This window comes from Notamacropus eugenii, chromosome 4, assembly GCF_028372415.1.
Source record: "Notamacropus eugenii isolate mMacEug1 chromosome 4, mMacEug1.pri_v2, whole genome shotgun sequence".
NCBI classification, from domain to species: Eukaryota; Metazoa; Chordata; class Mammalia; order Diprotodontia; family Macropodidae; genus Notamacropus; species Notamacropus eugenii.
Window position 1 is genome coordinate 174,874,121 of NC_092875.1, and position 72,089 is coordinate 174,946,209.

The 72,089-nt window shown below is 38.4% G+C and overlaps 1 protein-coding gene across 2 annotated transcripts; it reads right to left on the bottom strand.

Annotated features, from left to right (window-relative positions):
* Window positions 1-878: 878 nt before the first annotated feature.
* On the bottom strand, window positions 879-27,686 carry RPP40 (ribonuclease P/MRP subunit p40). Of its 2 annotated transcripts, XM_072603719.1 has the most exons (8): window positions 27,337-27,683; window positions 20,628-20,772; window positions 10,849-10,917; window positions 10,630-10,725; window positions 9,479-9,604; window positions 5,254-5,452; window positions 4,969-5,103; window positions 879-3,771 (listed from the first exon to the last, which is right to left on the bottom strand). In XM_072603719.1, exons 1-8 carry the CDS (start codon window positions 27,457-27,459, stop codon window positions 3,573-3,575), a joined length of 1,092 nt encoding a protein of 363 aa, XP_072459820.1. In that variant the 5' UTR covers window positions 27,460-27,683; the 3' UTR covers window positions 879-3,572. The 2 variants fall into 2 exon arrangements, with proteins under 2 accessions (XP_072459820.1, XP_072459821.1); XM_072603720.1 differs by lacking the exon at window positions 4,969-5,103 and having other exon boundaries at window positions 27,337-27,686.
* Window positions 27,687-72,089: the final 44,403 nt, after the last annotated feature.

Here is a 72,089-nt window from a genome sequence, read left to right on the forward strand (position 1 = left end):
CTTGGACTGGTATCTCTGCTCTGACACGTTACCTTTCTTACCCTCATTTCTCTTTGCTTTAAAACCAGAGGGTGGGTAAAACGACTTCTAAGGAGACATCCAACTTTAAATATGTAATCCTATAATACTAACTGAACTCTGGTCCCAACTTCCTTTACATTAGAGTCCTTTTGGATGGCATATGTACTTGCTTTATTAGAAACTGGAAAGAAGGTTTAAACATGAGATCAGGGGTTTATAACCTTTGTGTGCCATGGACCCTTTTGGCAGTTCAGGGAAGCCTATGGGCCCTTTCTCAGAACATTGTTTTTAAAAACATAAAATGGGGAAGGGATGAGAGAAGCGAGGGCAGACCCAGGGACGTAGTAGAGAGAAGCAAAACACTGTTGAGGAGAGAAAGGGGGAAATGACAGAGATGATTAATAGGAGGAAGAATAAGATGGAGGGAAGTAATTATAACACAGGAAGTAATTATAACTGTGAGTGTGAATGGGATAAATGCTCCCATAAAATGGAAGTGGGTAACAGAGTGGATCAAAAACCAGAATCCTACAATATATTGTTTACAAGAAACACAGCTGAAGCAGACAGACACACACAGAGTAAAGGTAAGGGGGCTGGAGCAGAATTTATTATTCTTTAGTAGAAATAAAAAAAAGCAGGGGTAGCAATTCTGATTTTGGGGAAAGCAAAAGCAAAACAGAGATTAGAGATAAAAATTAATTAAATTAATTTAAAAGAGATAAGGAAGGAAATTATATCTTCCTAAAGGTACCATAGACAATGGACTAAACATATATCCACCAAGTTGTACAGAATTCGAATCCTTAAAGAAGTTAACTGAGTTACAGATTTATGACCAAACAAGAGACAGAGAATATTACAAAATGTAAAATAAATGATTTTAATTATATTAAATTTAAAAGCTTTTGGATGAACAAAACCAATGCAACCAAAATGAGAAGGAAAGCAGAAAACAGAAACACTCTTTACAACAAGTATCTCTAATAAAGGCCTCATTTTTTCAAATATATAGAGAATGGAGTCAAATTTATAATACAAGTCATTCTCCAATTGATATACGGTCAAAGGATATAAGCAGGCAGTTTTCAGATGAAGAAATCAAAGCTTTTAATAAGCATATGAAGTGTTCTAAATCACTATTGATTAGAGAAATGCAAATGAAAACAACTCTGAATTACCATCACACAACTATCACACTAATATGACAAAAAAGGAAAATGATAAATGTTAGAGAGAACGTGGAAAAATTGGGACACTAATGCACTGTTGGGGGAAGTTGTGAACTGATCCAAGCAATCTGGGGAGTGATTTGGAAAAAAGTCCAAAGGACAACCAAACTATGCATATCCTTTGATTCAGCAGTACCACTACTAAGTCTGTATCCCAAAGAGATCATAAAAAAGGGAAAAGGACCTACATGTGCAAAATATTTATAGCAGCCCTTTTTGTGGTGGCAAAATACTGAAAATTGAGGGGATGCCCATTAATTGGGAAATGGCTGAACAAGCTGCAGTATATGAACGTAATGGAATACCATTATACATTAAGAATGAACAGGTAGATTTCAGAAAAATCTGGAAAGACCTGTAAGAATTGATGCAAAGTGAAATGAGGAGAACCAGGAAAACATTATACACAGTATCAGCAACACTATGCAATAATCAACTATGAATGACTCAGCTCTTCTTAGCAACACAATGTACAAAGGACTCGGGAAGGAAAATGCTATCCACATTCAGATAAAGAACTAATGGATGCTGAATACAAATTGAGGCATACTTTTTTCACTTATTTTATTCTTTTTCATGGTTCTTTTTCCTTTTGATCTGTTTCTTCTTTCAAAACTGTAACTAATATGAAAATATATTTTACATGACAGTACATGTATAACCTATATCAAATTGCCTACCATTTTAGGAAGAGGGAAGGGGAAGAAGGGAGAAAAAACTGGAACTCAAAATCTTGTGAAAATGAATGTTAAAAACTGTCTTGACGTAACTGGAAAAAAATAAAATACTATTAAAATGTATAAGTTTATATGCCCAAAGGGCTACAAAAATGTGTACTTTTGACCCAGCAGTATCATTTCTAGGGCTGTATCCCAAAGAGATCATAAAAATGGGAAAAGGTCCCACATGTACAAAAACATTTATAGCAGCTCTTTTTGTGGTGGCCAAGAACTGGAAATCAAGGGAATGACCATCAATTGGGGAATGGCTGAATAAGTTGTGGTATATGAATGTAATGGAATACTATTGGGCTATAAGAAATGATGAACAGTCAGACTTCAGAAAAACCTGGAAAGACTTATATGAACTGATGCTGAATGAAAGGAGGAGAACAAGGAGAATTATACACAGTAACAGCCACAGTGTGTGAGGACTGTTTCTGATAGACTAAGCCCTTCAAAGCAATGCAAGGACCTAAAACATCCCCAAAGGGATGAGGCAAAATGTTCTCCATATCCCAAGAAAGAACTATGGAACTGGAATGTAGAAGGAAGCAGACTCTTTTTCTTGTGTTATGTTTTGTTTTCTTTTTTTCTTGTGGTTTCTCCCATTCATTTTAATTTTTCGATGTAACTTGACTAATGTGAAAATGTGTTTAATAAGAACCCATATAAGATTGTATGCCTTCTCAGGTAAGGAGAAGACAGGGAGGGGGAGAAAATTTAAGACTTATAGAAGTGAGTTTTGAAAACTGAAAACAAATTAATTAAATTTTTTTAAATGTATAAGTTTATAAAGAAAACCAGTTATACCAAAATACTGTTATCAAAATATTTTTAAAAAATAAATTCATGGACCCTGAGTTAAGAAGTACTGTGCTGGATGAATCTAGTCTTTCTGTTGTAATCAGTACTGACTACTTTGGAAAGCTGCAGAAAAAAACCTCATTTTTAGCTTTAGCGACTATCTGCCAATCCATATCCAATGGACCATTTTGAACCGATTCAAAAGAGAATTCACTTTGATCAATCACAACTGTGTGTCTAAAGTAGATCTTCTTATTGGTGTTTCTTATCTGCTCCCTCCAGTTAAAATACAAATCCTTGGATGCTGTTCCTGGTCCACTCCCTCAGAATCTGCATGTTTTTGCTTTCTCTTAATTGCCTGAGACTTGAGGGCTCAGTATTAGGTCAGTCCTTTCAGCTTCTCGGTTCACACAAACCACAGAGCTGGTCCTCTCCAAACTGCAGGACTTTGATGGTTCATTGTTCTATGCAGCCCTTGGTCTACCAGCTCCCACTTTTAGCCTGGCCTTCCTTGCAGCTGCAGAGAAGTAGAACTGGCATTTGTTTTTTAAAAAATGCAAAGTGACTGTTAATCACCCCATTAGGTTATCCCCAAACTCTTTGAAATGAGCAGAAAACGGTTGTGAAAAAAAATTCTGGTCACCACAGCAAACAACACCCCAAAACAGAACATTAGTCTTGGTATTAAGTATATATATATATATATCATATAAACATCTTAAATATGCAACTTCTTTGTAATGACACTTTCCAAAGTCTACCAGAAAAATATCACAGGTAGCTTCATTCATTCTCATGGTGGACAGTCATCATTGGCTCCCACAGCCATCTGAAGCCAGTAGTCCTGATTGCTGAAGATAACAAAGTTGTACAAGTGTTCTCCCCCTTTCCGAAATCCATGTTCGTTTTCTCTCCAAGACACAGGGCTGTCCGCAAAGCCCTGGACAGACAAGGTGACCCAAGGAGTTAACTTTGGGTCATCAAAATAATGACTAAAAGAGAGAGGAGAAAAAAAGCTTTAGTTAAATTGGGATAGAGGAGGAATAAGAACATCTGAAAAATCCTGTTTGCCCAGTGAGTTTGGAGATGTTTTAATGGAAGAAGTCAAAATGTTAACTTTAGATTATAGCACTAAAAAGATGCTCATTAAACTCCTGCTGCCTTCTGTAAATATAACAAATGTAAATGGATATAATACACATAAAACACACTCCAATTGTTACCCGACTCGGCCAGAAACTCATTTACCAGCGAGCCATCTGTAAAGTGCATGGTAATCATTTCCCTCCCTGGGCATTCAGATTCCACTGTTGCTATGTTTACATAGACTTCTTTAATTGGAACAACGAGAAGGCATCGCTCCTCTAAGTGTTTCCACAATTCTATTATGGGGAATTAAAGTATTCTGCTAGCATGAGTGAGAGAACAAAAATTATACTGGAGTGAAAAAGCAAAGACAAATACCACAAATGTTTAAAGTAAAAAAAAAAAAAAAGATTATGGGAATCTGTCTTGATAAATAAAAACTAAGCTGAAGTAGGCTCACTAGAGTTATTAGCAAGTCTCTTCTTTGTTGTGAACTGCAGATAGCAGAGACTGTGCTTTATGTAGCCTAGTAACCCCAGTGCCTAGCACAACATATAGCAGAGAAAGTGGTGAATAAGTGTTGATTGAATGGATAACATTAATAACAAGTGATCTGAGTCTACTAATACTGTCTGAAAGGACGAGTACGTTTCACAGGGTACCTATGGGTACCCTAACCCTAACAGGCATGCAATGAATTTTCATCTTTATTAATGTCAAATGAATAATTATTTTAACAAAGAACTAAAGAACTCTACACTATGGCAGAGTAAATATATTGAAATATAGAGTTACCAGATTAAGGTAAATAGACAGCAGCAAATGGATGAGTCATGAAAAGAAATCTAATTTAAAAAAACTAATCCTTTACTTTCAACATTTTTATGCTTTCTTTTCCAAAAAGAAATAAACTATTTCATCACAATGATTCCTAATAATCATTCTAGAATACCACTTAAGATGACAATATTACTATCCCAAGAGACCAAGAAAGAAAGGCATTTGCGAGGGAACTCCCCAATTCTAAGCAATAAGGTTTAAGGTCCAGAAGACATCATTAAAACAACACGTGCGCACAGATAGATAATCAAGATTTTTCTCACCACAGCTGTTCCAGTAACAGGCCTATCTTCTCAGAGACTATGAAGCCAGTGATTGTGCACAAATAAGCTTTTTCCACCAATGTACTTGGCTGAGGACAGCAATAGGTTGATACAAAACTGAATGACTGATTATTTCTGTCACAAAACCAAAAAAAAAAAAAGAGAGAGAAACTATACACTGGCATCTGATACACAATCATTTGGTGGAATAAGAGTAGTTTTGTTTCATTTTTGTTTTTTTAAGAGCTGGTCCCATATAAGATCATAGCCATCCTTAATACCTACAATTTTACATTACTGAAGACAGCACCAAGCCAGTCAAAGAGTTCTGGTGCACTGCACGATTCTTCCGGCTTTCCTTCAAGTTCTCCACTCTGTAATAATGGACACTGAAGATCTTGTACTGTGCTCAAAGCTATTTTTGGCTGATGCTCCTGAATTTGGTATTTGGAAAAGTATGACATCATTGCTGACTCTTCTGCACCTTAAACACAGCACATACCATTGTTTAGAAAAATGTGAATTTAAAAATCACTTGGTACAAAAACAACCCTTTGAAAGAGTCCTCTTGGTGCCTTTGAATGCTGCAGAGAAGGTTTGAAGGGGAAGGCTGAAAGACATTATGAGGACTGTATTCAAAACCATTATGATCCTGCTCAGCAGCTCTATGCTAGGCTCCAGAAAACTGTTCTTCCTTCCCATTTTACCTGGAAATGAAGCACAGTTTTAAATCTGGTTTATGTTATATACCAAGCTGAATAAGCCAATTATGTGTTTAATGTAGCAATTTCTACTGAGTTAAATAAAATTCATAATTCACATACAGAACACTTCATAGAAAGAGATAGGTTTCAAGGTTATCTGCAAAGAAAACAGAGAGAAGTAACACAAATGATGAGGCTTTTTTCCCCATGTAAGCTGGACTTAAAATCAGTAACACCGGATAGTCATTGAGCTATACATAATTTAGTTATGGAAATAACAGCTTACCTCTCCACCCCCAAGCACCTAAAAATAAGAGCCCGAATGGATGGGTAAAGTGAAAGGGCTGTTCTGCAGAATAAGATGAACGGTCCTGAACCGCAGATCAATCAGTATCACTTTCACACTGGACTAGCCCTTTTGATGAGTTGGGAGAATGCATGCCAAGCTAGGGATGGGAGTTGTTCCTATCGTCTTGTCTTTACCCCATAGTTCCAAAGTCATGTTTGGAAACATGCAAAAAACATGCCATTCCCTGTAGGTCCCCAACCAAACTAGGAATCTGAGGGGACTGGATAAGTATATTTAGCACATGAGAGCCTTCTGTTTGGGAACATACTCTCTAAGAGCTTGATTAGAAGAGAGGTCACATTCAAGTGTTTCATTCCATAAGTCTTACATTTTAAAATAGGAAACCAGGTTTGGGCACTGGTTCTAATAAAAACTGAAGTCCTTACTCAAACAAATGGCCTTGAAAATCAAAGACCAAGAAGATCATAATTCAACAAATATTTATTAAGTACTATATGCAAGGTCTCCAAGAGGCAGCATGGTAGAATGTATGAGAATTTTAAGTTTTAAAAATTTTTATATTTTTATTCTGAGCTTACACACAAAGAAGAGCATTCCTATCACAGAATATAAAAGGGTTATATATGAAACTAGAAAACATCATTTTATATCACCTGCTTTTTACAAGAAAAAAAAAAAGTCTACTTCTCCTCTGTTCTCTCCTGTGCTTTTAAAAATGCCTCCTCTACCCCAGATTTTTTAGCTAATTCTCTCCTCCCTTTCAACTAAAAAGTGAGAAAAAAAAATCCTTTTAACAACTAAGCACAATCAAGCAAAATGAATCCACATGGTGGCCCTAAGCAAATATGTATAAACGTCTTTTTCTATACCTTCAGCCCATAACCTATCAGGACCTCTGGGAACATGGCTAACTGGTTATTACACTGGTCTGTTTCAGTTTTCAGGGAGTCCATTACTAGGGTAAGGTTTGCTAAGTTTCCATTCTAAGCAGCTTTTCCTCTTTCAGTTCTTTCCTTCAGAGCTTTTATTTCATTTTTTTGGCTTGTTTTGTTTATTTTAGGCATTCATGTATTCCTTGGGGAACATAGATTTTTTTCCTTGAGTCTTTGCTTGCTATTGTTACAAACTTATCTGCTCCTATTTTTGTGTTCATCCTTCATTGCTGAAGAAGGCCATGCCATCAGAGAAATGATGGCATCACTTGCACTTGACTTTGTTTTGAGTGAGGGAGGGCTGTGCAGGTCACCAGCCTCACTTCTCCTCCAGAGCCATCTGAGTCCAGTGACCAGCTATTCATCAGGATGACTGGAGATGACCCAGGATGCAATGGGAGACCTTGGGTCCTTTCAGTCAAAGTCTTTGCAGGTACTCACTTAGGGTGAGGCAATGCCCATTCACTGAATAGGCCTGTTTAAGAAGCAGCCAGAGAATGGCCCTTATTTTAGGAGATCACTAAACATGAAATAATTTTTGATACTGGTCAGTGCTTTACTTAATTTACTCATCTATCTAGCTGTATTTCTTGAATTAAGGCTTTGTGCCAGGGCCAGGCTCCAGCCTTCCTCTTCTATCCCCCTTTCCCCTCCGTGGACCCTGCTTGGTCTCTCCTGGGTTCCTAAGCTGACCACTTCCACCTTCTGGTGGAATCAGCATCTCCTCCCCATTCCCCAGTCTCTGAGGTTTAGATCACTGGAACTTTAGGGTCTATTTGATATCTCAAGATAGAGAATTACAGACCACAGAACCCCTGGGCCTGGATTGTCCATATTTGGGCCCTGTAGCTACACTGATTAGTGCCCCACTGTTCTGTGCCCTAGGACTTCCATGGTCCTTACCTGAGGATTTTCTGACCACCTGCACTTTCCATTAGCACCCTCTTTTCAACATTTCAAACGACATCCCATCAAATCAATGTATGGATACTAATATGTAAGAGTGTTTTCTCAGATGAGAAGCTACGAAGTGCAGAACAATACGAGAAGGAGTCTTTGGAGAAGACCTGGCCTCAAGACCTCAGTGTTCACACGATGAAACTGAGGCCCGAGGTAGAAAGCACAGGAATCAAGATTCAAACCCAAGTCCTGTGTTTCTACATCCAGAGGTCTTTATCGTCTCTGGACCAAATGACTTCAACAGTCAACTACGCCTCAAGGACAACCCTTCTTGGCCTAGAAAGAGACTCCAGTTAGCACTATGTGGAAATTATAAACACGATTCTGGTTCAGAACAAGAAGACAAAAGTCCTAAGATGAACAAGACAGTCATGGAATGACACATCTTGGAGGGCGGTGAGCTAGTTCTTCATCAGCAACACCTTTGCAGAGTAATTGGATAACTATTTATCAGGGATGTCATCGAAGAAGTCCCTGCCAAGGTTCCCCCCACTGTTCCAGATTTGTGGACCTTAGGTATTCCTGGCTGGGGAGGTAGGAAGGTCCCCTATCTCACCTGCCAGTGTAACAGTCTCAGGAATCTTTTGGAGGAGCTACAGGGAGAGGGCTCAGGATGAAGAGAGTTCCTTTCAGGTCCTCCCTCATTTTTAGGTGACAGATTTACATTTAGGGAGGTAATCTGTTCAGCGAAACTTATGGAAAGTTCACAGTTACAAAAATATCTCCCCACATAACTATCTGAAATTCCTCTCATTAGAAATTCCTTAGAATGGTACTGGGAAGACAGTGGGAAAGGTTGGGGCTATTATTGATAATGTAGTAGAGATACATTTAATTAGAAAACTTTCCTAGCTGAGACACACCAACGCGATTCATTTCTGGAGGGGAAAAAGCACTTTGTATAGCATGTGGCATATAATGAATAGGAAGGTAAGCAGTAAGGAGGGTTGTTAAGTACAGGTGGTTTGAACAGTCCAATGACAACATAACAAAAAGAATGTTAGGAAATGCAAAGCAGGAACCTATCAGAAAAGCTTGGTCCACCCGTCAGGTTGATGCCACCCCTTCTCTTTTTCTAGAGGTCAGGCAATGCCATTTTGTAACCAGGATGAGGAAAGGGAAATTTCTTGTAATGATCTTACTCCATGATTCAAAGAACAGGAACCTAAAGAGTATTCCAAGAGCAAAGACTGGTTGTGGATTGGAATATCTTACATCATATAGACATGCAAGGCAGAAACAGAGTGAGAACCACTGCTTTCTACCTAAGGACTAAAAGAATTACTTGAGTCTTCGACAATATGACTCTGACCACAGTTCAAGAAACATATCAGTCACGAGTTTTCAAATGACTAGCCCACACAAAGTCATACTGAATTACTTAACATATAAGAAGCAATAGTACCTGCGCCATGGGAGCATTTCTGCTCCTGACCATGGATGCAGAGCTCTGGTAAATCCAATGTGTCCTGACTAATTTTGTGATCCCCTTCCTCCCCCCACCTCCACAGAACTGAATCACTATTCAATGTTCAGCTGACTCCCTTCAATTTATCAGCTGAATTTCAACTTCACAATATCACCACACAATGAATTCCCAATACCTTCATGATGCCAAGCCAGAAGGAAATTGAATTTCAGTGGTTTCTTTTCATTCAAGGCCCAAGATGCTCTTTTGTACTTCTTGGACTCAGGACTGAAGGATGAATCCATCAAATCAAGGGTAACAACTTGAAAAGTTAAAAAAGAAAAAATAGAACACAGTATATTATTTATCTCACGCAAAAAATTTTATGATAAAAAAGTTACAAAAAAAGCTTTATCATTTTACCTACTCGTCAGTAGAGCGTCCTGAAACTTAGCAAAACTATTTTTGTGTTCCTTTTATCTATAAAAGCTAAATTTCTTGAGGAACTACATTTTTAACACTGAAAACAGAAACACATTGTTTCCTTCATTCTCTGCCTAGGCAGCAATTTAAGACAACAGTTCCCAACAGATTAATCATGTTTTACTGGTGTACCTCAAAGCCTTTTTTCCAACTCATCTCCAAGGCTCTTACTATCTCTATGCCCAACTCTCACACAACTCAGAAAGATTCTTAGTGCGGTGAGCAGCCTGGTCAGCAACCCTCTCATCCAACTGCCCTGTCTGCAACTTCACTCCCTCTGGGGAATTCTAAAACAGCATCTCAGTAAACAAAAGTTAAGAAACCCTCATAATGATGATAACAACAACAAAATAATAGCCAACATTTATACAGTTTTAAGATTTTCAAAGTGCTTTACAAATATCTTAACTGATAAGATTTAGGATGTCACCATTCATTACTTTTGTTGTTGAATTTAAAACCTACAGGCCAACTATGTCCACTTGAAGTTGGGAATTTTGGAGGCAAAAACACTCCAAATAAATCCTCATCCTCTTGAAACAAAAGAAGACTGACACAAGGATTTTTATTTAAGCCTATCTAAGATCACTTCTGACTTGTTAAAAAATAATGGAATCTTTACTTATTGGTTGATGTATTTTCTTTTTACATTCTATCCATTTCCAAATATATCCCTCCCCTCTCTCCCTACTCATCAAGTCATCCCTTCTATCAAAGATATAAAAAAAGGATAGGAAAAAAGGCACTTCGGCAAAACTAATACATCAACCATATCTAAAAATATATTCAATATCCCATATGAATTCCTCTCCCAACCTCTGCATATGGGGAAAAAAACCCAATGAATTTTGTATAAATACTTACTGTATCTCATGACTTTTCTGCCAGAGTACTGAGATGGGTGACCTTGAAGTCCAATTTCTTCATAAGTGTCCTTGTCCAGGGACAAAATTAGTTTTCCTATACATCAAATCATGATTTCCATGAGAAACATAATATAAACATAAGTAGGTTTTCTTTAAACTAAAAGAAAGTGAGCCATATTCAATTGTCTGGTGTTATTAGGAATAAAAAGAATATTACCGTTGGGTAACAGGGCAACAGTATTGTCTTGATCAATATTTGTATTGTATGTTAGGGCATAACAGGAACCTGTAACAGAAAAATAAGTCCAAAGAAGGGATTAAATGGAAAGTGAAAACAAACATCATACTGGTAATAATTAGTTTGTACAGATCAAATACAGATGAAATCTGCAGTCATGGGGGATGGTAGGGAATCCTAGTCAACTGACCATTATCCAAATTACCCACCTGCCCATGCACAGTAGTGACTGTGCCAACAGAAAGTAAGAATATGAGAAAAGTCTCACTCTATTCCAACAAGTTCAAGCTTGATCCTGAGGAATTAAGTAAGGACTTAAGGACAAAGGAGAGTTATCTTCTTTTGCCAAAACTGATCTAGGTGGTATGTTGTTGTTTTAATCTAATTTTTTTTTCCAATTAAAAAGGATTTATTGTCTCTCCCTCCCATTTCCTAAACCCTTGTGGGAGGGGTTGGAAAGAATGAAAAGCAAACTGCTTGTAACAAATGTCCACAGTTAAGCAAAACAAAGTTCCATGTTGGCCATGTCAAATAATATACATCTCATTCTGCACACTGCAACCATCACCTCTCCATCTCCGATCAACCACAATTCCAGAAGATTGATGAGATGGAGTGATAAGCATGCTATCTATGTCGGCAACATTTTCAGCAATGGCTTTGATGGTTGATACTTCCATAGCGGAGCAGCATTACTGGGATGAAGATGGACAATGATCCTTTTATTCAAAGGAAAGTTTCCCAGGAAGCAGAAAAAGATCTCCATAGACTAAAATCTGGCACACTTCTAAGAGTCTAGGTAGACATTTTTGACTTACATAAATGAAAAAAAAACCATTCAGGGATCTAAAGCGTTATTTGCCTGCTAAATGTGGCTGGCAATTGGTTCTAATTTAGAACTTATTTGTTGAGAGAAGAAAGATTTTCCTTTGAAATCAAAATTATAGTGTTCCAATCCCTAGCTCTCTAAGGAAGGATGATCCTGGCAGTACTTAGAATGATCCATTCAACTGAAAAGAGACACTAAGGGAGATCAATTAAAAAACCAACAAGCACTCCTTTTTTCTTCATATGACCAGCCCTCATCTATGGCACTTGGAATCCAACAATTTTGCTAATCGAAAGGTTTTTTAGAAAGCCAGTGTAATTTGATTACTCATTGTGTTATGTATTCACTCAACTTGTAAAATATATACACTGACCAGTCAGTTGATCAGTGCTGGGCACTGCTACAGCATAACCTGGACATAAGGATATGAGTAAAGTCCCTATAGCAATGTGCAGTTTCTTTCTACCCAGTCATTTCTTTCACTAGCTTTTCACTTAAATAATCTGAATTAAATCACATCCTCCAGACACAGTAGGTGGTGTTTCTCTCCTAAACACCTAAAATACCAGGCTTATTCTTGTTAGGAAACGTTAGCACTAAAATGGTTGTACTGTATTTATACTCAGACTTGAATTTTTTTAAAAAAGTTTTTAAAAATGGGCCTAATGTAATTCAAAGAGTTTACCAAACTCTTTTCCATTTTTCTTTTCAGTCCTGTTGTATGTAGGAGCTAATACAATCCAATGGACTAATTTGGAATTATAGCTAAAAATAAAACTAAAATATCCCATACCCCTTCACCCATCCAGAGACGGGAATATATTCTAAGGTCAAAGCCAGAAATATATTTCCTGAAATATTCATAGCAGCAAAGAATTGGAAACAAAACAGATGGGTCATCAATCAGAAAATGGCTAAACAAGTTGTGATACATCAATGTAGTGCGCTATTGCTGAACCAAAAGAAACCATGAATCTGGAGATTTTAGAGAAGCAAGGGAAGACTGACATGAACTGAAGCAGAGTGAATGAAACAAACAAAATGGCTAAAACAATACACACAGGGAAAATAGCAATGTGTTAAATGAAAAGAACAAAAAAAAAAAATCAAGACTGGATGCTGCGTAATTTACACAATTAAAATGACCAAGAAAATATACTTCCTTCCCTTCCAGGCAGAGATGAGGAAAAGTGGGTGTGTGGAGCATGGCATATCCCACCAGACTGCTGATTGGTTTTTCCAAAGTGCTTCTCCTTCTGGCACCCACCCACCCTGCCAATACTTGTCAAGCTTATTGCATCCTAGTATTATATTTCATTAATCCAGCTTTTCAATCGGTTTCATCTATATCAGGTACAAATTGTATGAATGCTAAATAGCAAGAATCAGTCAAATTCATTTTAGAACAAGGCCAATGTGATTTACTTAATTATTCTTACTCTCTACAAGGGATTTCTTTCTACATCTCTCTTTCTGGGGTTTGAACATAAAGATGAGACCAAAGTCCCTATGGCATTGTGCTATTTTTTCCCCCTCCAAACCACTGCTTCTACTAGCTTGCTACTGAAATAAATTAAATCATGTCCTCTATGAAAATAAAATTGCAAACAAGTTATATAACCGGAGGGTATTGGGCTACAATTAAAACAGACTCATTAACCCACAGCTATACAAATCTAAAGGCTTGAGTCACTTTGGGCACCCAGAATTTCTAGTGCAAACAGCCCAATCAATAAGAGTTTTTCTTGCTTGTGCTCATTCATTCACCTCTTACTAATGCAGTAAGGTAAAAAGAAGTTCACAGAACAACATTCAGTCTGAACAGAAAGGAGGGATTCGCTTGGGGAATCTTCAGGCTTCTAAGGTAGGACTGCATCTTCAACAGTTGAATCTTGAGCATCATTCTGAGCACATTTAAATGGAAAAAGAGACTGAGTGAAGAAAAGATCAATTTTTTCCCAAGGTGGAGTGCTGACCCTCCCTTCCATCCCCAATATATAGTTCAAGCTTTTAAAAGAATTCTTCCTGAGGAAAGACTTCAAGACTTCTACTGACTCTAATTTGGACTTGGACCTGAGGTAAGATCAGATTGTGCATGGCAACGTGCCGCTTCTCTTCCCCAAATGCTACCAGCCTTTTGTTGATCTTTTCCTGGAAGCTGGCTCCTAGAGGTCTAGGCTGGTCCTTGGGTCCAGAAAAATTTGTCAAGTTTTTCTTTGAGCAGAGGCTACACCACAAAGTCTAAGTGTTAGGAGGAGAAGAGCCACAAAGATACCACGTTCTGCAAATAGCTGCAGACATAAGCTAGCTACAGTACAGCCTTCAGAAAAGACAAAGTAGGGACTATTGATTGTGCACTGATCTTGGCAGCTGCAGAGTAGCTGTGTATTTGAAAACAAAGATAGCAATATCATTTATCTTCATTCATCTTTATAAATGAAGATTGTGTATGTTTTCTAGGGAACAGGCTAGTAAAGCATGGAAACACTCAACACTAGAAGGGAGACCACCAAGTAATGAATTTTCTGGAAATGGCAACCCACGAAACAGCTCAGCACACAAAAGTCACTCAGCATGTACTATGTGGACCCCTTATAGTTCTATGGTGACAGTAATGGGATGGCAAAAATAGGGGGCATAGGACACTGAGAAACAACAGTCCTTAGACTGTCTACAAAAATTAATTTAATTGTTGGTACTTTTAATGTATCATTTCTGTCCAGAGATCAATTAGGAGAAAGTCTACAAGATGAACTGAACCAGTTTCATGCTGACATCCTCACTATAAATGAAACCAGAAGTTGTAATCAAGTTGCAGCCAAATGGCTTCTCCTCAAAGGAAAATAAAGGACTTGGAAGAGCTGATTTCACTATATAACCAAAGACAATAAGAAACAGAGGGGAAAGTTTGGCCCTGGAGAAGAGATGAGAAAATGCACTACTCTTTTTTGGTTGAAGGGGTGGGAAGACTATGACTGTAGAATGTTGTTTTGGTGTCAAGCCCGATCAGTATGCTGTTTTGATTTGCTGATTTTTAAGAATCTTTGTTCCTTGGGAAGGCTTGCTCCAGAAGAAAGGTATATTTGTAAGTAAATGAAAAACTCATCAGTAAACCCTTTTTTTAAAAGCAATGGCAAACAGATTACTATAAAAAAATTACAGCTCAGACATCAATATTCATTCCAGACGATGAAGAAGTAAAGACAAGATCTTAAAAACTTAAATCACTTTCCATCTTAAAAACTTAAATCACTAGTGACTTCAACATTACAGTGAGCCCTTAAGAAGATGGTGCAATGTGCTGAAAAGCATGGCTTGTGACTAAGAAAAAGAGAAGCCAAATAGTTGCGAGGCAAGAAGCTTCTGATTAAGCCATATTATGAATATTTTCTCCACGAATACAGTCAAAAAGCGCTAGATGTTGCAAGTATTGAACATCGTAAAACATTAAAACCAAAATCAGAATGAAGGATAAAAATGAGAAAATACTGGTGCAATTGCGGCAGTTCCAACCCAATCTATTAAAACTGTCAACTCCAAAGAAAGGGAAATAGACAAAAGAATGCTGATCTACCCAATCACCATTTCTTTGCAAAATTTAAAGCAGTATCTAAAAAGAATCCCCAAAGGCCAAGAAGCCATCTCAGCCAAACACCTGAGAGCCTGCCAAAGTGATTTTTCTGAAAGTATAGGTCCAACCATGCCACCTCCCTAATTCAAAAAACTCCACTGGTTCCCTATTAAACTTCAGGATCAAATATGTTTCTATTTATAGGTACACACACAACATATATACATATACATACATATATATGTATATATACATAACACATAAAATACTTTGTTTGGCATTGAAAGCTCTTCACAACCTGGTCACTCCCTGTCCTTAAAAACCTTCACAATCCAGCCCCTTCAACCTTTCAAGTGTCCTTATATTTACTTCCCCTCAAGAACTCTCTGACCCAGCCATTCTGGCCTACCTGCTGTCCCTCAAACACAACTTTCACCTCCTATCTCTGTGACTGTGTACTTGTCCCTTATGCCTGGAAAGTTCTGCTCCTCCCTTCTACCTCTTAGGAGGCCCAACCTCTGAGCTCAAACATCCCCTTCTACAGGAGGCCTTTCCTGGTTCCCTCAACTGCCAGAGCCTCCCCTTCTAAGGTTATTTTCCATTTACTCTGTCTATATCTTGCACATATCTAATTATTTACATGTTGTCTCCCCCAAATTAAATGTAAATTCCTAGAGGGCAAAGACTTTCTTCAATGTCTGGCACATAGTAAACACTTAATAAATGCTGTTGACTACATCCTTATGACTTTTCCTTCTGTTCTCCTCTTTGCATTAAAAAAAAGCTTCAATGACTCATCTTTTGTGGCTACTCTATCTCTGCCACAATTCTTACTGCCATATAGAAACTATTCATAAAAGAAAGAAAAAAGCCCCCATAATAAGCATTGTCAAAGTGTATTTCCACACTGGCTGTGTACAAAACCGTATGCTTTTTTCTGCATCTTGAGCCTAATGCTTCCCTGACAGGAGGTAGGAAGCAAGTTTCATCATCAGTTCTCTGAAAGGATGGCTGGTCAATGAATCTGATGAGAGTTCTTAAATCCTTCTTAGTTGTTTTTCTTGACAATGTTGTTGTTGAATAAATTGTTCTGGGCTCTGTTCACTTCGCTCCTCATCAGTTCAAACAAAGTGTTTCCACGTTTCTCTGCAACTCTCTCTTATAGTACAATAATATTCTATTACATTCATAAACCATAATTTATTCAACCATTCTCCAGAGTTGATAGGTACCTCCTGAATTTCTAGTCCTATAACAAAAAGATGATATAAAAATGTTTGTACATAAGGGTCTTGTTCCTTTTTCCTTGGCCTCTTGGCAGCAAAGACCAACAGTGGAGCTGCAAACTGATGTAGGCGTTTGGGAAAGCAATTTGGAAATAACTATGCCCCCAAGTGACTAAATTATACTGCTGCTGGTACAGTGATATCACTCCTAGGCCTGTGCTTCTGGAAGGACAAAGAAAGAGCAAAAGGACCCAGGTGTATATGAGTTATTACATATATGTGTGCACATGTATATATCTTTCTATATGTACATAGAGATATACATATGTACCACACACATCATATACATATACATACATACACATATGAGAACATTGACAGTGGCACTTTTTTTGTTACTACTAACTAGACGTAAAGTGAGACCTCATCAATTTGGAAATGGCTGGACAAATTATGGTACATGTATGTAATGGAATATTATCATGCCATGACAAATGACAAATATGATGAACTCAGAGAAACCTGGGAGCACTTGTATGAACTGATGTAGAGTGAAATGAGCAGCATCAGGAGAACGGTTTATAAAATGACTCATCACAAATTTAGGAAATAGACAACAAAAGATGTTTCTTACCTCTTGGCAATGAGGTCACAGGTGAGTGGGATAGGTTTAGTGAAGACTTCTCAGAATATAATTCTTCTCCCAGGGGTGAGGTAAGACCGAGAGGCTCAAGCTTACAATATTTTTAGAGTGGAATCATTCCATATAAAGATATAAAACTGTGTAGTACATTAGGGTCTCAATGACTGGATGAAACTTACATAATTCTTCGATGTCTTCATTTCAAAAGGGGTTGGCTAGATTTCGCCTCTAGAACGTAAGATCATATTCTCAGCTAATGAGGATAATGGTCAGTGGGGAGGGACGGACTTGCGTTAGAGTCTATATATATCATTGCTTCTCCTTTGTCTTCGGCTTTTCCTACTCCAGGTGAACTGGTACAGGAATTGCCCCGCTTCTCGAGAATCGACTAAATCAACTTTCTGTCATCACTTTGAGAGGCCTTTGAGTAATTAATTAAGTATGGATCCGAGCCATCCCACACACAGGCTAGAGCAATTGTGTCAAACTCATAGAAACAGATCCCTGCAGGTACATAAGGCATACAGTGTCTGAGAAAATCGTATATTAACATTATCTATGTTATACTGTATTTTTATTTATTGCTAAATATTTCCCAATAATATTTTCATTTGGTTCAACTGCGCTACTCTGAGTTTGACACTTCTAGGTTAAAGGTTCAGAATACACATACACAAACATTTTCTTTTTCGGACATGCCTGATATGTCCATTTGTTTTGCTTAACTATATATTTATTGTAAGGGAGGGCTCTTATGTGGTGGGGGAGTGTTGGTGGGTAGTGAAAGCAATATAAAAAAAAAGAAAAGTGCAAATGAAGCATTAAAAAATACAAAGATCAGAAAATTTAAAAGGGAACATAGACAAGCAGAACAACTGTGTTAAATTTAACATACACTTTTAAAATATCAGCATACAAAAGAGGTTCACGGTTTAATATACAATCTTCACTCCTAGTCACCTCGACTGATGGAAACGTTCATGTTTGCTGATGTTTAAAGTGGAAAGCATTCTAGCAGAAACAGGGTTTTGACTAATATCTCATACTGTAATACAATAAATCCCAAAAAAGTACAGAATCTAAACATCAACATCAACTAAACAAATCAGAGAAGCAAATGAGATTAACTTAACTAGAGAAGAGATGGAAAAGATTACAAAAGATAAATGGAAAACTTTTAATTACACATAAAATTGAACAATCTTTTACACAAGCAAACTAAAGAATTAGAAGGAAAAAATTGAAGGGAAAATCTTCACAGAAAGTATTTCTGATTAAAAAAAGGTCAGATATTCAAGATGTCTAAAAAATAGATACAATATATAACAAAACCCATATCCCAAAAGGTAAATTCTTGAAAGATACAAATACACAGTTCTCAAGCGAAGAAACTCAAAACTATTAACAATCATGAAAAATGCTTGATGATCATGGGTTTCCCAAATTGAGTGATACCACCCAGGGGGAGGGGAGGGGGGTAGGGAGGTAGTAACCTTAGGAGTGAGTACGGGAGTAGCCTGGGGAGTAACTTGATGGTGGCACCGAATAAAAAGGGGTAACCTAACCCCAAGGGGGTACTGAGTAATTTTTTTTGAAAAGGGGGGCAATATGCCAAATAAGTCTGGGAACCTCTGCACATAATTAGTAATAAAAGCAATAATTTAGTAATAAAAGTAATAAACAAAATGTTAAAACACAGTAATAATTAGTAATAAAAGTAAATTAAAATGTCTCTAAGGTTATAGCTCACATTCATCAGACTGACAAAAGAGGAAAATAATAATTGTTGGAAGAGCTAGAAAAAGACAAGAACTCCAACAAATTGTTGGTGAAGTTGTGAACTCGCCCAACTATTCTGGAAGACATAAATTATACACGTGCCCTTTGACACTGCATCTATCCCAAGGAGGTCAAGGACAGAAGGAAAGGCCCCATATGTATAAGACTCTGTGCAGGAGTGCCAATAAACTGGGAAACAGCTAAACAAATTATGATTTGTGAAAGAAATCGAACATTACTATGTCATGAGAAATAATGATGCTGTAAGGTATACCTGACTCAGGTTTATCCCCTCACAGTTTAGGTTCGATATGAAAACAAAATGAGATACTGATAATAATGATTCTTTTTTTTTAAAGCTAGCACTTACATAGCAACTTAAGGTTTGCAAGCACTTTACAAATATTATTTCATTTGATCTTCAAAACAATCCTGGAAGGTAGGTGCTATTACGGTTCTCATTTTCTAGGTAAGGAAACTGAAGAAAACAGAGGTTAAGTGACTTGCCCAGACTCACACAGCCAGTGAGTGTCTGAGGCCAGATTTGGTCCAAGTCCAGCAATCCATCCTCTGGACCACTACGGAGGATGCCATTCAACAATTATCAAAAGGAGATTTACTTAGCCATAGCAGGAGGACATTCCATAGCAACAGGCACCATGAAGTTAGTTCAGCTGAGCAAAGCTCCCGTCTGAGCTGCCAGCTGCTTCCCACCAGTCAAGCACCAGACATCTCCCAGACCTCCCCATGGAGGAGGTCATGAAGCAGTAAGGTCAACAGCCTGAGCTTGTAGTCCCCTGAGTCAACTAAGTCTTGAGGATGGATTCAATACCTTTTAAGATAAGATTACCTAGAGTGTGCTGATAAAGACCTCTCTCCCAGAAAAAATTACAATTTTAAGTGTAACTTGCTTGTGGCGATTGAGATTCCTCAAGTATAAATGCTCACACTGAAAATTGAACAATCTTGTCTAGACTCCAATACACCTTGAACTTGCCTAACTTCCATGGGAGGAGAGGTCCGGCTAAATTGCTCCTCTCACTGATAAATAAGACAAATTCAAAGAAACCAAGAGGACTGGAATGAACTGATGTAAGATAAAATGAGCAAAACTTGCCCAATGGTCACAGCAATGAATAAGAAAACAACTTTGAAAAACTTCAGAATTCTGAACAAAGCTATGACCAACTGGGATTTCCAAGCAGTGATGATGAAGTATACCTACCACATCTTAGAAAAGAAGTAATGGGCTGGATGTTCAAAATAAGAAATGCAATTCCCAATTATGTCCAAAAGTGGTTTGGGTTTTTTTTTGACTACACATATTTGTTACAAGAAAGGGCTTTTCTTGCAGAAAGGGGTAGAGAGAATTAGTGGATAGTGATAATAATGCCCCCAAAAGGAAAATCAATATAATATTTTTAAAATGCACAGAAGAAAACAAAAGCACAGATAGGGACACAAACTTTTAAGAAAAGCAAAACTAGGTATCCTAAGTTCATTTTCTTACACAAACCTCTTTCTTGTATATTGAAATGTCTGTGTTGTTGATAACTTAAATCATAACAAAACAAGAGGAAAACTGCGGATGAATGGAACACAAAGTATTATATGAAGAAAAACAGACCTATGTACTGATTATTAACAGTTCCAGAGTGTACTAATCTTCAGCAAAAAAACCAAAACAGAACCAAACAACTGTTTTCTTACCTTTTTTTATAAAGTTATTGATGAACTCATGTGCAATTAATTCATGAAGAGGTAAATTCTTCACCAAATAGTATGGTCCAATTTCCATGACAAGATTTTTCAGTTCTTTTGATAGTATCCCACATTCAGGAATCAGAAATGATACCTATATGAATGTGTAATAGAAATAAATAACTTATTTCTATGGTAAGTAGTAGACAAGTTCATGAGGACAAAACAATTCAGCATTTTGAAAGCATTTGCTACATATAAGGCACTGCGCTCGACCCTAGGGATTCAGAGAACAGAACAGTCTCTGTCCTCAAGGACTTTACTTTCTGCAAGAATTCAACATGTACAAATAAATGTAATAAGAATAGTAAGCTAATGGCAATTTGAGAAAAGAGAGTACAAGCAAGTGGGGAGACCAAAGTAAGTCGGGAGACCACAAGGGCTTCACAAAGAGGGTAGCGAGCAATGTGAGACTTGAAGAAAAATCAGGATTCTGAAGCAGAAAGAAGGAGGAAGTGATGGAATATTGATTCTGGGGAGCAGCTGGCTCAGACAGAAAGTTGTGATGGAAAGTAGTATCAAATAAGACTGGAAGGATAGGTTGCAGTCAGATTGCAGCTGAAGGAAGGGGAGAATGGTCTTAAACAAGCTAACTTCTATTTCAAGGACAGAGATTTTAGAAAAGATTTGTTTTATGATGTGTACTCCAACAAACAAGACAACAATGGTACTAAGCAGAAAAAAACCTTTTTAATTAGAAAGACTTTACATAGCTTTATCGTTTAGTAAATATAGTTTTAAGCTATCTCAGCTTAAATCTGCACTGACTTTTGGGACACCTTGTATATTTTGCTATTTTCTCAATAAAGTATTGTCAGGCTCTCACTCCAGGACTCCACTAGTGCAGGGAGTAACTGTTTTCTCTGGTAGCTCGTAAAACAGTTCATTGATATGTCAAGAAAATAAAACATCATTAAATGCCTCATGTCTCCATCCCCACTCTAAGACCAAAGAAAAGATGCTCAACTAGGAAACTACAAAGAAAACCACTAGTAGGCTCCCCTAATCTCACTTGTGTCAAAAATTCTACAGGGCACAATAGAGTAGTGGGAAAGGAGACATCACTGGCTGGTGTAGGAGGATCATAAATTTTACATCTAAAGTAAAGAAAATTTTGAATATACAAATGAGATGACCAAGTTGCTACTTTACATAATAATAGTAATGGTGATGATAAACACTAGTTAGCATTTACATACCTTTACCATGTGCCAAGCAGTATACTAAGCATTTTACAAAAATTATCTCATTTGATTCTCACAACTTTGACAGGGAGCAGCTATTATTATCCCCATTTTACAGTTGAGGAAAATGAGGCAACCTGAGTTTAAGTTACTTGCCCAAGATTACAGAGCAAGTAAATGTCTGAGACTGGATTTTAACTCTTCCAGATTCCAAGCCCAGAGCTCTATCGCCTAAGCCACCTGTAACAGCAAGCAAAGGGGGATTTTTTTGTTTTCTTTTCAGAGTTCAGTTTCCCAGGCTCAGGCTAAATTGTGAGCATCTGAAGGCTCAACCTCCTTTGAACCCTGATAGCTCACAGCTGTGCTGAGTCACGTAGGCTTCATGCCTACTGACTGAGCCAATCAGGAGCTGAGTCTTTGTTATATATATACTGGGAGGTTGGTGTTTTACTTCAGGGGGTTCCCTTATGAGAAGGATCTTGTGATTCCCTAATCAAGACTCTAAGTTGTTGTATGTTCAGACCCCACCCCACTTTATATCTGATACAAAAAGGCTCTCTCAATCCAGGGGTGTATGTAAAGTATATGGCAATATTCCTTTGATTCAGGCAGTAGAGCCATGTCTGTTGGTTTATTATTTTATCTATTTTCTGAATGTAACTAAAAAGGATTGTTGACCCATTAAACAGCTAACCTTCTTAGTAAAACAGATCCAAGAACCTGTGGTAGCAATCTTTCTGGGTATGCCAGTGTGGTTGCCATTGCACCTCACTGTCTCTCCACATATGATGGCTTTAGACAGTGTTCAAGGTATTTATATACCACGAGACAAATGATACTGAAAATGTTCTCCCATTCTCTTAAGTTCTATTTGTGTTTGAAGGGTCAGGCCTTACCTTCAATCTCCCAGATGTGAGACCAGACACTCTGAAGACCCAACTTAATTAATCCTCAGCAGATACACCAGTTGTATCCCCAGTGACTACAACAGTACCCTGCATATAGCAGGAGCTTAATAAATGTGCTTAACTGAATTGTACTGAGAACTGTCTTTGACAATGTGCTGCATCCCACTTATACCTACCATATGCTTGTTTGCTATTCTTATACTAATTTTAATTACTCAGAGGCTGTGGTGTTTCATGACTTTGCCCCAAAAAGCATCACTTAGGGGAACAGAATGAACATTCATATTGCACTTACTGTGTTCCAGGCACATCAAAGTGCTTTTACAAATATTCTCCTTTGATCCTCACACCAGCCCCTTGAGGAAGGTGCTATTAGTGTGCCCATTTTACAGTAGAGGTAACTGAGGCAAACAAAGGTAAAATGACTTGCCCAGTGTCACAGACCTAGTAGAAAAATACTGTTATGAAAACAATGGACCTTTGTTACAGAGAGAAGACTGGAGATAACATAAGCACAATAGTCCAATGATAAGGTCATTTCCTCCCATTCAATTCTGGGACCAGCTAACTACCAAACTTTGTATGTTCAAGATATGTGTACACGGCAACAACCACAGTGTGCGAGGAATTTTTCTGGTACACTTAGCCCTTCACAGCAATACAAGAACTTAAGACATTCCCAAAGGACTCTTGGGACAAAAATGCCATTCCCCATCCAGAGAAAGAACTATGGAACTGTATCTCAGAATGAAACATATGATTTTTTCTTGTGTTATGTTTTGTTTTATGGCTTCTCCCATTCATTTGAATTCTTCTGGGCAACATGACTAAGCTGAAAATGTATTTAATAAGAATGTATGTGCAGAACCTATATAAGATTGCAAGTCATCTCAGAGAAAGGAGGAAAGGTGGGGGAGGGAGGGGAAAAAAATCAAAGATATAAAGAAGTGAGTGTAAAATACTAAAAACAAATAAATTAATTTATAAAAAAGAAAAATAAAGCAAAAAAAAGTATGTTTCAAAAAAAATTTTTTTTAAAAAGATGTGTACAAATGCACTATATATAGGCCAACTCTATAAATAGTCCATCCAATGGAAGGAAATCTTTAAGGCAAAATTTTGTTCTCTATACGTTTCAATCTGTGCAACTATAAACATGTAGTCTTCTATAGAATATTGTTTGCAAAATCCTGCCTGTTCTCATACCACCTGAGACATACATATATACTCTCAAAGATTTTTATAGAAATGGGAAAGGAGACATGAGTCAGCAATTACATTTTCACAATCACCCTTTTTGGATAAGGCCCATTTCTTCCCCCAAGCATTTAATATCCTTTCCCTTTTCACATGGCTTAAGAAGTGATTCTTCAATAACCATAAAACTGTTGTCTCCAATCTGAAGCTACCAATTCATGTAAATGGTTTAGTCAAATGCCTTTTCCATCTTTGTTTTGATTCCAAAGTCAGCTTTTTAAGTCTAACCATAGATTTGTTAGAGCAAAATTTATAATACCACATTAGAAGAACGAAAATCAAGGCAACTCCAATATGAGCTATTTAAATAGGTTGCATATGTTTTTAAAAGGCAGGGAAGGAATGAATAAAAGAACAGACATTGCAAGAAGTGATCACCATTTCCTAAAGAAGTGTAACCATTTTAAATCAACACAATGAAGAGGCCCAAAATCAATAAATACTTGATGTTCTTGGCAAACAGATAAATACAGTAGTCAAGGGCAATATCCAATTAAAATATTAACTCTTGTGTAAAATCTTACAGAAGATCATTGTGGAAAGGTGTAAGCAGCATCCCTTCATGAAATAGTGAAAAGCTATAAGGAAGGATAAATGTTTACAAAAGGCTTGGCAAGGCTCTCAATTAATCCAGGTCATCCCCAAAGCATTTAAGAATAAAACTGGAAGCATCACAGCATATTTTTTAAAGGGGGTAGGGGAGGGAAGATCAACCTTCTAATAGTTCTATCAAAGTATTTTATTTTCTCCATTGAAGACAGTTGAGTTACTGTATTTGGACTCTTCACATCACAATCCTCCGATATTCTTTAGGAAGAAACAAAAACGCAACGAATAAAACACTTTAAAATGCAAACGGAAGTAAAATACTTAAACTAACATTATCCGAGGCTTTATCTTTCTAGTCCACAACTACTGGATTAAGTTGGTGACAAGCATCAGGTAAAAGTCACAAAGGCTTCCTGCCTCTTGTCAGGGAGCCGGTGGGCACTATATGTAATGTAGAGGGAATTTCAAACTTAACTATTTAAACAAGCTGTGTTTAAATGTATAAATAAATGGAAATTTATTTTTAAAAAAATGTAAAATGGATAAAAGAAGGGTCCTTGGAATATGTAAAGTCTGACATAGCAAATGGGTTGATTTTGGAAAGAAGGATTATGAATTTAAAAAACACTTCTTAACTGAAATAAATACAAATATTGGAGGATATTAAATGTTCACAGATGTCAATATAATCAAAATGATAATACTGAAATAATTTGCAGAGAAGTACCATAGGTCATTTTACAGAAATAAGCAAAACAATAACAAAATGTATCTGGAGAAACACAAGGTCAAGAATCTCAAGAGCAATTAAATCAACAAGGATTTATCAGTGCTAACTATTAACATAGTTATTAAACGCCTGGCACAACTACAATGTACCAGGCTCTGTGCTAGCACTGGTGATGCAAGTTCAAAGAACTAAAATAATCTTGATAGTGTAAAAAATAAGCAGGAAGGAATGAGACCTGTAAGTACTGGATCTCAAACTATATGATAATGCAATCATTATGAAAGCTTCTTGATGCTGATCAAAAATAGAAAAATTCATCAATGAAACAGAGAAAGTAAACAAGACCTAGAAGCAAATAAGCATAGAAACAGAGTGTTTGATAAACCCAAGTTTATCAACTACTGGAGTAAGAACTCCCTACCTGACAAAAATTTCCAGTTAAATGGCAAACTCCCATTAAAGCAGTCTAGAAGAAATTAAGTTTTTAGAGGACAGTGATATGGAAATCACCCAGTTTCAGTTCCAAAATGTACCAGTAACTTAAGAGAACCTTTAGATAAGTCATGTAATAAATTTCACACCTTGATTAACTTCTATACCTGCAAAACAGGGACAGGTCACAATGCCTGATCCCGCCATCACCTCATCAGTACACTCTATCAAAGCACATGCTAAATTTTATTAAGTAAACACATTTTTATCACCATGGTAATTAGGGGAAGAGAGTCAAGTGTATCTTCTTTGTATCTCTCTCCCGTTAGAATTCAAGCTCTTTGAGGGCAAGAGCTATTTTCATTTTTTTCTTGGTGCCCTCTGCACTAAGCACAGAACCTAACAAATACCAAGAGATCAATAAGTATTTGTTGATTAATATACTCCATAAAGGCGAGAGCTTTGGTAATTTCAGAATTCCTTCCATTATTCACAAGTGTAATCTGATCTCCTATTGCTTGCCTTTTCAAGGCGTAAGAACACAGAGAATTTATATCAAAATTTTTTTAAAAATGATTATAACTTTTTTTACATGTAATTGAGACATTTAACGAAATAAAAAAAAAATTCCTTACAAAGCAACCCCCTCCATTCCCCAAGGCGGGGCTGACTTTGATTCGCAACTGCGAACGATTGCAAATGCATTTGTATCCAATTAGTACTGCACAATGTTTTGATACATACAATATACATACAATGTGTACACACACACACTATACAATTGTATCCAACTAGTACGATACAATATTTTGATACATGTAATATACATACAAAGTATATACATACACACTACAATTGTATACAATGAGTACTACCCAATTAGCACTTTTTGGAAATGTAACCCTCAAATAGGGGTTAACCACAGTCTTTTGGCTTAAAAAGGAAAGTCTTCAACAAAAAGGTGGTGGGGAGGGGAGAGCCTAAGAAGAGTAAACCGGTAAGGGACTGGGGGCTGGGGAGCCAGCACCGGGCCCCGGCAACATCTCGTCAATATTCCTCTCACTGCCCCCCACTCCTGGGGTGACACCCATGGGGGCCCCAAACTCTAGGAGACCGAAGAGATAACAGGAGTGCGCCCACCAATTTCCAGGACTTCTTCCAGCATGGCACTGGGCACTAGTACCAGGGGTTAGAAAACTGAATTCAATTTACTCCTCAGTTTCCCCTTCCGTAAACTAACGGATTGGGACTCTTGGATATCTCCGCAGGGATGTTCCAAGGCTAGAACTGAGATTCCCCAAGGCGAGTCCTATGCCGGCGGCATTGTGGGAGTTGTAGTTTTCCCAGGCGCCAGGACCCTCGGCCACAGAAAAGGCGGAACACTACAACTCCCAGGGCGCTCGGTGCAATCCTCCTCCGCCCCCGCCAGCGCCCTCCCACGGGCCTCCGGGATGTGGCTGGAGAGGAGGCGTGGCGTGGGGAGCAGGCGCGAGGTCCGGGTACGCTTGAGGGCAGCGCCGCCCTCCCCTCCCCGCTCGTCCCACGGGGTGGCGCGGACCACGCCGGCGGGAGAGGAAGTTGCCATGGGCGGGACTCACCCTGTAGTTGTGGTAGTGCGTCTCCACGTGCTGCCGGTGCCGCGACTTGCCATGGCCGAAGTTGGACTTCTCGCACACTAGCAAGTGTCGTGGCGTTTCCTGCAACCTGCGCAAGGTAGACATGGTCACCGGGCCCGTTAAACACCCCCGGGCACGAGAATATCGTATTTTTGCGAACTAGTGACCGCGCTGCGCATGCTCAGTGCTTCCCTCTGCTCTCCCACGTGGTTGGTGGGAACACGCGGCCCGCGGTTCTGTGTCGTGATTGGACGAAACCTTCGGGAGGCAGTCCCAGGAAAAGGATAATTAGGAAGGGAGGGGCTAGGACTGTGCGCCTCCTCGAGACAGCCCTTCCCCTTTCCGTCTTTCCTTCCTTCCTTCCTTCCTTCCTTCCTCCGTCCCTTGCCTCCCCTCCTTCCCTTCCTCCTTCCTCTCCCTCCTTCTCCCTCTTCTCCCATCCCCCTCTTCCTCCTTCCTCTTTTCCTCTTCCTTTTATATTCCCGGTCAGTTTAAGAATCCACATGATCAGAGGTTCTTTTCTACAATGTAGATTGCAATGAATCCTGAGAGACCAGACCCCCCCCCCCCCATAAGTTAACCACGGGAGGGGGCGGTCCTAACCACGAGGGAGCTTTTTTTTGTGCTTTTCCTGACATTACCGTGTTACCAGTGAACTAATAATAATGAATAACCTTTCTATGGTTCTTACGACGGGCTAAGCGCTTTACAGTTACTGTCTCCTTCGATGCTCACAGTCACTCCGGGAGGCAGGTGCTGGTATTATCCTCATTTTACAGATGAGGGAACCGAGGCAGATACAGGTGAAGTGACTTGACCCTCCTCGGCTGGTAAGTGTCTGAATCCTAATTTGAACTCAGGACTTGTGTTCAGCAGGCTCTCCAGGGTGCCACCTACCTGCCCCAGTACTTCATAGTTCTTAGGCCATCCACATCTAATCTCTCGTCGTTGTCAGGGCACAGGCCTGAGTTTTCCAATCATTCGCTTCTTTCGGAGCCATTTATTCCCGTTTCAGTCAATAAACATTTATGTAGCCCCTACTGTGTGCTAAGCACAGTGCTAAGTACTCGGGATACAAAGAAAAAAGGCAGTCCTGGCCCTCAAGAAGCTCACAATGTGATGGAGCAGACAAATATGTACAACAACCTATATACAAATATATGTATTTCCTATATACAGGAAATAATTAACAAAGGAAAGAAGTGGAATTAAGGAGTTGAAAAGGGTTCCTAGAGAAAAGAGGATTTTAGCTGAGACTTAAAGGAAGGCAGTAGTTGGAGAAGAGGCAGGAGAGCATTTCAGACATGGGGGGAGACAGATAAAATGCCCAATGCCAGTGTTTCTTATTCGTTATCTGCCCTATCCAGCTCATATCCTCCATAGCTGCTCCCCTGCATAACGCTCATTTTTAAATCCATGGATACTGTAGAATCTTGTGTCCTTCAACCAGACAATAGTTTTTTAAAATACAGACTTGTTTCCAAGACAGGTTACTTTTCATATCTATGGATAGGGAAAGAGTTCATGACTAACTAAATGACAGAAAGGATCAGGTAAGATAAAATGGACAATGTTGATTATATAAAATTTTAAAGGTTTTGTACAGACAAATCTAATGTAAAAAATAGAAGGGAAACAGGTGATAGAAGGAGGAGGGGGGCATCTTTGCAGTTAGTTTCTCTAGGAACTGATGCAAATTTATAAGACGAATAGCTATCCCCTTGTTGTTTGTCCTTTGTTCTCAGAGGACCGTGACATCATGGAGGTGATGCCATGACATGCAAGTGAATTGGATTTGAGTGAGGGAGGGCTGTTGAAAGTCACCAGCCTCAGTTTCTTCTCCAGAGTCATCTGGGTCCAGTGGCCAGATACACATCAAGATGACTGGAGATGGCCCTCAGATTCATGGAAGACCTTGGACTTTTAAAGCTAAGGTCTTCAGCAGGTCTCAGTTTGACTGAGGCAATGCTCATTCAGTGATTGACTAGGTAAACATAAATGAGGCAAAGAATGACCTCTTCAGCCTAGTTCAGAAAAGAAGAAATCACACTGGGAGGGGAAGACTCACAGGGTTTCTCATCAAAACAGAAACAATTCCTGTTTACATTCTCTGAGTCAATAAGAGCCCAAACTAAGATGAAGTAGGCTTTGGCCTGGGCCCTATTATTGGCCAATTATTGAGAGCTGTTGCCCAGTAGATAAATGGCCAAAGGTTATGACCATGCAGTTTTCAAAGAAAGAATCCAGACTATCAAGAATCACATAAAAAGTATCTGAATCACTAATAATTAGAAATATATAAGAGCAATTCAGAGGTTCTTCCTCACACCTATCATATTGACACATATCACTGGTAGGCCACTTTCCCAAAGAAATCAGAGAAAGTGGAAAGAAGATCTATATGTATAAAAATAATTTTAGCAGCTCTTTTTGAGGAATTACTAAACAAATATTGGTATATGAATGTAATGGCATGCTCGGCCTAATTGCCGTGGGCTACCCGAGTCTGCTTACCTTTCACAGGTCTTCGGTGATCAGGTGGATAAACATATTGAGAAGAGACTTTCCAGAGTCAAACAAGGTGGTAGGCTTTATTCAGGGTCTTAGTTACGTATCCATATGCAGGGCGAGTTCTTCCCCAGGAGAAAGGAACCCCTCTCCTCCCAAGGAGCAAGGATCATACAGCAAGAGGACAGGAGCGGAAGAGAGGAGGGACCCTCTTCCCTCCAAGGACCCCGACGCAAGGGGCCCCCTCAGGCTTTCCTGTCCCTACTTAAGCTCTCCCAGCCGCATAGTTTGCACGTGAATACCGTGCGTGCTCCCAGCCCCTAGCTAATTAACAGCAGGTGTGCTCAGACCAAGGACCAATCTCAAGGGTGGGATGCTCTCCCCAGCAAGTTTCCACTGAGAAGAGGTGGAAAAACAAGATAGCCCATGTTTCACTCCTGAATTCCCAGCAGTTCCCTGGGGGGGCCTCATGAGAGCTCTGAGGTTTAGAAGCCCTCACCTTTACCTGACCCGAGACTGTTCACGTTGAGTGGAATAGGTTTAGTGAAGACTTCTCAGATTGTAATTCTTCTCCCAGGGGTGAGGTAAGACTGAGAGGCTCAAGGTTACTATATTTTTAGAACAGAATAATTCCATATAAGGATATAAAACTGTGTAGTACATTAGGGTCTCAATGGTTGGATAAAGTTTACCTAATTCTTCAATGTCTTCATTTCAAAAGGGATTGGTTAGATTTCATGTCTAGAATGTAAGATCATATTCTCAGCTAATGAGAATAATGGTCAGTGAGGGGGGGGAGGGATTTGCATTAGGGTCTATATAAATCACCGCCTTTTCTTTGTCTTCGGCTTTTTCCTGGTAGAGGAATTGCCTGATTCTTGAGAATCTAATAAATAAACTTTCTGTCATCACTTTGAGAGGCCTCTGAGTAATTGATTTAAGTAGGGATCTGAGCCATCCCACACAACGTGAAAACTGAGCTTACACCCCAACAATGGCATATAAATGTGCTAGAAGAAATGATGAAATGGAAAATTTCTAAGGAAACTGAGAAAACCGCTATGATAGAGAGTGAAGTGAGCAGAACTAGAAAACCAATTTGTAGAATGATAAGAGTATAGAGAAAAATGACTTTGAAAGACTTTAGAACTCTGATGAATACTATAATAAACCAAATGAATAAAAATGGAGGTGGAGCCAAGATGTTGGAGTATCAGCCAGAAGTCTGCTGAGCTCCTTCCCCTTCCCCACCCACACCCTTGCCAAAAAAAAAAAAAAAAGGAATTGAAGCAGTGTGCCACACTTTCTAGAAGTTTGGCTGCCTAGGAGAGGAAGAAATAGGAAAATAACAATTGACAGATTCAAGCAAAACTGGGTGATTGTTCTCAAGATTTGTGGAGGACAGTTACTGGACCTGTTGTTTCTTTCATAAAGGGAAAAGCAAAGTGAGGAAACCCTCTCCCAATGCAAATTAGCACCTTCTGTGAAATTTAAAATCTTAGAAATTTGTCTAGAGCAATAAGTGGTTAAGTGACTTGTCCACGGTCATACAACCTATGTATGTCAGAGAAGGGACTTGAACCCGTGTTGTCCTAGCTCTGAGGTTGATCCATTACACTGAACTGCCTCTCAAGGACAATAGAGAATTATCTAGAACAATGATAGGTTAAGTGACTTATCCAGGGTCACACAGCTGGACTTACTGTCCTAGCTCTGAGGTTGGTTCTCCAACCATTACAAGACAGTGGATAGTAGTAGCATATTAGTAGACTGAAAAGAGGGATCCAGAAGAGAATGGATCTGAAGATGTGTGAAAGAGGAGGTAGTTGATGGATCCAGGTCAAGAAAGAGATCAGAGGGGATGAAGTAGAATCAAGGATACTTCCTTAACTTTGGGCTTATCGTTGCCATGGGGGATCACCTCATCCTCTAAGATTAGAGAGAAGGAGTTGAGGATGGGAGAAGACACTGAAAGATTAAAAGAAATGCAGGAGCCAGATTGAGGGAGTTCAGAATTAAGAATTGAATTTCATTTCTCTCAGGTTGACATCAATCCATTAATTATCATCATTAACAGCAAGCAAATATTAAGTGCTTACTGTGTGCAAGGCACTATGCTAGGCACTGGGAATACAAAGAAAAGCAGTCTGGTCATTCTACCAATTCTGAATCTATTTCACTTTGCTATCATCCAGCCCATCTTTCCATCTTCCCCATAAGGCTATAAGGAAAGATGTCATCAAATATCTTGCTTAAGGTCAGGGATATTATATTTATGAGAGTCCCTTGATCTGTGGTCTAATAAGTAACCTTGTTTTTTTTAAAAAGAAGGAGGTTAATGCATTATTTCTTGGCTTGTGAATATTTTGAAGTTAATAGTTGGGAAACAGTGACAATTAAAACTTTTTGGTAACTATGGGATAATTTTATGTTTACTCTTAATGTCATGTCTGACAGAAATGTGAATTTCATTTTATTACTTTAAGATAGAAGTGAGTCACTTTGTTGAGGTCTAGGGGCACCCCAGAATGTAGAGGTGCATGGTGTATGTGGCAGGTCATCTTGAAAGAATTTGCTCAGGCTATCTACAGAACAAGTAAAGGCATTTATTCTGGGTAACACACCAAGCCAGCTCTTCCTAAAGGGAGATAGCCACTCCTTACTGGAGTTCCTCCTAAAGGGAGATAGCCACTCCTTACTGGAGGCAACAACCCCTTAAGAGAGACAGCCCCTCAAGGGAGAGGCCCCACCCCACCCCTGCCATGGAGATGGCCACATCACCCCACTAGCTAGGAGAAGCTAGAGATTATTATTGCTATAGAGGAAAACCTGCCATGGTCAGGGAGGTGAGGTAATCAGAGACAGATAGGCAAGGGGGAGAGGGGGAAGAGAAATAGTTCAGGGTTTTGAGCTCGTCTAGGCACATCATTGGCCCATTATGGAAGGATCCCCATTATTTAGTCTGTATTTAGTTGACCAGCCTGCTTGGATCTTTTTACCTGCTAAAGTGGCTTTAAGTAATACTTGAGATAATGGGGTTCACCTTGACCAGTCCATTTGAACCTCATCATCTCAAGAAATAAGCACCCAAATTCAGTTGGGAAAAAGGGCAAGAGTTATGCATTCCTCATCAGCTTTACCCATGGGAACTTTGCTTTGAGACGGGAGTTGTTAGTCAGCAACTGTATATAACTAGAGTACAGAAGAGAAAAGCAGAGAAAGTAGATCAGAGGAAAAGGAATGAGAATTCTGCTTCTGGAAAGTCAGCTGAGCCTGCACTCAGAAGTGGGAATCCCCCTTTGTCTGACTGAGAGCTTTAGAAAGTTTAGAATCTGAATCACATTCTCCTGCTGATTGGAATGGAGGAAGATAGGTCCTGCTCTTGCTGCCATGAGTTTAGGTGATTGGTGGAAAAACTTTGTGGTTGAGAGTTGATTGGAACTGAAAAAGTATCCTCATTTGTTTATGGGAAGGACAAGTTTGTCTGACTTGTCTATTACTGTCACCTTGGGGACAGTAGGAAACTCCTCAGAACCCAGTAGGACAGCCAATTTGAGTAACTTGGCAGTTTATAGGCTTAGGAGGACTGCTTTTGCTAAAGAAGCTGTAATGGTAATTTAAATTGGAAGCCCTTTCCCATTCATTAATAGGCTCATGTGACCTGCCTGGGTCACATGGAAGTCTGAGTTGCATGGAGTCTGTGGTGGGAGGACCTTGCTGAATGGTGGAGTAGGAAGTGAGTCAGAGCAATTTAATGGTAATTTAAATGGAAAAATCTTTTCCATTCATTAATAGGCCCATGTGACCTGCTTAAATCACATGGAAGCCTAAGTCACATATGGTTGAAGGAGCTTGCTGAATGGGTAGAACAGGAAGGGTGGAGCAGAGCTGGGAGGAAGCTGATCAGGCTAATCAGAGCAGGACAGGACACAGGCAAGCAGGCACAGCAAGGCTTCTGAGTGTTTGTTTGTTTGTGGGAAGGCCCCAGCAAGGGGAGGAGGCTTGGGAATGGATTTGCCCCCTGCAGTGCTATTGTGTATTGGCTTCTTGGTTACTATGACTGATTTTGCTTTCTGGTTCTGGGATCTGGCTTTCTGTTGTCTGAATAAATATTTTACTTCTGTCTTCTATATGGAGAGTCTTTCCATACTTTGTGATTGAGAACTATGCCAGCATGTTCATAGTCACCACCAGTGCTGTGAATATTCCCTTGGGAGTACATTTGGTGTCACGAACAGAATCGCAGGATATAAATTCTCTGTTTGGAGGCAGAAGAGATTTAGAGGAAGACATTAATATCCTATGATGGGAGGATTTACTGTATTCCTTGCTAGCAAGGGAATGGGCTAAAAGCACTAGACCCTGTGAAAACTGGGAAGCAAGGTTATAGGAGGAGGAACCTAGAGACTTGCAAAGATGTTTGCTAGGAATACCAAGAAGACCAGGGAAGGAGCTGGTAGGGGTAAGTAGGAGAGGCTTAGTTTTGCTAATAGGTTACCGTATTATGGGTGAAAGCAGAAACAAGCTACTGAAGGAAAAAAATTCAGATGGAAAAAGAGTTAGCTAGTTTGCATGGGATTTCTCAGCATTTGGGCTTTCCTTTAAAAGAGCAGACTGGGAGTTCTTGGGTGGAAGAAAAGGCTATTCATTTAGCTAAAAAGAGGTGGAAGGTGGGCAAAAGAAGTATGCATATGACCTTTGTACAGACCCAGTCTAGTTACCATGACAATGACTGCCAGGACAATGCGTGGGTAGAAAACATAATTAAGTCAGAGTTGAAAAATGAAACAAATGTTGCAGGAGGAGACTTCTAAGGCCAAAGTTCGCCCCATAGTAAGGCAAAAACAAGAGAACCAAACAGGGTACACAGTGTTGAAGGAGATAATTGAGGATGTTACCCGGCAGGAGGTCACAGATATTTTGAGTAAGTTCACTCAAAGGATGGTGATATCTGGAATGGTAAGAATCAAGGATGAAGGGGCCAGAGAAGTATCATAGATGGTGTGAATTGCTTGAAATTTATAGGTATCAGTCAGAATCCTTTTGTACATCAAGCCTTTAGAGATTACATTGTGCAAGGAGGTAGCAATAGGATTAATCTGTTAGCTTTGGCTGCAGAAGACTGCAGTAGGCATCATCCTCCTGACTCTATGCGGCTGAGTGGGGATACATCTTGGTGTTCATGTAGGGACTATTTAAGAAAATTAAAGGAGGAGGTGATGAAGACTGATAACCCCTTAGCAGTTTCACATAGGAATGTTATAGTGAAGACAGCTCCTCCTGCTTACAAGCACCTAGTTTTAACTCTAATAATTGGGGAAATAGAGAACCTTCTTTCAGAGGTGCTAGACAAGATTTCACAGTTAAATGACTTAGGACACTGGGGAAAAGATCAATTTCCTTGAGAGAGGAATAAATAGCAGACTCAAAGTCAGAATAGATTGACAAGAAAAGAATTGTTTACTGCTCTATAGAGAGCAAGGGTTGATTTTGGAAGTATAGATGGTATTTCAACTAATGAACTGCATAGAATGTACCAAGAAAAGGAGCTTGATACCAGACAAAATAGAAAAGTAAGAACTGCACCTACAGATCCTATTGAACCTTTGTATACAAGTTTGTCACACCTTCAGGGAGAATAGAAAATTAGCCGAGCCCCAACTCAGATTAAAGGAATGCACAGATGGTATTATAGACCCCATATCAATTTGACCATATATTGGAAAAATGGATTAAATACTGTAACTAGGGCATTAATAGACACTGGGGTGGAGGCCTCCCTCATATATGTGGAAATCCTGATAAGTTTAAATATGGAACTCCTATCACCATCACAGGACTGGGAGGGACTGAAATATCAGCCAGACAAGTCAAACTAATGATGAAAATTGGACAGTTACCTAAGAAAGAATATACCATGGTAATTGTAACCATTCCTGAATACATCATTGGAATACATATTGAGAAGTATGACTCTAAATGTATCAGAAGGGAGATACCAATTTGCAGTAAGGAAGATAGTTTTTATTAATTAATGCAGTTTTAGTGGGTAAAATAAAAATGGACCCAATCACTTTACCTGAACCTTCTGTAGCAAACATAGACACTGAGGGAAATGATACATCCCCTAAACCAAAGCTTCAGTTAGTATAGTTCTTGGTAAAATGGAATGAGGGATATGATGGATTAACTAAAGAACAAAAGAGACATTCATGGTTTACTGATGGGACAGCAAAATATTTGGGCCACAAAAGACATTGGAAAGTGGCAGACTTTGGAAAGTATTGGGATAGGTGTAAGTAGTCAATATGCTGAATTTATGGCAGTACATCAAGCTATCAAAAAGAACAAGGAGGACAGTGTCATATAGTCACTGATTCACGGGCAGTAGCTAATAGGTTATCTACATGGATGCCCATGTGGAAAAATCAAAATTTGGAAATTCTTGGCAAACAAATCTGGGGCAAAGAATTATGGGAAGATACATGGGACATGTATTTGGTTACTAATTTGTCAGTTTTTCATGTAGATGCTCATGTGGTCCTTACATGAGTACAATGCACACGCTGAACAACTAACAAAGATTGCTACTCAACATATTGTCCCTACTCTGACACCAATTGATGACCTGGTACTAGCAAAATGGGTCTATCAAATAGCTGGCCATTTAGGGTTTCAGGCCGTACACCAGTGGGCCCAAGACCAAGGTGTTAGTATCTCTCATTCATTGTTAAAACAAGTTGCAGAGGAATGTTATATATGTCAGTTGGAAAAGGAATGAACTGTTCCTTGGGTAATAACTGGAAAGACAGCCAGGGGAAAAGTAGCAGCCCAAATTTGGCAAATAGATTATATTGGACCCCTACCCCAAGATAAAGGATGCAAATTTATACGTACTTATGTTGACACCTATTCAGGTGTACTAGTGACTTGTTCCTATAAGAATGTGACCCAGAAAAACACCTATAAAACTCTCGATATCAAAAGCCTATATTATGGAACTCCAATGAATATCCAAAGTGACAATGGGTCACATTTTAAAGGTAATGAAATGAAGTGATATTGTGTATTAAACAACATAGAATGGATATATCATATTCCATATTATCCACAAGCATCTGGGTTAATTGAAAGAATGAATGGATTATTGAAAGAACAGTTAAGGAAGTTAAGTTCTAATAATTTTTATCAACATTGGAAAGACAATTTGTTTACTGCTTTGCATAATTTAAATAATAGACCATTATGAAGTATACCTCTAGCCAGAATGATGACCCCAAATCTGCAAATTAGAAAACAACTAACATGTAAGATTCCAAATATTGAGTATTGAACTGTGAGACCAAACATCCTAGAACATCCAAACATCCATCATATCCTGGGACACCTGGTTCAGCAGGATATGATTTACATTGTTTAGAGGACATTAGGTTAGATAGAAAAGAAATAAGAAAAATATCTACTGGAATATGTATAAGAATCCCCAAAAATCATTTTAGACGGATATTACGTAAATCTGGATTAGCAGTCCAAGGAATACATATATTGGTTGGAGTGATAGATTCTAATTATCGAGGAGAAATTACTGTGATATTCCAAAATTTAGGTGAAGAACACATACGGTTTTGTAAAAATTATAGAATAGTTCAAGTGATTGTTGTTCCTTGTGAGACAATACCCCTTGTGGAAACTGACCCTCCTTCCAGAATAACTAGCAGAGGAACTGAAGGATTGGGTCCTATTGATAGAATAAAATTGGGAACTAAAGTATGTGTATGTTCCAAAGGCTGCAGAAATTACAGCACATAGGAAAGATAGTACTGTAACTGTTGTTTATTCAGGAGAAGATGATTACCAAGTTGTACCCTTAACTCATATATTCTGCTGTGAATGAGGCTATGATAGGGGTGGGTTCATAAACTTCAGAAGCATGGCTGACCCTCTATCTACCCTGCTTCTGGTTATCATCTCCTTGTTTCTTTTTGGCTTTTTGTCTGTTAAACTTGTTCACTAGATTTGTTTTCTGCAGTACCCTCCACCTGCAGATGCCTGATTGCTGAAGCCGGATGTCACCTTTTGTCCACAACTGTAATGTGTTGTCACCTCTTACCTAGTGTCAACTGAGCTCCATATGCCAGCTTTTAGCTGGTCTCTTGAGTGGGACTTCTTGGGGAAGGGACAGCCCTACATCCAATCTCAGCAGGAAGTAGCTATGAAAGAGACCTTTGCCCCTTACCCCAAGATTTTGGGCCCCATTTATTCAAGGGGGAAATGATGGGATGCTTGTGCTCAAGCCTCACCTTAAGATATTTTTATGTGCTTATTTTGTGTGATTCCTGTTGTATCATTGTAAAGTTCTGTTCACACCAGTTGCCTAAGATATTGTTTTATATGCTTATTTTCTGTTATCCCTTTACAATTCTGTTTGTACCACTTGTCCCACTGATCTATGTCATGAATATGAAATATCTTGGGGCCAAATGTAATGGTAATTTAAATGGGAAAATTTTTCCCATTCATTAATAGACCTATATGACCTGCTTAAATCAATGGAACACTAAGTCACATGTGGTGGGAGAAGCTTGCTGAACAGGTACTGGGAAGGACACAGGCAAACAGGCACAGTTAGGCTCCTGAGTGTTGGTTTGTTGTGGGAAAGTCCCAATAGTGGAGGCGTAGGCTTGGGAATGGCTTTGCCCCCTGCAGTGCTAATGTGTACTGACTTCTTGGTTACTACGATTGATTTTGCTTTCTGATTCTGGAATTTGGCTTTCTGGTGTCTGAATAAATGTTTTTCTTCTGCTTTCTCTATATGGAGAGTCTGTTGTACTTTGCAGATCAGAACTCCACCGGCATATTCATAGCAGTCCAAGTAGAACAGCCAGAAGACAAGTGTTCTCCTCCAGCTTGTCTCTCTTGGGAGCAAACAGTTTCCTAAGAAAATCAAAGGTCTTTTGTCAGGAGTTATGACTTGCCATGGATTTCCCTACTCATGTACCTCCCTGAAAGACTTACACGAACAGATGCAGGATGAAGTAAGCAGAGCCATGAAAACATATACAATGACTACAACCATGTAAATAGAAAGAACCACCATAAAAGTCATAACACTGTGAATTATAAAAAACAAGCTTATGCCCAAAGAGGAAATGTAAGAAGGTTCTTTCTCCTGTCCTCTGTAAAAGTGGAGATCCACAAGTGTAGAACACTGCATATGTCTAATTTTGTGTGTGTGTATTGATTTGTTGTGCTGATTTTTTTTCTCCTCTTTTAAAAAAATTCCTTGTTATATGAAATGACTTTCTGGGGGAGGAAAGTAAAGGATACAGAGGGAAATGTAAGTAATGTAAAATCAAAAGATATCAAATTAAAAAAAATTTAAGATAAAGAGAGTTAATGATGTCTTCTTGGTGGATTTATTTAAATTGGGAACACATTGGTGGGACTTAAGAGCTACATTCTGAATTGTAGGCATGATGTTGGGAAGTTACCCTAGAGAAGTTAACTTTAGGACCATGACCTGCTGTGAATTGGGGTAAAGAAACTAATCCAGAGAGAGAAAAAAAAGAGAGGATTGGGATGTCCATGCTCCGTCACACCTTTGCTACATAAATTTGTATTAGTTTGTCATTCTACTTATGTTTTCCATGTATATAGTCTCCAAATTATGATTTTCCTAGAGCTCATTTTTGTCAGTTGTTTAGAACTTTGAGCTGTACTATCTTATAGGATTATTATTCTAAATAATACAGTAACACTGTAACTGTGTAGAACACAACTGTCCAGTAAGCTCACCTATCAAGAACAACACTAATAACCAGGAAGGATTCCCTAACCCTTACCCCCACCCCAGCCCTTCCAAAAAGAAAAAGTCTTTGAGCAACCACTGTAGAGGATCACAAAGTACATTATTAAAGCTAATATACTTTATTCAGGGAAAGTTCTTAAAGCCCAGTTTTACAACCTCTTTTTAAAAAATTTTATTTGCTTTAAAAAAATTAAATCTCCATTTAATGCCCTCATTGCTCATTTATCAGAAATTCACTTCCTTTCTAACTTTTTCCCTCCTATTGCCTAAGAAAGAAAAACAAAATATATACAATATATAACAAATATATAGGCATAAAAAAGCTCACAAATGAGTAGAAGTAGAAATACTAAGCATATCTTTTGTAGACCAAAATGAAATGAAAATGATATCCAATAAAAGGGCATTGAACAACAAATATCCTTAGTCAAATAAAAATTCCCTCACTGGCCATGTACCAATCCAGCATTAACCCATTTTGATGATTGCTGCTTTGTAATTGTGTTTTATTGGTTGAGATTGGTACTACTAAGGCCCACTCCCTTCCCACTTTTTTCCCCTTAAGATTCTTGACCTTTTTTCCTTCAAATGAATTTTGTTATTATTTTTTCTAGTTTTCTAAAGTATTCCTTTGGTAGTTTAATTGATATGGCACTGTAGAGGCAATGAGATATTCTCAGTGTCTTTGGTGGTTATGACAATGCAAGCACAGTTCTCAATTGCAAAATATAACAGAGTCTCCACATGGGGGTCAGAACCAAAACATTTATTCAAATACCAGAAAGCCAAATCCCAACACCAGCAAACCAAATCCATCATAGCAATAAAGAAAATTATACATAATAATGCAGGAGGCACTACCATCCCCAAGCCTTCCCTCTATTAGGCTTCCTCCCAAGTCAGCTCCCTTAAACAAATCACAAACAGGCTCCCTTAAATGAAATCACAAACAAGCTCTCCCACTCACACTAGTTGCTGCATAGTTCTCTGCTTCCCAACTCTGACTACTCTGCCTCACTTACTGCTCCATCCCTCCCTGCTCCACCTGTTCAGCAAACTCCTCCCACCACAGGCTCCAAGTGACTCAGACTTCCATGTAACCCAGGCAGTTCATGTGGGCCTATTAATAGGTGGGAAAGCTCTTTCCACTTAAATTACCATTACAGGCACTGAATAAGTAAGTTAACTTAGGTGGTATTATCATTTTTATTATATTGGCCCAGCTTATTTGGGTATTTAAATGGATTTTTATCATTTGAGTTCTAGTTTTTTTTTTCACTTGCATGTCCAATTTGTTCATTTGTTCTTTCTTTTTTAATTGATGTGTTTAGAGGTATATTTTCTCCTTAAGTATTGCTTTGGTTGCATCCTTATAATTTAAATATATCATCTCATGGTTGTCATTCTTAATGAAATTATTTTTTTCTGTGATTTGTCCTTTGACCTACCCATTCTTTAAGACTAAGTTATTTAGTTTTTAATTTTAAATCTCTCATTCAATGCCCTTTTATTGGATATCATTTCATTTCATTTTGGTCTACAAAAACTTATGTTTAGTATTTCTACTTCTATTCATTTGTGAGCTTTTTTATGCCTTAGTAAATCATCAATTTTTTGTGAAGGTGCCATGCATAGTTGAGAAATACAAGTATACATATATATGTATATATGTATATGCATGTATGTATATACATATATGCCTTTCCCTTCCCATTCAATAATCTCCAGAGGTCTGGAGTATCAAACATCTAAAATTCTATTCAGGTTCTTAATTCCTATCTCATTTATTTTTTTTGCTTTATTTATCTAGCTCTGAGAAGAATAAATTGAGGTCTCCAAGAATTATAGTTTTCTCCCTATAATTCATTTAAATTTTTCTTCAAGTATTTAAGTGTTATGACGTTATGCATATATGTTAAGTTTTGATATCAATTCTATATCTATGGTACCTTTCACCAAAATGTAATTCCTTTGTTTATCTCTTTGAAGTGTGTTTTTCCTTCTTTCCTTCTCTGAGGTCCTGATTCCTACCATTGCCATCTCTCCTTGATCTCTTTTCCAGGTGAATTGTTTTTAATAGGAAATATTTTATATTTCCTCCTGTTTATTTAGCTCTTTTACTTTTATTAATATTTCTTTTTGTGTCATAGAGTCATAAACTTTTGTTTAGTCAATTCTAATTTTGAACTAGTTTCTTGCCTGAGTAAGATTTGGTTCCTTTTAGGTAATTCTCTTTCCAATTGTTGCTTATATAATTGTCATTTCTTTTCCAATTGTCCCTTAGTGCTCTCATTTCTTTACCAATTCTTTCTTCTAGTTCTCTTCTTTAATGTATAAACATCATTTTTCAACCCTTTAAAATAAATGCTTGCTTCATCTCTTCCAGGAATTCTAATTGAACTTATGACCAAACTGTTCTTTTCTTTGAAACTTTTGGTTTAGATGTCTTAGGGTAATCCTCTTCTTCTGGCTTTTTAAGTGTCCCACTCACCCTAATAGTTCTTTATGGTGGGATTCTATCTTTGTTTGCTTATTCCTCCAGCCTTGCTTCCCAAATTTGGGTTTTGTATTAGGGCCAGGCTCTCTACACTTCTAGAGGGAATATTTCAGCTCAACTTGGTCCTATGTTTTGTCTTCTTGGGTCCTTAATAACTTTTGTAGGGTATTGAGTATTGTGTTGTTCAGTGATTTCAAGGACAGCTTAAATTGGGGACCTCTAAGATTTCCCTGTACTCAGAGTGGTTTGATACAGAGTAAAGTCTGAGCACTGCCGCTTTAGCCTGAGCTCTGCAGGTTGCTCTCCTGGGTTTGAGTTTAAGCAAAATAGCTATGTGCTTGCCACTCTTAGGTATAGATCTCCTCCTCAGTCCACCCTGGATGTGTGATCCACCTTTGGAGTATGAGAGACACATTAGCAGTTAGTCCTTTTTCCTGCTTCTATAGAATATCAACCCCTTCTATGCTGGTTATGGGACTTCTTGCCCTGGTGCACAATAGTGGTTAGGCTTGTATTTTGTCTCTACTGGAATGCTCTCCTTGGTGAGCTTCCCCTTTGTGAGTCCTGTTGTATGCCTGTGAAACCTGAACAGTCGATCAGTGCTATGCCAGGAAACTGAATCATTTCCATTTAAATTGTCTTAGGAAAATTATGAAGATCACCTGACAGGATAAGATACCAGACACTGAAGTCCTTTCTCGAATTAAACTGCCAAGCATTCAAGCTCTACTGCAGAAAGTACAACTCTGATGATCAGACTCTCATACTCTTGCCAAAAAGACTATTTTATGGAGAACTCATCCAGGGCAAACACTCACACAGTGGTCAGAAGAAGTGATACAAAGACACTCTCAAAGTCTCTGTTAAGAACTTTGAAATTGAATGACATGGGAGACACTGGCATAGGACTACCCGGCATGGCATGTCCACATCAGAGAATGTGTTGTGCTCTATGAGCAAAGCAGAATTGAAGTAGCTTAAAAGAAACTCAAGACGTGTACATTTAGAGAGTCTACCCCAAATATCCACATAAAATATTTGTGCCTGACCTGTGGTAGAGCATTCTGAGCTCATATTGATCTGATCAGCCACAGTCGGACACACTGAAACTTGACTCTAGCAAAATGATGTCATTTTAGTCCTCTTCAAGAACGAAGGACAACAACCAATCTATGGTCTGCAGCCTTAGAGAGGTCTGTGCCAACCTGGACTGGAAAAATGACTTATTGTGATTTTTCTTCTTGTAATTCCTGATCAATATTTGGTGCATTTTGTAGATCTTTGTGGAGTAGTTGTGGGAGAGAACTTAGCTGTACTGCTTCTTCCTACTCTTTCATCTTGGTTGGCTTAAGCTCACTTACTCTTATTTAACACACTTTTTTTTGGTAATAATCCTATCTAACTGATTTCCAAGCCCTCACCAAATTTTTTTTTAAAGTGGATTACATGGGAGAGAGAGTGTGCTACAAGCAACTGCTTTGATATCACAAGAGTTACCATCCCAGTGCAAATGTAAGAAGACAGAAAGATTATAATAAGTAGAAATGAAGACTCAAAAGCTATGGTTCTGGCATTTATGGTATAGGCAAATAACCATGTATATATCAATAAGACAACACAACAAGATAGAATCAACCTAAGAGTTGGAGGAGATCTAATACACTCTAAACCCAAACAAGAATTCTTTCCTTTAACCCAAACTTTGATATTCATAATGAAATCCTTATCTTATTAAGACAAGTTTATATTGAAGGATGTTTAAGATACATTTTAGAAAAATTTTCATCCAGGATGGATTAAGGTAAGAATTATGTATATAATCCCCCTGAGTAGGAGGTAAGTAAAAACAAAAAGATAATAAGGAACGTATGTAGTATAATTTTTTAAAAATTGTTGTTTTAGATTCAGAGGATATGAGTTCAAATCCTTTGATACTATTTGTGTGACTCTGTGTAAATTACCTGACCCCTTTGAACCTCAATTTCTTTTATTTTTCAGAAAAAAAGAGTTGTATCAAATGAGTCTAAATTCCCCTCCAGGTCTAGGACTAAGTCAAATTCTCCCCTTTGTTGGCTATCAGGTGGCACCAGTGCTCCCAGACTGCTTAATTTTGTCTAGAACAAGCTAGAAGGATTTGGATAAGGAAGTGTATGATGTTCTTGAGCTAGTTGAAGAGAGGGAGTTCAGTTTGAATTGACCCATAGTTATGTATGTTGAGGATATGTCTGTTATTAAGAAAGGTATAAAAAGGGGGTGGAGCCAAGATGGCGGAGTAGAAAGACGCACATATGCTACCTCCGAACCCACTGCCCATAAAATACCTGTAGAGAAAAGAAACACCGGTGAATTCTGGAGCAGCAGAAGCCACAGAATGGAGCGGACAAGATTTCTGCTCCAGAGAGCCTGAAAACCTCTCACAAAAGGTCCCTCGCGACCCGGACCCAGAGCAGAGCCCAACCCTGCCTTGGCAGCGCAGCGCCGAAAGGAGCAGATCTGAGCAGGCTTCAGGGACAGAATCTCCAGCAGCCATGCGGGGCCCTCCACCCACAGGTGACAAGGGTCGATGAGAGGGTCTCTTTAGCGGGTCGAGAGGGGAGTGGGGTACCCCCATAGCTCAGGCCCCCTTGGGAGGCGGCAGCGGAGGCAGGAGCAGACCGGGGGCTCCCCAAGCAGGCAGGACCCTGGATCCATTGTTGAAGGTCTCTGCATAAGTCCCCTGAGGGAACTGAGCCTGTGAAGCTGCCCTGCCCTGACTTGAGCACCTGAACTTAATCTCACACTGAACAGCAGCCCTGCCCCCGCCCAAAGCCCTGAGGCTGGGAAGCAGCATTTGAATCTCAGACCCCAAGTGCTGGCTGGGCGGATCTGGAGGCGAGGTGGGGGTGGAGAGGACACTCAGAAGTCAAGTCACTGGCTGGGAAAATGCCCAGAAAAGGGAAAGAAAATAAGACTATAGAAGGTTACTTTCTTGGTGAACAGGCATTTCCTCCCTTCCTTTCTGATGAGGAAGAACAATGCTTACCATCAGGAAAAAATGCAGAAGTCAAGGCTTCTGTATCCCAGCCCACCCAATGGGCTCAGGCCATGGAAGAGCTCAAAAAGAATTTTGAAAATCAAGTTAGAGAGGTGAAGGAAAAACTGGGAAGATAATTGAGTGACATGCAAGCAAAGCATGAAAAACAAGTAAACATCCTGCTAAAGGAGACCTAAAAAAATGCTGAAGAAAATAACACCTTGAAAAATAGGCTAACTCAATTGGCAAAAGAGGTTCAAAAAGCCAATGAGGAGAAGAATGCTTTCAAAAGCAGAATTAGCCAAATGGAAAAGGAGATTCAAAAGCTCACTGAAGAAAATAGTTCTTTCAAAATTAGAATGGCGCAGATGGAGGCCAATGACTTTATGAGAAACCAAGAAATCACAAAACAAAACCAAAAGAATGAAAAAATGGAAGAGAATGTGAAATATCTCATTGGAAAAACAACTGTCCTGGAGAATAGATCCAGGAGAGACAATTTAAAAATTATGGGCCTACCTGAAAGCCATGATCAAAAAAAGAGCCTAGACATCATCTTTCATGAAATTATCAAGGAAAACTGCCCTGAGATTCTAGAACCAGAGGGCAAAATAAGTATTCAAGGAATCCACTGATCACCACCTGAAAGAGATCCAAAAAGAGAAACTCCTAGGAACATTGTGGCCAAATTCCAGAGTTCCCAGGTCAAGGAGAAAATATTGCAAGCAGCTAGAAAGAAACAATTCAAGTATTGTGGAAATACAATCAGGATAACACAAGATCTAGCAGCCTCTTCATTAAGGGATCGAAGGGCATGGAATAGGATATTCCAGAAGTCAAAGGAACTAGGACCAAAACCAAGAATCACCTACCCAGCAAAACTGAGTATAATACTTCAGGGGAAAAAATGGTCTTTCAATGAAATAGAGGACTTTCAAGTATTCTTGATGAAAAGACCAGAGCTGAAAAGAAAATTTGACTTTCAAACACAAGAATGAAGAGAAGCATGAAAAGGTAAACAGCAAAGAGAAGTCATAAGGGATTTACTAAAGTTGAACTGTTTACATTCCTACATGGAAAGACAATATTTGTAACTCTTGAAACTTTTCAGTATCTGGGTACTGGGTGGGATTACACACACACATGCACACGCACACGCACACACACATAGAGACAGAATGCACAGAGTGAATTGAAGAGGATGGGATCATATCTTAAAAAAATGAAATCAAGCAGTGAGAGAGAAAGATATTGGGAGGAGAAAGGGAGAAATGGAATGGGGCAAATTATCTCTCATAAAAGAGGCAAGCAAAAGACTTATTAGTGGAGGGATAAAGAGGGGAGGTGAGAGAAAATTTAAGAGTTATGGAAGTGATTGTTGAAAACTGAAAACAAATAAATTAATTAAATTTAAAAAAATAAAATGCTTAGCAACTATGTATATAAAAACATTTTTAAAAAGGAAAAGTGTAGTGTTTAGCACTAGGGAGTCCCAGGGTGTTCCATCCATGTCAGACCACATTTGGAGTATTATGTTCAGTTCTAGGCACCACGGTTTAATGAGTATGCTGATAATCTGGAGAATTTTGAGAGGCTGGTCACCAGGATGTTGAAGGGTCTCAAATTTGTGCCATACCTCAAAAAAAGTGAGAATGTTTTACCTGGAGAAGAAAGTACTTAGAAGATGTAACTATCTTTGTAGAAAGATAACAAGGATTGGGGGGACATGTAAAGGTAAAATAAGACAAAGGTCGCTAGCCTTTTAAGTCTTCTCCAACCAGCCATGAGAAAGGTTAAAAAGTTTCTTTTTCTGTTTCAAGCAGTAGAACTTTGGAGATGGAACTTTTTTCATCTAGAGGCCATGATAAAACCTAAGAACTAAAACAGGTTTATTGAAAACTAGCTGACAACAAATGTTTCTGACAATAGAAATGGTTTGTTTAAGTTTTGAAGCACGACATGCTATTTTGTGGTGGAGAAGGATGGTATTGTGAAGGTTAATAAAACAGTTGAAGCAAAGTATTAAAAAAACCTTTTTTTGCATAAAATGCTCGCTGTGATATCAGTTGGAGTTTTTCACACATAGCAAATACAGTCTAGGACTTTTCATTGTTTTTGTTTGGGGTGGCTTTTTTTTTTTAAGGAAGGAAATCACTTAACAAGTGACACGTACTTTATAATTTCCTTGCATTGCAAATCACTGTTATGATTAACGTGTGCATAGATTTATTGTTCTGAAATTTCTTTCAGTGATGCATCTGTTTGCAATTGAAATTTGGGTTTCATGTTCTGTGTTTCTCTTAAATTTAGGCATTGCTATTGAGCCTTCATCAAAGCAGTCTTGTTTCTAGCTTGTGCTTCTCTCCTCTCCCAATGTTGTTTACTGAAAAGAAAAGGAAGGAAATTGCCTTGAGTCAACTCACTTAACCATCCTCACTGCTTTCTTTTTACAAAGAGTATGTTATTCAGGGTTTCTGGATAATTCCTGGCACACCTCAGAATACAAGCACTCAAAGTATAAAATAAACAGGTCAGTACTTTAACCACTATACATGGTTCTCCATGAACTCCCACACCCCCTCACTACCACCTCCAACATGCATATTTTGTTACCACACACAGATTAGCATGAGATAAAACTGGAAAACAAGGATGGTACCAGTACCAATAGAGTAGGGAGACTTGGGTACTACATGGCAGGGGGGGAACAGACAAAAGGTGATACCTTGAAAGTGGGTGAGAGATTTCCCCAGGCTAATACTGTGTCATTGAGGCTGTAAGGAATCTCATGGAACCCATGGAGCAGAAGGAAGAAGGTGAAGCAGTTTTGTGAGTAAAATCCCAGGGCATGATTATACCAATTCTTCCCTCATTCTGAGGTGTTTTGGGGGTGAAATACTTTTTTTTGACATTTTATTTTTTAAAATTTCTATTTATTTATTTTTAGTTTCCACAAGATTTTGAGTTCCAAATTTTCTCCCCATCTCTCCCCTCTCCTCACCCCAACACATCATGCATTCTGATTACTCCTTCCCCCAATCTGCCCACCCTTTTATCACACTCCTCCCTTCCCTTATCCCCATCTCCTCTATTTTCTTGTAGATCAAGATAGATTTCTATACCCCATTACCTGTATCTCTTATTTCCCAGTTGCATGTAAAAACAATTTTTAACATTCGTTTTTAAAACTTTGAGTTCCAGCTTCTCTCTTTTCCTCCCTCCCCACCCATCCCCACTGAAAAGGCAAGCAATTCAATATAGATTATACATGTGTAGTTATGCAAAAGACTTCCATAAAAGTCATGTTGTAGAAGATGAACTATATTTCCCTCCATCCTGTCCTGCCCCCCATTTATTCTATTCTCTCTTTTGACCTTATCCCTCCTCAAGTGTTTACTTCTAATTACCCCCCTCCACCCATTTGCCCTCCCTTCTATCATCTCCCCCACTTGTCTCCTTCTCCCCTACTTTCCTGTAGTGTAAGATAGATTTTCATACCAAATTGAGTGTGCATATTATTCCCTCCTTAAGTCAAATGTGATGAGAGTAAACTTCACTTTTCCTTCTCATGTCCCCACTTTCCCCTCCATTGAAAAAGCTTTTTCTTGCCTCTTTTACGAGAGATAATTTGCCCCATTCCATTTCTCCCTTTCTCCTCCCAATATGTTCCTCTCTGGGGGTGAGATACTTAAAGAAAAGAGAGAGCAATTCCTAATGTCAGTGGAGCTAAGACTGGTCACAACTCTTGTTTCCTTTAAAATAGTTAAGATTAGCAGTGAGAGAGGAACTAAAAAAACAAATAGACACCTTCAGCAAGAGAAGAGAGGAACAGTGGCATCAGTGTGGTTGATGGTGTTTTCTCTCTTATGGACATTTTGTAGGCTCCACTGGTCCAGGTCCAGTAGAGGCAAAATTATGATGTCTCTATCTATCCCCTCTCCTTCACTGCGGTGACACTGTGGCTATGTTAGTACTTGTCCCGGTGCTGGAAAGGCAAGTCCATGAACATACAAATAATTCAGGTTTGATCTAAGCTGCGTTTCTGACCAAGCAAGTTGAGATTCTACCCTATTCCACAGGGGCATGTTGGACAGTATCTCTGGCATTATAGTTAGATTGTGAAAGGCCTTGAATTTCCCTCAAGAAAGGAGTTTAATCTTATGTATTATTAAACATCACTAAATATTGTTGATTAGAGAACCAGCATGATCAGATCTACATATAAAGAACAGTAGTCTGGCAATAGTAAGAAAGGCAAATTAGAAGGTAAAGAGAGGGAATGTTCTTCAGAACTATCTTGCCCTTAATTTATCTCCTGAGACTCATTATACATTACTCTCCTCACACTCCATGGTCAGTCTAGATTGACCTTTCTGCTGTTCCTTACTGCATTGTTAATGTATTTTTGCTTAAGGGAAGTCTTTCCCATCCATTAATAGGCCCATGTGACCTGCTTAAGTCACAAGGAAGCCTGAGTCACATGAGTCTAAGTCACATGGAACAGGAAGGGGTGGAGCAGGAAGGGTGAAACAGGAAGAGGCGGGGGCTAGAGCAGAGCTGAGAGGAAATTGGTCAGAGCCGACAGAACTGAGGAAGAGAGAGAAAACAGGCAGCTGGTTGGCATGAGTGAGAGAGCTGGTTTGTGATTTGTTCAGTGGAGCTGGTTTGTAGGAAGCCTAGGGGTGGTGTTGCCCTCTGCATTGTTATTGTGTAGATTTCTTTGTTACTATGATGATTTGGCTTTATGGTGTCTGAATAAATGTTTTGGTTCTGTCTTCCATGTGGAGAGTCTGTTGTATTTCGTGATTCATAATTGTGCCAGGATATTCATAGCCACTGTAACTCTGTGAATATCGCATTGGCACTATACTCACACATGACATGGAGATGGGAGGTACACAACTGTTAACATATTGCACATATTTTCAGACTTTTTAAATGTATCAATCCGTGTACTGATTTTTTTTCCTCTTTAAAAAGTTCTGCTTGTTATATAGATTCACTCTCTGGGAGGGGAGGGATACTTGGGATAACTATGATGATGTGAGCATCAGCAGACAACAGGAAAAACTTTAAAAAAAAAGAAAGTAACAAGTGTGTTGTTTGTCAGTCCAGTCCATGGTCCTTTGCTTCCTCATCTTTTCTATGGAGTGCTGCCTAGGGAAAATTCATTTACACTTTACCTATCTGAACATTTCATGTCCAGTTACCCTTTGAGTCAGTGCAGAGTAAGGTGGGGGGAGAAGATATTCCTCATTTTTGTAGCTTAGCAGCCTGTGATTTAATAAGTGATATGGTGTGAGGGACAATACAGTTTAGTTATATTAGTACTGGAATTGTATTAGAGTCAAGAGGACTTGGATTCATATTCTGCTTTAGATACTTACCAGCTGTACAGGCCCGGGTGGGTCACTTATCTTCTTTTATCTGCAAAATGCAAGAATTAGACAGTATGGCCTCTGAGGTCCCTTCTAACTCCAAATTTATGATCCCATAACTGGAAGTCTTGATCCTTTCAATGCTCATTTTCTTTTCTGTGTTAATTGGAACTGCTCTTAAAGCATATGGCCATTTACAGTGATTCTTGTAAAGCTTGTGATTAAAAAATGAGAGCAGGGAATCTAACCCAAAAGAAAATAATATTTTCTGTAGTTCAAATGGAACTGGAGAACAATATGTTGACTAGAGAAGAGAGATGCTGCAATTTTAGTAATATTCCAAATATAACCATATCTACTTCTCCATCCTACACCTGTCTAAGAGAACTCGCTTCAGGAAATCTTTCTCAAGAAGATAAACAATGTGGTGTTTTTGGTCAGAGATGTAAAGCCAATTTACAAAGAACACTTTCAGGTTCTTGGAGAGGAGGGGAAAGAGAAGATGCTATGATATGGGGGAAGGACATAGAAAGGAAGGTAAGAGGCTCTTAAGTCTGATTAAGGGCAAGGAGAATCTTGACTGCTAGGCGAAGAAATTTCAACTTAATTCAGTAATCAATAATCACTGAAGATTTTAGTTGTTTTTAAAATTTCTCTTTTTAGTGTTATAAATTGACAAACATGAATATTTCCTTGTACAAAGAACAGAAATAGAGTGTACCTGACACCATGAAACAATTACCTATTGTTTGATTTATGCAAAAGTATATATTAAATTTAATATGGTAGTTCCAATACTGCTCATCTTGTCTGTGTCTCTAGCTGAAAATCTTTCTGCTCTCTTCTATTTTTAAAATGTTTTATTGATGTCCCTTTCTTTTTTTAGGGGAATCACCCTTATCCCCCATAAGTTCTCCCAAAATAAAATTATTGTGGTAAATTAACAAAATCAAGCAAAAGAAATCTATACATTGGCTATATCTGAGAATGCACATTTTCTTCTACCAAGAGGTGGGAAATAAAATCCATAATTAATGAATGATTATGTGAAAATAGAGTCTCTGCTCTCAAGGGACTCACGCTGTATTTAGGGAAGACAACATATGGAGGCGGTTTCATCTGCAGGTTAGATAGAAAGGACATTAGGTGCAGCAATAAGACAGCGAGCAATGCCTCTTCTTTAAGGTCATTTTAACTGGAAAAAAAGAACATATTTCTAATGTCAAACTATATGAAAGTGTCAAGAACTTTGGTGTTGAGGGCTTTCTTTTCTGGACCTTCTGTAGCTGAGGGCTGCTAAGGAGGTAGACTGCAGACTCCATTAACAAGCCATATCTCCATAAAGATTAATTTCCTCTATGGTAGCTGCAGGGCCTGTGCTTGAAGCAAGATCAGTGGCACAGATGATACTAGTATTCTTGGGACTCTTGGGCTCTGGATGTTGAACTGTGTTTATCACAACCTGAGGGGATGTGATACTGAGAAAGTGGCAATGATTTGACCCTCCTGGCACATGTCACCTCCATTGTCTTCCTGAGAATACTTCCCTTTTGCATTTTTGTGCTATCAGGGACTGTTGTTGAGCAGATAGTGGGTATGATAGGCCCCTTTCCTACAGGTTTTGCTTCCCTAGGTGATAGCTGTATGGGCTGGTCTGGAAGCAGGACCAGTGAGTTGGGGAAACTACTCTTCCCAAGGCTCTTGACTCTGAGTCCTGAGCTCTTTCCACTGTGTTTTCAGGGGAGGTGATAGTCCAAGTGGTGATAATGGCTTGACCCACCTAGCACATTCCTCTTCCTATCTCTCTTTAGACACTTTGTGTCTTGAAGTTGTAAATACAGTTTAATAATTTTTGTAGTATACTCTTTGACCCAGCAATACTACCATTAGTCTTTCAAAGTGATTTTTTTAAAAGGGAATGGACTCATATGTACAAAAATATTTATAGCAGTAAATTTTGTTGTAGCATAGGTCTAGAAACAAAAATGAGTGTCAATCAACTGGGGAATTGTTGAATTATGTTTTATGAATGTAATAGAATATTATTCTAATATAAGAAATTATAAAAATAAACGAATTAAGAGAAACTTGGAAAATTTTGCACAGATGCATTGTGAAGTGAACAGAATCCAGAAAACTCTTAATATAATAAGCACAATATTGTAAATTAAAACAACTTTAAATTATTTAAGAACACTAATCAAGGCATTGGAAACTCGCAACTCCAGAAGACTGATAATGCCTCCTATCTGACAGAGAAATGATAGAGAATAAATATGGAATGAAACATACATTTTCAGATATGACCATTACAATCTAAATTTGTTTTGCTTGACTATTTTTATAACAGGAGAGAGCTTTTGTCTTGAGGGAGAGAAATTAGAGGGGATGGAGGGAGATAGGGATAATGATAGGAGCAAATGGAAAGGGAAGAAAAAAAATGCAGTAAAACATTTAAAATACATAGCAGAGATGAGGAGGAGGGGAAGGTGTTCCAAAGAGACACAGATAAGAAGAGCAATGTTGGTACTACCATATTAATGTATATTAATAGAAACAATCTATGTGTAGTGGATTCACGATTTCATATGTAATTTCCATTTTATGACTTTTGTTAATTGAAATGTTCATATTTGTTGATTCCCTACTTCATAGAAATAAAAATTGATCTTTACCATCCATTTTTCTCTTTGCTTTATGAGAAAATAATTCTCATAGATGTCATTGTTCACCTTCATAAAATTTTTCAGACGGACAAATTTATATTCTGATTTGGGCAGTTTTGCTTTTGGCTGCTGTATTTCTCCATTTGGCAAGTGAGTCAGATTTTGTTGACTAAGGCATTCTCTGGGCTCTTTTCATCTTATAACAACTACCAATGTGCATTGGCAAAACTTCTGGATAAAGATATTTCAAGTGGTGTCAACATGTCATTTTTATCCATTTCTCATTTTATCCATGTTATCCATTTCTTATTTTTAAATTAATCACTTGCTTTAATGATTCAAGGTTATATCATTTTAATTGCACTCCATATATTTTTCTCATTCTGTCTTGCTCTTGTCATTTGGTATTGTTCATGTAGTTTTACTTAATTTGAAGATCTTCCCCACCCATTAATAGGCCCAAGTGACCTGCTTAAATCATATAGAAGTCTAAATCACATGTGGTGGGAGGAGCTTGCTGAACAGGTAGAACAGGAATGGTGGAGCAGAGCTGGGAGGAAGTTGGTGAGAGTAGTTAGGGCAGAGGAGAGAGGACACAGGCAGGTGCAGCTAGTATTGTGAGTATTTCCTTGTGAGAAGGCTCTGGCAGGGTGGATAACACTTGGAAATGACCTTGTCCCCTGCAGTGCCAATGTGTATTGACTTGTTGGTTACTATGACGGATTTGGCTTTCTGGTATCTAAAAACATGTTTTTCTTCTGCCTTCTATGTGGAGAGTCTGTTATGCTTTGCTATTCAAAACTATGCCGGCATATTCATACTCACCCTAAGTGTTATGAATATTGCCTGGGAGATACACATTTACAAATTTTTATCTTAACCCTGATAAATTGATGGTCTTCTTATATGCTGACAGCTGACTCATGGATAACTCCCATATCAATAAGATGTCTTTTCTTGTTCGTTAAAATGTAACCTACTCATAGACCAATGCCTGCCACCATACACAAGAATAAAGTTCAAATGGGTACACGATCTAGGCATAAAGATTGATACTATGGACAAATTGGTGGAGCAAGGAATAGCGTATTTATGAGATTTATGGAGAAGGGAAGAATTTTTGACTAAAGAAAAGATAGAAAGCATTATGAAGTACAAGATGGATAATTTTGATTACATTAAACTGAAAAGTTTTTGCACAACCAAACCCAATGCAACCAAGATTCAGAGGGATGTAGAAAACTGAGAAAGAATTTTTGCAGCTAGTATCTGTGACAGAGGCCTCATTTCTAAAATATATAGGGAACTGAGTCAAATGTACAAAAATACAAGTCATTTCCCAATTGATAAATGGTCAAAGGATATGAATAGGCAGTTTTCAGAGGAAGAATTTAAAGATATCTATAGTCATATGAAAAAATGCTATAAATCACTATTGATTAGAGAGATGCAAATCAAAACAACTCTGAGGTACCACATCACACTTATCAGATTGGCTAACATGACAAAACAGGAAGATGATAAATGTTGGAGAAGATGTCGAAGAATTTTAAGACTAATACATTGTTGGTGGAGCTGTGAGCTCATCCAACCATTCTGGAGAACAATTTGGAACTATGCCCAAAGAACTACAAAAATGTGCATATCCTTTGACCCAGCAATATCACTTCTAGGGCTGTATCCCAAAGAGATCATAAAAATGGGGAAAGGTCCCACATACACAAAAATATTCATAACAGCTCTTTTTGTGGTGGCCAAGAACTGGAAATCAAGGGGATGCCCATCAATCGGAGAATGGCTGAAGTTGTGGTACATGAATGTAATGGAGTACTATTGTGCTGTAAGAAATGATGAACAGGAAGACTTCAGAGAGGCCTGGAAAGACTTATATGAACTGATGCTGAGTGAAAGGAGCAGAACCAGGAGAACTTTGTGCACAGCAACGACCACAGTATGAGAGAGTTTTTCTGGTCGACTTGGAACTTCATTGCAATTCAAGGACTTAAAAAATTCCCAATGGTCTTTTAAGGCAAAATATTTTCCAAATTCAGAGAAAGAACTATGGAATTCAGTTGTGGAATGTAGCAGATCATTTTCCTTTGTATTACGTTTTGGTTTGTTTTATGATTTCTCCCATTCATTTTAATTCTTCTACACAGCATGATTATAGTGAAAATGTATTTAATAGGAATGTATGTGTAGAAGTTCTATAAAATTGTATGCCTTCTCAGGGAGGGAGGTGGAAGACAGGGGGAAGGGAAGGGGAAAAAAAATCTAAGTTATATGGTAGTGGTTGTAGAACACTGAAAATAAATAAAATAGAAGAAAATAAAATAAAATGTAACCTACTTTGTTATGGTATTATTTGATAGTCACTGTGTCCACTACTTAACAGTTCTTCTCCCTCCCCCCAAATAAACATGTACATGATACAGAGACTTGAGGATTCTCTGTAACCTCTGAGGCCAAAGAGCCTATCGTTTCTTTCCCTTGAACCATGTTTTCCCATGTATTTCTCCCCATCCTCACTTTTTCCTACTTTTATTTTGAAGTATTAGTGTATATGCTGATTTGACCTAAAGGAACTTATCAAATTCTTTATAGAATTTCTCTGCTATGTCATTCCCAGCAACTGATGTTGGATTGTAAACTGCAATTATTTTCATGGTGATATTTTTGCAAATTGCATTACTTTGCCAGCTTGTGATACTGCAGTATTTACCATTGGCACTGCAGTGATAATCAAATGTCCCGTGAAATATGTCTCGAAGCTTTAGCTCACTCCTTTTCCTCTCCAAGAAGTTCCTATGAAGCATCCTGTCAATTAGCCATAACCAGGGATATGCTGGAGCCAGCTGAAACTGGCTCTCCAAAGCAGATGGTTAAATTTTCAGTGTGAGCATTTACACTTTTGAAAATAAGGGCTTGATTTATTATTTTGTTGCTTCTCTAAATAATGGAAAAATGTTAATAATGCAGATTAAACTTAAAAGTCTGTCATACATACATTTTTTTTTTATTTTGGAGAGTTGATTTGCCAGAAACATTTGCCAGCATGCTCCTGGCTGTAAATTCCTTTTTTTTTCTTTTAACAAGTTTTTATTGATGTCTTCTGTTTCTTACATCATAATTATCCCATGTATCCCTCCTCTGCTTCTCAGAGAACCATCCCATATAACAAATAATATTTTTGGAGAAGAAAAAAACAACAACCCAGCACAACTGATAGATATGTTGAAAAAACCTGAAAACATGCAATGAGTAACACCGAGAGACCCCATGAAGAAGTGGGGAGGGGGTAATTTCTCATATCTTTTCATTCAAATCCTATTTGATCTTTATAATTTTGTTACATTCACTTTTTTGGTGTATAGTTCTTTATGTAGTTGTTGTTATTGTGTATATTTTTTGAGCGTATTTACTTCACTCTGCACTAGTACATATAGATCTTTCCATGCTTCTTTATATTCATCACACAAAGCATTTCTTATAGCACATCAGTATTCCATTATGTTCATGTATTATAATCTGTTTAACAATTCCCTAATCATGGGCATCTACTTTGTTTCCAATTCTTTGCTACGGAGAAAAGCGCTACAGACATTCTTCTTGTTGATGACTTCCTTGGGTTATAAGCCCACAAATGGAGTCTCTAGCTCAAAGAGTATGGACATTTTACTCACTGTCTTTGTATAATTCCTAATTACTTTGCAAAATAGTTGTACATTTCACAGCTCTATCAACAATATGTGTGCCTATCATTCCCAACCCCTCCAACGTTGATTATTGCCATTTTGGGTCAATTTTGCTAATTTTGTAGGATATGAAGTGAAATCTCAGGGTTGTTTTGATTTGTATTTTTCTCATTATTAGTGGTTTAGAGCATTCTTTACTATGACTTCTAGTTTTGTTTTTATCAATCATGTTAAGATTGATATGACTCATGCTTCCAGCAGTATCTCTACTCATTGTTCTCTGGACAGCTATCTCACATTTAGAGTGTAAATAGTCAAATTAAAATTTGTTGACTGCTTAAACTGATTCTTAGCACTCTCTGCCTTTTTTCCTGCTACTCTGCAACTATTACTATAGAAATGGAACAGAAATGCACAGTACCCAGGGCCATTTTTTATTTTTCTTTGTTTCATAGGATGCCATGAACAAAGAAAAATTTCGTTGGTGACATGCCTCTCTCTGATTAGCTAGCTTAAAACCTTTCCAGCCTGGCAAATGCTGCCAGAGTTTTTGCTCCACTTATATAGCTTTCTAGAACACAAGGTCACCTCCATTCTCTGAGAATGACTTTGTGGAATACCTATGTAAATACAAAAAATAAACAGAATCATAGAACCTCAGAGCTGAAAGGGCTTCAAAGGCCACCAAGTCTAAACTCTACCTGAACAAAAACAAAACTTGCAAAATTTCCAAGTGATTATTTAGCTTTTCCTTGATGAATTTACTCCTTCCTGAGGCAGCCCATTGGGCAACTCTCGTTAACTTCTTTAAAGAAAAGAACCATATTGATGTCTTTCATTTTTTTGTATCACCAGAATTTCTCCCAGTATTCTCTTCCACATTTCCAGAAAGCCATCCCATATAACTATTTTTAAAGAGAAAGGCAGAGAAAAAAATCCTCAAATTAATCAGCACATCAAGAAATTCTGAAAATATATGAAATGTTGCACATCTATGGACCTCCCACCTTAGAGAGAAGTGCAGTTGGAGATGGCTTCTCATATCGCTTTCTTGGGGCCATATTTATTCTTTGTAATTTCACAACGTTCAATTTCAAATGTTTTGTGGTTGCTATTCTTCCCATTTACATTGTTATAGTCTTGCATATATTGTTTTCTAGTCTCTGCTTACTTCGCTTTGCATTGGTTCATGTAACTCTGTGCTTCTCTGAATTCATCATATATGTGGTTTCTTATAGTGTAGTAATATGCCATTGCATTCACAAACCACAATTTGTTTATTTTCCATATGATGAACATCTATTTTATTTCTAGTTTTTAGCTACCAGAAAAAGTGCTACTATAAATATTTTGATGTTTATGGGTACTCTTTTTATTGATGACCTCCTTGGGGATATATGCCTAGTAGCAGAATGGGTCAAAAAGAATATGACTCTAACTTCTAATGAAAATTATTGATAATATTATGTCTAAATCAGTGTAACTTGAACACATGTAGTAAGTGATAAGACATTTTGTTTCCTCTTTCTCCCTTTTCCTTTTGAGTAATTGGGGAAAATAGAATGGCCATTCCAAGAGCTATCCATGAAGATAGTTGGGGCTGATACCTGGAGGAGAGACTATTTGCTGGAAACCACCTGTGAAAGTGGTAAGAACCAAAAGAGAAGAGAGAAACTGATAAAATGTTTTTGCCTTTATTTTACATGAGATAGCATTGAATGATGAGAGAACCTATGTAATACTGCCTTGCTTTAATGAGCAGTCATGATACTGGAAAATGATGACAAATTATGCTTCTGATATCATAACAAAGAATTGATGGACTAAAAGTAGAGAATGAGACATATATCCTTAGGTGTAGTCAACATGTGGTTTATTTTGTTTAACTATACTTATTTGTTAAAGGGAAGGACTTTTTTAGTTATGGAGGGGGAAGAAGGCATGTGGTACCAAAAAAAAGGAAGAAAACAGACAAGCAGGGTAGTGCTAGAACTACCATGTTAAATGTAATACATATGTTGTTTAAAAAATGCCAAACTGTATGTAAAAGAGAATCACATTTCTTCTTTTGCCCTTTTACAAAAAAGAAAATGTTTTGTGTTTGTCAGGTACAGAATAAGAGACAATAAAATAAACACTTTACTGCCTTTCTAAGAAACTGCAAGACTGTGTGCTACTGAACCATAAAAGTCATCAGGAAGTTAGAAAAGAAAGGAACACTGTTTCCTCTTTTCCCTTATCTTTGTGTGATGGGCAGTAACAGGCTGAAATACAACTTACAACCAAGACACTTCTACCAGAGCGTGAGAAACCCTCATGAGAAATGTAATTGATTCAGGGCATATATGCGTGTGTGTATGTATATGTGTATGCATGTATGTATATATACACCTGAGACAGCTAGGTGGCACAGTATATAGAGTGCCAGGCCTGGAGTCAGGAAGATAAGTCTTCCTAAGTTCAAGTCTGGCCTTAGATACTTACTAGCTGTGTGACCCTGGTCAAGTCACTTAACTCTGTTAGCTTCAGTTTCCTGATCTGTAAAATGAACTGGAGAAGGAAACAGCAAATTGATCCAGTATCTTTGCCAAGAAAACCCCAAATAGGGTTACAAAGAGTCAGACACAAGTGAACAGACACACACATATATGTATCTTTGGTAACATTGCTTATTCATTCTAGGATTTCTGTTTTCACCTTTCTAATAATATTTGTCTCTATAATATTGTGAATGGAATGTGCCTAGAAGTGAGGCAGTTGTTCTCAGTATACTAAGGAGAATAGGTATGTTTTTCCAGGTCTCTTGGATAGGAGATTCCTTGTTATCCCCCATGAAGGGAAGGAAACATATATATTACATGTCTGCCATATGCCAGGCACTCTGATAAGTGTTTCACAAGTTTTATTTCATTTGATCTTCACAATAACCCTGGGTTCACAGCCAGTTGAGGCTAGATCCCTTCCTAATGCAGCAAGTATGTAACCTTTGGGACCAAGCCCAGAAGTAGCTAAAAGAAGGGCTCATTTAGCAGCAGTGCTGTATTTGGTCATTGACCCAACGTTATGCAAAAAATATGCTACTCTCCAAAGATTGAGGTGGTGTTAGAGAGTGCGTACTCTCTGAGGTGTGGGGAGAAAATGTTTGTACTTCTTCTTTTTCTTTATCTTCACAGTAAATATCCTTTTGTAAATATTCTTTGATGTTTCACTGGCTAAATGGAACTGGGAATACCAGTCACTAGTGTCTAATAGTGAGAGCAGAGCAAACATCAGAATAGGGACTGAGGTGATAGCATTTGAGACCCTCAGAGGTTTTCCTAGACCCTGAGACGGAGATATAGATAAACTTATAGGAGACAGAGGTGAGGAGAAAAAGAAAGAGAGAATCCAAATAAAAAAATCATTCCCCAGGCTTGTGAGATAAACTATATGTATGTATACACATATGTATGTATGCATGCATACATACACATATACACATACACATGCATGTACACATATCTATGTGCACATACAGAGAGATACGTAAGCATGTGTAAAGCCATATACACATTAATATATCCAGAATCATTATTACCTCAAGACCCTTCATATAGTTTGTGCTGCAGCCAAACTTTTCCCCAATCTTATCCCACCTCTTTCTGCTTCCAGGCAGTTACACAAGCTGTCCTTTGTGCTTAGAATTTCCGTATTCCATATCTCTTTATATTAGATATTTCTCTTCCTTCAAGGTGCCACTTCTGTGAAACTTCTCTGAGTCCTTCCAGATAAAAGTCTTTCCTTCAAATTTTCATCTTTGCTGCCTCAAATCATGGCAGCTTAGCTTCATTTTTTTTATTTGTTTTTTTTTTAATATGATCACTAGACTGAAAAATAAAAGGAATGCTATAGACATGGCGTATCTGAAGTTCAGGAAGACATTTGGCAGGGGCTGTTTCAATAATCATTGTGAACAAGATGGAGAGATATGGGTTGCTAGATGATAGTAGAGTTACAGTGAACTCAGAGCTGATTAGATGGATCAGTGTCAGGAGTGTCCCAGCCCCTATTCTATCAGACATTTGTGTCAGTAACTTAGGTGAAAGTGGAGATAGGGTTTTTATCAAATATGTGAATGGCATGAACTCTGAGGGATGGCTAATGAACTGGATGATGGGATCAGAATCCATGAAGATATTGACAAACTATCAAAATTGGCTGAATTTTTATAGAGACAAATAGGAGAAAATATTTGAACTCCTAAACATGCAGTAAAAAATAAATTAACTGAACAAATAAAGGATTGGGGTAACAGATATGTAATATTGCTTATGCAAAAAAAAAATCCAGAGAATTTAATAGATAGAAGCTAAATATGAATCAGTGGTTTGCCATGATGACCAACAAAGCTGAAAAGATCTCAGGCTGTACTTGCCAGAGTTTAAGATCCAGAAAAAAAGAGGTTGATAGACCTTATGTGCAAAAATCTGGATCAGACATCATCTGGAGGATAATGAATAGTTAGTTCTGAGTATCATATTTTAGGAAGGCAATGATAAATTGGATGATGATCAGAGAAATGTGACAAGATGGGGAAGGGACTCAAAGCAAAAGAACTGAGGACATTTAGGCTGCAGAAGAAAAGTCTCAGGAGGACATGATAGCTGTCTTTAAACATGTGAAGGGCCGTCATGTGGGAGAGGATTCAACTTTTTCTCTGACCCTGAGAGCAGAACCAGAACCAGTGGATGAAAGTTTTAGAAAGGCAGATTTTGGTTTGGTACAAACATAAACTTTCTAAGAAATACAGCTATCCAAAGTGGAATGAATTGTCTCAGGAAGCCTTACATTACTCATCACTTTTCAAGCAGACAACTTAATAGTGAAGATATCTGTTCAAGCCTCCTGAGAAAGTTCCTTCCAAATTTGAGATTCCGTGGTACTATGGCAATACCTACTCATTCAAATATTCTTCCCATGAAAAATTCATCAGATTCTCTGTTTAAAAATTTAACCATATTTTGTCATCGATTTGAGATGATTCTATTTTTAAATGTGATTTCCTAGCTGGTTTTATTTCTTGACTCAATGGTAATTTTTTTTTAGCCAACAAAATTTTATGGATTTATCAAATATCAATATCAGAAGGATGTTTTAAAAAGATTTTAACAAATTTGCTCCCAAATTTCATTGTACTGATCCTTCCGTAGACAATGGAATTAATAATAACTAGGATTTCATTGGCTTAATTTAATTTAATCATATGACACCTTTTAAAGAATTTGTCATATAATATCTTTTAAAGTATTTAAGAGATGAACTAAGGGGCAGCAAAGAACTGGAGACAAAGTAGATGTCCATCATTTGGAGAATGGCCAAACAACCTGTAGTCCATGAGAGGAATGGAATAGTAGTACTGTGTGATGCAGAATCACAAATGTGATGAATACAGAGAAGCATAGAAAAATCTGCATGAACGGATGCAAAGTGAAGTAAAGAGAACAAGGTAAACAATGCAAATAAAATATAAATGATTATAACAATGTAATTTTTTTTAAAAAACCAAAACAATTGAAACAATTTTGCAAAACTATGTAATAACCAAAGCTTATCTTAAAAGAAGAGACAGAAGAAAATAATTCCATCTCCCCACTGCCCCCATACTCTATCTCTTTGCAGAAGTTAGGGAATCATGGGTGTGGAACATTACATATAACATGAAACTTTTTAGATATCTCAGTTTATTTTGCTTAATTTTTTTCTTCATTATAAGAGATGGCTGTCTGGGAAGTGGTGGAGGGAGGGATACAGTGGGGAATGCAGAAAGGAGTCTTCTGAAGTTAGCTTACTGTGAAGCTGATGGTTTTCTGTATGAGCCTTGGAAATCAGCAAATACTACAAATCAGGGTTAGATTTATTATCTTGTTGATTGTCTAGACTTGAGAAAGTGAGAGAGAAAATGTTAATAATGCAAATTAAACTTAAAAGCACATGGGTATATGTTTATTCCCACCCCCAGGGAGCTGGTTGTTAAACATCTACCAGCATACCCATGAATATAGGTGATGTACCAAAATGGGGAAATAATAAAATGAATCTTTAAAAAAACCTACTCTTTGGGGGAAGGTAGAAAGGAGAGATATAAAGTTTTGTCAATTGAAAAAATTAAATTTTTCAAAAGCTGGGGGGAGGGGGGAAGCTAAACGGCTTTTAGGAATTTGTTTTGTTTGTTATAGTCTGACCTCTTGCTTCGTTTGTTATAGTCTGACCCCTTGCTTCTGATAAAGTCTGATAAAGTAGGAGGCTACTGGAAAAAATATTGACTAAAAAGTTCTAAGAAGGAAGACTTCCTAGAATACAAAGAGAGAGTCATAGAGAAGACCTGGAGAAACAAAGCTGCACAGCAGCTCAATATCTCCTTTTGCTGGTTCAGAACAGCTGGCATCCAAAAAAAAAGGAAATACACACGCGTGCACACACACGCTACCTTACAAGGGAATTTCTGTATAATTAAATCTGCTCTTTCTCTAATGCAAGAGTTCTTAACCTGGGTCCTGAAGTTTAAAAAATTCTGTTAACTATATTGTTGTATAACTATTGCCCTTTGTAATCCTATATATTTTGTTTTTCAAGCATTTAAAAGCATAATTCTGAGAAAGGGCCCATAGTTTTCACCAGACTGCCAAAGGTATCCAAGACTCAAGAAAAGTTGGGGGAAATATACATGATCTTACACACACAAACATGTGTATACATGTGTGTACGTGTGTATGTATAAAATTTATTTTAAAATAAGTAAAACAAAGATGTGCTATACATTAAAAAAAATATAAAGACCACCCATCCCCTTGTGTTCTCTCCTTCACTCCATGTTGCAAAATCACTCTTCATCTTAACCTTCCCTCTCCTCTGTTCTCTGGTGAAGAGGGGATCCTTCTCCTTGCCAAGGTCAGCCCTTGTACCTGGGCTTTTTTCCCCATATCCTCCTGGCTCCTCCAGGAACTTGAAATGTCAGCCATTTCTACCGTGGCATCTTTAATCTCTTTCCATTTAATGACTCTTTCTGCTGCCTTCAAACATGCTAAGGTTTTCCCCCTTCAAGAACTGCTATCAGATCTAGTGAGGTAAGGTGCTATACCTCTTTCCTCTCCTTCAAGGGCCCCTTCTCAGTTCTGGACCCATAAGTGTAGACCAGATTCAGTCCTGGGGGAACCTGACCTACAGGGACAGGGCTCAGGATCTTTCATCTTTCTGTCTTTGGTTCTGTGTGTTCCCACCTCAGAGCCACAGTGGAAATTACTTAAACCTTAGGTTTTGGCTAATGTATAAATTATTTCCATGGAGGAAGTAGAAAGGTACTCAATGAATCATGTAAACTAGGCACAGAACAGCTATTTATTTCTTTCACAAAAAAGAAATGCCAAAACAAAATAAATTTTAAAAAAACTCACAGACTATCAGCGTACATTGACAAAGAATTAAAACAGACTATATTAACTGCTAACTACTGTTGTGTTCTCCTGGGAGACTGAAACTTAAACATCTGAATATGAAGAAATTTGTGGAATTGCTAAGTAAACATTTTACATTTCACCTCAGCTCTGTACTGTCCAAATAGTTCCCTCTAGGTACATGTCCCCTGGCGAGCCAGACCTGTGTTTGGACTCACCTTCTGCCACTGATGCTTCTTATCCTTCCAGAAGTGTTGTAATGGATTTAGAAAGAGCACTTTTAGCACTGATTATTTCTTTTATTTTTCTATTATTATTTTATTTTTCTATTATTTTTAGCACTCATTATTTCTTCAAGAAATTTTGAACTTACGAAACGGCCTCCAAGCTTGGAAATGTCTATCTCAGGAGTGCTGCCATGTCACCTAAATTAGGCAAAGAAATACAAAATGGGAGAGGCAGGTAGGACTTTGAGATCCAGACTTTGGTTCCTACATGTTCACAGCCACTCTTCAGCCATGTCTGCAGGAATGCAGCCCTTCCCCCTCCCTCGTGGGAAGAGTTACTTACCACATATCCCAGAACACTGAAGTAAGAGAGCTTGCAAAAGCTGTTTCTCCTTTTTTTTAACTGACAGAGCTCCTTAACTTCCAGCAGCTGATATGGGGTAGGGGAAGGACCAAGAGACAGCCTAGCACAGGGATGAGGAACCTGGGACCTCAAGGCCGCCTGTGGCCCTCTAGATCCTCAAGTGTGGCCCTTCGACTGAATCCAGACTTCACGGAACAAATCCCTTTAATAAAAGGATTTGTTCTATAAAACTTGGACTCAAGTCAAAAGGCTGCACCCAAGGACCTAGAAGGCCACAGTTTCCCCACCCCTGGCCTAGTATTTGCTGCAATATCTCAAGAACCAGTGCTAAATTCAACATTTAGACCCAAATGGCCCCAGAGTCCCTGGAAATTTCCGGAAAAGCTTCATGGAATGACTTCTACAGGCTCTGTGGGGTATAATCTCTGCTACACTTAAAGAACCATCATTTATTGATGCAAAGTGAAGTGAATAGAACCAGGAGAACATTGTACACAGTAACAGCAATATGTTAATGATGGCTAGATGTGAAAAACTTTAATTACTGTGATCAAGACGGTGATCCAAGACACTTCCAAAGGACCCCTGATGAAAACTGCCATGTCTCCAGATAGAGGACTGATGAACTCTGAGTGCAGATTGAAGCATACGTTTCAAATTTTGTTTTTCTTGGTTTTTTTTAGAGCAGGGAGACAGGGAAGGGTTGGTTGTAACATGGCTAATATAAAAATATATTTTGCATGATGTCACATGTATAATTGATATTATATTGCTTGCCCTCTCAAGAAGTGGGGGAGGGGCTGGAAGGAGGGAGAGAATTTGGAACTCAAAATTTAAAAAAAATTAATGTTAAAAAATTTTACATGCAGTTAGAAAATATTTAACAAAATAAAAAATATATTTAAAAAAATATTCATTTGACTGCCTCCTTGAGATTTGTTTTTCCTCCACTTCTTTGCCAAATTCTTGGAAAGAAACATCTACATCCATTGTCTTCACTTTCACCCCATTCACTTATCCCTTGGAATATGGTTTCTGTCCTCACCACTCAACTGAAATCCGTTTCTCCAAGGTTACCAGAAATCTCTTAAGTGCTAAATCTAATGTTTTTTTTTCTCAGTCTTCATTATTCTTGACCTCTCTGCATACTGTTGACTGTGTCTTCTTCCTGAATCTGTTCTCCTGCCTTTGGTTTTGTGATACGGTTGTCTCCTGATTCTCATCCTAATTGTCTGACTGCCCTTTTCAGTCTTCAAGGAAACAATACCCATCTCCTGATCTACCTTTAGTGTAGACTCTGTCCTGGGCCCTCTTCTTCTCTCTCTGCACTCATTCTCTTGGTGATCTCATCAGCATCCGTGGGTTCAGTTGTCATCTATTTCAATCTAATCTCTCTTCAGAACTCCAGTCCCACATCACCAGTTTGACTGTTGTACAATACCACTCACCATGTCTGAAACAGAAATGATTACCTTTCCCTTTCCTCTAAAGTTTGCCCTTTCTGTTGAGAATACAACCATCCTTCCAGGGTAGGAAGCTGAGTCAGTCTCAACTCTCCCCCTTTTCTAATTTCCCTCTCCCCACCAACCTCATTGCCAAATCTTGTCAATTCTACCCCCACAAAATCTCTCCTGCTTGTCCCTCTCTATATTCACATAACCACAACCCCAATTGCTCTCCTTTCTATTTGTCCCTTCTCTGATCCATCATCCATATATCTGTCAAGATAATTTCCCTAAGGCACACGTCACTCCTCTGGTTAAAAACCTTTGGTGATTCTCCATTGCCTCCAAGAAAAAATATAAATTCCTCAGCCCAACATTTAAGACCCACTATAGTCTGACTCCCTCCTGTCTTAACAGCCTTATTTCTTACTGCTTCCTTTCATGAACTCCACATTTCATTTACTTATGTTGTTGCTCAATTGTATAGCCTCTTTTGTGATCCTAGTTAGGGTTTTCTTGGCAAAGATACTGTAATGGTTTGCCATTTCCTTCTCCAGTTCATTTTACAGATGAGGAAACTGAGGTAAATAGGGTTAAGGGACTTGTCTGGGGTCACAGAGATAGTAAGTATCTGAGACCAGATTTGAACTCAGGAAGATGAGTCTTCCTGACTCCAGGCCAGCACTCTATCCACTGTGCCACCGAGCTGCCCCAATAATTGGACTTATAGCTGTTCCCCAAACTTAATATTCCCATCCCAGGTTTAAAGTGTACTCTCTCTCCCCTTCTCCCTTCCTTCCCTACCCCATTTCTTACCAAGCTGCATTTTTGGACTTCTTTATCATCTTTCCAATAATTTCATCTTTGGGAAATACCACCATTTTGCAAGATTTAGTCAGCTTTGGTATTTGACACTTTATTAGTATCCTCTGCCCCTCTGATTGGAGGGTGAAGCCATCCAGTTAAAGAGGAGGCAATTCCCACCTGGCTGCACTCATTTGGATTTTGGCTTTTCCACCATGTTTTGATTGGGTACCTTCCTAATCTTCCCCTCCCCGCCTTCCAGCTTTTTGTGTGTGTGTGTTTTGTCTTCCCTCATTAGATTGTAAGCTCCCTGAGGGCACAGACTATCTTTCTTTTCTCATATTTGTATCTACAGAATTTAGCACAATGCCTGATACATTATCTTCCTTTACAGTCTCAACCCAGGTTCTGCCTACTCCATGAAACTTTCCCCAGTTCCCCTCTTCCCAGCTGCTCATATCTCTGCTTTTCAATTTTTTTTGGTTCTCTCTCTCTCTCTCTCTCTCTCTCTCTCTCTCTATATATATATATATATATATACATATATATATATATGTATGTGTATATATGTATATAAAAAATTTATCTATCTGCACACACGCACACACACACACACACACACACATACGTTTCATTTTTGTCTTTATCACCAGCATCCCGCACAGTGCCTGGCATGTGATAGGCACTTCATTAATGTTTCTTGGTTTGAATGATCCTTTGAAGTATTTGAAGTAGCAATGTCGATATTTGTCATTTCTAGTTCATAATTAATATTCAGGCAGGAAATGATGTTGTTTTCTAAAAAATCACTCCTCAGACTTATTTTGGTACCCCTAGAGCACAATGGGATAGCCTAGCTCAAAGATGGTTGAGGGTCCAGTATGCCTTTATCACAGCAACCATTGGAAGATGAGGGCCTAGTTTTTCATGCCAGTCTTTTGTAGAAAATAAATGACAGTACAATGCTTATACTTTGAAAGTACCCATAGATTGTTTTTTTTCTTTGAAGGCATGTGCTTAACAGGCTACATCTCTTTCATCTATTGCAAATGAAAATCTTAAAGTAGCAGTATCAATAGACCCATCAGCACTATTCTACAACTTTGTCAATTTAATTAGTCAAAAAGTAAATTACTTGCTAATGCAGATCATTAGGCTAGGCAATGGGAGAATGGAGAAAGAGCTTGATTCCCAACGCTTGTAAGTGTCCTTGGGCAAGTTCTTTAACCTTTTGGAGCCTTAGTTTCCAAATTTGCAAAGTGATCAAGATGGAATATAAAGAAACATGGAAGATACTTTGTGAAACAATGCAAGGCCAGAAAAGCTGAACTAGAATACTTACTGAAACGAAAAGTATATAAGAATAAAATGGGTAAAGAAACCTGATAGGGGACTCTTGCTGTTCACTAGTTTTTGTTGTTGTTCAAACTCTCCATGATCCTATTTGGGGTTTTCTTGGCAAAAATACTGGAGTAGTTTGCTCTTTACTCCTCCAGCTTATTTTACAGTTGAGGAACTAAGGAAAATAAGGTTGTGACTTGTCTTGAGGCCAGATTTGAAGATGAGTCTTCTGACTCCAGGACCGACACTTTATACACTGCGCCACCCGTGTTACTTAAAAGTTGTTTTTGACATTTTGTGGTTAAATATACTTAAGTATAAATTGTCATACACCAAGTTAGAGTGGCTGTTTTGATATTCAACATTAAATTTAAAACAAATCACTTTAAAAAATAAAGGTGATTTTTATGCTGACTCAGGGTTAGTACAAAGGCAGGCTTTCAGACCACTGGCTACATTGAAGAATTGAGAGGAGTAAGTGTGGGAGTGTTATAGCTGCTACAGGATTTGATGTGGCTAGCAAGTGATGTTGTTGCTGTAGGGGAAGAATAAACCCAAAGTGGGGCCTGGTAGAAGTATGCTGAAGCCAGCTTAGACGGGGCCAGTTGTTAAATTTTCAGTGTGAGCATTTATTTATACTTTGGAAGTCAGCAAACTACAAATCAGGGCTTGATTGTTGATGTGATGGAGAAAATTTTAACAATACAGATTAAATTTGAAACTTTGTTGTGGTTACATCCCCCCCCTCCCAAACCCAACCCCCATTCCCACCCCCATTCTCATTGGTAAACCTTTCCCAACACACTCTTGGACCAGGGCTTTTGACCACCTCAGGGCTCCTTTCTCCTCCTTTGCCTTTACCCATCTCCCTATTTCTAGTGAAGGTCTTACCTAATGAGTACTTCTTATACTAGGCAGTTGCTCTAGTCCAAAACTTCTCAACCTTCTTTGAGTCAACCTGCCTCTTTCACAATCAGATAAAACTTAGGGGCCTCTTCTCTGAGTAAAGTTTTTAAATATACAAAATAAAATACATAGGATTTCAAAAGAAATAGATTATATTGAAATAAAGATGTAATTTTTCCCACCCAAAGTCATGAACTCCTTGGATACCTATCCATGGATCTCTTCTATGGATGCCAAGATCCAGCAGCATAAATCACAGCTCTAAATGCAAGTAAACTAGGTTGGCCCCTTAAGAAGGCATTATTTTTTTGTGTTTGTTTTCATGATCCTGGAAGGCTTAATCTGGGGAGGGACTAGGAAAGGGGGGAGGGGACAGGGAATGGTTGACTCTGCAGGCCAGACAGAGGAGTATTTTAACTGTGTATCCTTATGAAGTCTGTTCTTTTGATTTTTAAATGGTAAAATGGTTTTTAAGTGGATTTTAAACTTTGAAGTAGCTTGACTGAGCCTAATTTAGTCTGGGCCCACATTAAAGGGGAAAGATGAGGAATTCAGTTCTAGACATATCGGGCACTACCTCTCATTAGAACCTTATAGAATGATTCTTCCCTTGGGTTGGACTAATCCAGAAGCCCACTGGTCACATGCCTAGTTACTCTTGAGATAATTTGCCCCTTTGGCAATTTTCCTGATGAAGAGAGAATTTTGTTGTCCTTTTGAAGTTTAATTTCTCAGGATCCATGACCATGGCAATGTCCAGGTGTTAGATAACTCCCAGAATAGTTTCAAGGATTCTAGATAGTAATTCCCAGAATCATAGTAGGACAGACAGTCCTACTGAGGCTGCACTGGGAATGATATAACATAATATTTACTATGCTTGCTAAAGTTAACCTGTGAGCTTAATGTTGGCAAGATACCTTCTTTTTCTGATTGCCTTATAAAACAGGTGGGCACTGATCAGTGAATGGGGGAAAAAATCACAGGGAATCTATAAGGGAAAATCACAGGAACCTCATAGGAGGAAAAACCATAGGGAAACCATAGGGGAATCTGTGTGTGCCTTATCTGGCCCCCATTGAGGCTTGAGAGGACTTAAAGGTATGCACAAGCTGTGCCTGTCTCAACTGACCGCATAGAGACATAAGGGTGGTTGCCCCTCTTCTCACCTGCACCTGCACGAAGGGTGATTAGGGAATGCTGTAGGAGTTGGTTCTCCCAGCAACCATCTGAGAAGACTAGACTAGAATAAAGCTGATTATTCACCCCTCTGAAGCTGTCTGCCTGTCTGACCAGATCAAGAGTGAACCTGTTAGAAGCTGGAATTCAAAAACTCCAATGCCGCCTGTGTGTTATCTGTGAAACATGCCTTGTGACCTGGAATCATGAGTATTTAACCCAACCTGTTTTGGGTAAGTCTCCCACCTGGAGGCCATTACCATACTGAAATATTTGAGGACTTTACCTCCCTTCAGGGTGTTTATCTTAGGAGGCATATTTTAGTAACTCTGATCCAGGAAGTGATCTGAGGGCATAAGTGACCCCACCTTCTTAGCTAATAACTCTCAGGATCTTGATGCAGAGCATGACAGGAGAGTGAACTAGTTGAATATTGCCTAATAAACACAGTCAATTTTACACAAAAGAAAGTGACAGGGATGTTTAATCAGTTTTCTAAGAAATTTCTAGCTCAGCTCTATCTCAACTGAAACATACAAATCCAACAAAAATTATTTCTAACCATTGAGAATTTAAATCTTAACAGTAACCCTAAGGACACTGACACAATCATTTCTACAAATCAATTAAAATTAGAATACCTCACCTGTTTTCTACTGGTCCTAGATGGCAGGTCTTTAAAGGATCCCAGCTCTGAATCAAGATGAGAGGGAAGAAAGTGATACTATTTGTCCTTTTATGAGTCAAAAGGGAATTCTTCAAAGAGCTAAAGGAAAGGACAGATGCCCATGCTGCCAGCTGCTCCTGTGACAGTCAGAAGAGAGAGCAAAGACCGGGGGAGTGAGCAGAAGTGCTATGTCAGTGTCAATAAGCGTTTATTAAGCACCATGTTAAGCACTGGTTTTCTGTAGGTTTTTGATTCTTTCCCACCATCCTTTTGGTGTTTTTAGAACCTGTCTAGGCTTCTCTTCAGGCTGACTGAAGATTGGAAATACCACTCTGTGCACTAGAAACTTTAGGACAGATTTGAGGGTGACTAGAAGTAAGGTTAACTGTTAGGTACAGATTAATTTTGAATTCTTGGGAAGATCCAAGTCTCTTAACAACAGAAAGCAGTCCCCTTGGCCCATTCAGGCTGATCTATGACTTCCTCCTTTTCCTATGAGGAGGAAAGGTGTCACATTTTGTTTGCCCTGCTACCCTCTTTTCAAGGCCTTAGACAGTTGTAACAAGAAGTCACTCCATAACAATGATATTGCATAGGACAGCTAAGCTACAAGGTCTCATATGAAAACTCATCCTGTCCCAGTTGCTTACATTTGCACATGCCCCATAAATTGCTGCCAGGGACTATTAATTTAAAAAATTCCTTCAGCCCACAATCTTACCTTTTACATGCTTAGCATTCCAGCATCCCTAAACTGGGAAGTGGCAGACACCAAGGGAGTACATCCATTCTATACATAGTTACGTT

Bases quoted from the DNA above. Each gene is read 5' to 3' on its own strand.
- RPP40 (XM_072603719.1), bottom strand. From the start codon at position 27,459: ATGTCTACCTTGCGCAGGTTGCAGGAAACGCCACGACACTTGCTAGTG. The intron at 9,605-10,629 runs GTAAGTATTTAT...TAACTTTTCAAG, and splicing joins CAGAAAAGTCATGAGATACA to TTGTTACCCTTGATTTGATG. The intron at 3,772-4,968 runs GTGAGAAAAATC...TCTCTCTTTTAG, and splicing joins CTGTTACTGGAACAGCTGTG to TCATTATTTTGATGACCCAA.